The following is a 63,263-nucleotide window of genomic DNA, read 5'->3' as shown; positions in this document are numbered from 1 at the left end:
AAATTTTAAAAAACAACAATAACAACAATAACAACATCAGAAGGGTTAATTTTCCAGAAATCTGCTGGGAAAAGAGTAGAATTAGAGAGATGGCATGTGTTTGAGGATAACTACATCCAAGAAGGCACAATCAAGGTCCAACAAGATTAGACAGAGTGTTCAGACAATAAATCCAACGCATAGTAACATTTGCCCTGCCCTCAGGTATAATTATGACCCTGTTTCTATGCTACCTCTTACTTGTCAGCTACTTCTTTTCCCAGCATCTCTTTTCAAGAATTTTATAAAAACTGAGCTGACAAAAAGCTAATAAGGAAAAGGTCTGTGTTTTCTTTGCAAGTCTTCTGCTGTCTTAGTAACATATAGGTAAGGCTTAGTGTGGCATTTTTTCTTCTTCCTTATCTATGAAAAATGATGATGATAATAATGGATTTGTAATCATCTCAGTTCTTCATGAGGAATATACTCCTATAAGTATGTAAATTGAGTTAATGTTATTATTGCATATATAAAAATATATTTGTACTGGAACGAAGTGTCCCCTCACAACTAGAAGAAGTAGGGTTCAAAATTTATTTAAATACTCAATCGTTAATACTCCACCCTCTGAATTATCAGTGCATCCAAGCAATGTATTATTAAGCCACAGCGACTGCACTTCTGATCTAATAATTAAACCTTTATTAATGACCTTAAGATGGAAGCAAATAAAATATTAGTGAAATTGATAAGTGAATGGGAGGAGTTGGAATAGAAGTAACATATAACAACCTTAGAAGAATACAAAATTAACCGGATCAGAAAACAAAATTATAAAAAAAAACCCCATAAGCATTCAAAAAGAACAGCTAAGGGGGCAATCAGTAATGCTGCAAGGGAAGTAAAGGTGATGTTACACAAGAACTTAAGTATGTCATAACTGCCCCCAAAAGCAATGGACATTTTAAGCAATTGAACTCTGACAAAGTTCTCATGAATCTTGCTTTTCACCCTTTACCTGATTTCTCCCTTTTCTCTTGGAGGTCCCTACTTTCATAATGCAGATAAAGAATGCAGAGTACTTCTTTAATCCCAGTGAAAGCGGGATGCTCCACTGAAGCAGTGCAGCTCAAATACACATTCCTTTTGATGCACTCTGCTACAGGGAGAGTAACCTGAGACCGTGGGATGAAAGGAGTATCTCACACTGACTCACCTCTTTTCTAAGCAGCATGATCAAAACATTCAAGGCCAATTACTCTCAAAATCATCTCCTACCCCTGGAAACAGATAAGTTATTTTCTGCCTTGAAAGTTCTCACCACTTTTGCTGATAATAGTGAGAAAATAACTCCAATGTTAACAACATGCAGCATTTGACTTTTGTCTCACACTTAGCTTTAGTGGAAGACTCCAGTGACACAAAGCACTCATCTGCTCATTTCAACAGGAGATTTTCCTGTGTTAGATGAACCATCTAACACAAACCAGTTGTGGCACAAACCACAACTGTACAACTAATTAATGATCTGCTACCAAAGAAGCTTGACAAAAGTTTTGCTGCCAGAATTAGGAGAGAGATCAGATTCAGATTTTCTGATCATTTTTTTAGCCGCCCTGGACAGACTGCATCAAAAGCGTCATGGTGGCTCCTGATTACCACTTCATCACCAAGTTATTGTTATTACAAAGATATTTACAATTTGGAAAGAGTTTAGAAAAACATTTTAAAATGCAGGCATTTGGTAAAAAAATTACATAGGGACAAAATCTAATTAATTTATTTGTGAAGCCAGACAAGAAGTAGGAAGGTATCATGTCATAATATTGTTGGACTGATATTTACAATGACAGCAGATTCTAGTACCATACAGATAGATCAGCTTTGTGTTGCGTCATGTTGGTGTTAAATGTCTTGAGCACTCTTTGGATGTACATGGTAATTACTATCCCTCAGTATTGTTGAGAAAGAGGAACCTGTTACTTCCAATCATATAGGAAATAGGGATTAATCAGATTTTGCCAGGGAGGAAGACAGAACTTGAGATGCAAAGTATCTCAGAAAAATACCAGCTTGTGGATACTGCTTAAGCTGAAGTTACATAGGTAGTTTTTTAATTACCAATACATCCAAATAATCTCATCAACACTCTCCACAAAATGCGCAGTGTAGAAACTGTTTTCTTTCATTAGCTGTGCTGGGATATTATTTTCCTTAGTTTATTTCCTTCAAAAGAGTCAGTAGTTCCCTTGAGTTGAATTTTGTGGTTTGATTTTTAATGTTTCAAGAGAAGAATATTTTCTCTGCAAGTTTTTAAGTGTGGTAGGTTTTAAATTAAGGCTTATTTTCTATTTAATGAAAAAATAAAACTTTGGTTAACTGAAGATAAGCATTCAAGACAACTGAATGATTCTTTGGTTATTTTTGGGACACATTCCACTAAACAAAGACATTTTTTCTTTTCATAGTATGGAAACAGTGAAAAATGGTAAGAATTGAAACATCAGGGATTGTTTCCATTGCTGGAATTAAAAAATAGTTTTTAAACTTCAGCAAAAGAGAAATACACTGAAATTTTAGAATAGACTCAAAATGGATTTAAATGCTGTTTCTGTAAAGCATAAAGCGAAAAATTGAAGCTGAAGGAAAAAGACATAGAATCATAGATGGTTTAGGTAAGAAAAGACTTTTAGGATCACAGAAGCCAACCATTAACCCAGCATTGCCATGTCCACCCCTAAATCATGTCCCTAAGTGCCACATCTATGTGGGCACTAGGGACATCTATCTTTCAAATACCTCCAGGGATGGTGACTCAACCACCTCCCCAGCAGTCTGTTCCAATGCCTGACCACCCTTTTGGTGAAGAAATTTTCCCTAATATCCAATATAAACCTCTCCAGGCACAACTTGATACTTTTTCTTATTGTCCTATCACTTCTTAATTGCTTGGAAGAGACTGAATGCTAAGTAAGAGAAGGAACTGGAGGGTATCCTCCTCTCTTGTGGGGTGGTCTTCTCTGTGGTGCTCCAGGAGATGCCCATTTCAGTCCCTTTCTTCAATCTGTCCCTTCTCTGAAGTGATGAACTGATTAGACTTACTTATAGTTGCTCTTATTAAAAGCAACTATTTATGCTATCTGCAATGCAGCTTGCTGCTATGAGCAGTTTTACTACAGCATATTAGTCAGTCACTGATTGCTTATGTTATCTCTTTCAGAAAAAAAGTGACCGTGATCTCACATCCAGTTCTCAGGATGTACTGGTGAATACAAATCTCCAGTTGTCTTTCCAAAACACTTGTCCAAAGGACATACTAGTACTGACAGTCTAGTCCCCAAAACTGAGTTACTGAAAAGGCTAAAATTGTGATACTGGGTGATGTGTTCCCACAAAAAGAATGGGCTTTATTTAGCTGAAAATATGATCGAAGATTACACAGCAAAGCAAAGTGAATGAAAGTTTTTAGTAGGCAGATTGCCCAGAATGGAGCCTCAGGAGATATTTAAAAGAAAAAAATTGGATCTAAGCCTGACAAACATGAAGTACATTTTAAGATCTTATTACTAGAAATAAATATGTAACTGATTTTTATCACAGCTGTAAATACCAGTGTGAGTGCCAAAAGATCCACCTCAGGACATCCTCGTTAGAGCTCTTAATTTTAGCTCATTTTAAATGAGCTAACCTGGTTATTGAAAGCAGTCCAAGGGCAGTAACAGAGAGCAACATGGGCTCCCATGCACTGCTGGGAACTGTTGAGCTGACAAGCCATGCACTATCCTGCACAGTTCTCCATGCTGTCACTGTTGCTTCTGGCACCCAAACAGCATATTTTAGGGAATCCCTATAATGCATAGCACAGGAGAGACTACTGCCTAAGAGAAAGCATTGCTTTCTCTGTAAGAATATGACTAATTTAAGAGATTATGATAATTTTGTATGGAGCCAGGTCCCCTATTCTGTCCTGACAGGTTTGAAACTAAGGTGATAATGAAAAATCAGGTGATTTCCCTGAGAATCAGATGTTGCAGACTGACTGCACACTTCCCTAATTCATGGGGTATGAAAGCAGAGAAAATCAGGAAAGGAACCATAGTTTCAGTAGCAAACTGTACTTGTGTTAACTCACTGCAGCAACACCTCCTCCCAAGGCTTCTCAAGGAAGGAGGTTACTCAAAAAGTAACCCATAGATTAATGGCACAAAGAAACCAACGACGGAGAGTGATTGAATCCAAGGTATGAGAGTTGAAATTAGCAATTAGCAAATGTCCAGATGCACGATACCAGTAAAAAAAAAGATTAGAAGGCTTTGTCCACCCTGTTTCCACTGGGTGTGTGAGCAGCATGAATAGACATGCACAAACTAGGTTAATCCAGTAAGCAGAGGTAACACAACAGTCAAGATGTGGCAGTACAGTGTGGGCCAGTAAGGAATGTATTCAGTATTCTGGATAGCCCCGTCAACTGCTGATGGTACGATCATCAGCACTGTGGTTGAGGTCCCCAGAGCACAGCCCACATAGTGGTTCTTGCCAGTGGTGCTGCTGTCCATCCCATTTGCGGGTGAGCATGTGGAGAGGCCAGTGGAGGCAGTGGCTTATGCTACCCAGAGGTTACCCTTGGTTACCTGCCAAGATAACTCCAGGCTCATTGGAAGGGCTGACCTACATGCGGTAGTCTTGCAGCAACACTTGTTTACATTGTTCATGGAATAGATACCCAGAGGTAAGACAAGGCAAAACAAAACTTCTTTTTAAAGGCAAGGACATAAATAAACAGTTTTTCCATACTTACAGTGCATCACAAGAGGATTTGTCCCCAGGGAAAAAAATACAAGAGTAATTGAAGGAGAACCACCATGGCAGTGCACATTTCTTATGCTGTCTAGCAGAGAATCTCCACCAGTTGTCCAGTTTATTACCTTATGCCCTGGGAAAGTTGAAATTCAAGATTATGACACTTTAGAGAACCTTAAGACCATTGTCTTAAGCAAGCAAATGTTCTTGACATTGCTGATATTAAGTCCTTCAAAACTGGAGTTACAGTCACAGGTAGGCAAGGTTGCTGACATTTTGTTGTATGTACTAGAAAAACTTGATTATTTGTTACAGTAATTACTTGGTAGGAGATTGGCACTTAGCCTCCTTCTCAGTGAGGAGGTTCCTTATGCTGCTGTAGCCGTGTGGTGCTCCAGTGTATGAGTGTGGAAACCAGTTTGAAAAACCTGTGCCCGTTTGCAGTGGCAAGAAGGGAATTTAATTATGACCAAATTAAATATCTTGATTGTCAAAAAGGAAGATCACATAGCGGCAAGAAGCAATGCGAGGGCTGTCTTCCAAAGAGAGAAACCTGTCAGGAACCCTTCAAGCTTAACACCATTTGAAGAATTATGTTGGAAACTTTAAGCTATTAATGTCTTAAATCCAGTGGATGTTTAGAAAGTACTGAGCCCATTGAAGATGGCCTGAGTTTTGAACAAGGTAGCAGCAAAGATCAAGGACTGAGCTAGCACAGAGGAAAAGTGTGCAAAGGAGATGACTGGAGTATGTTTGAATTAGCAATTATTATGACCCCTCAATGAGTGATGTAAAGGAAAACTACTGTACAGCTTTGAAAGTGGTTTCAGCTGGTGATCTCTATCATTTCTGTAAACTCTAGATCCTGAATGTTTACAGGTACTCCTGCTTGCTCAGCCACTAACCAATACAGGCATATCCAGTGCCTCTGTACCAAGTCTTTCATACAAAAATGTAATCTAATACTTTTAAGAGGCCTTAGAAAAACAGGTTGCAAATAAGAGTTGTTTTGTTCACCAAAGTTATTACCTCCAAAAATAAATTAAAACTTAAGATAACAGAAGTTAAATTTTAACATCTTATTAGAGCAGGAGTAGTGAATTATTCACTGTAGTGTGGAAATTCAACATAATCTAAACGGATAAGAAGGAAGGTTTTTGTTCTCCATGTTAAACTGAAAGAATCAAGCATTCATGGTTGAATAAATGCAATTCCTTACAGCCTATACTATTCTGTGAGCGATCTACAAAATGCCAAGTCCTTTTTTGTCCAAAAAAGTGCTTGCTGTCCCTCTGAAGTCATAACATGAGTCCCTGATATATTGCATTTCTTCACCAAATAGACCCACACAGCATCTAAATAAAAAAATCTGCCTAGTTCTTACTCAACATTAAGCAGACATAGAAAAATTTTCTGACATATGAAACTATTACACTACATGTTGATTTTTTCATTGGAATCTGGATTCCCATGTCTAAAAGTACCGCAGTGCTTTATACTGGCTGGCCAGAAGACTGGCAGAGCAGCCAGTAACATCAGATCTGTTTTTGCCTTCATCTTTATCTTACATGTCTTCCGATAGGAAATCACATGTGGTCGCATATTAATACCATGAAGGTACACTGAAGAGAGGAACAGACCAGCCAGTTACTGTGGGCTAAGGTAGGGTCTGAATTTAGCCTAATTGCCCATGTTACCATGCACTACTGCCTGGTTTAACCTCCAAAGAATATGGTAAATAGGTCACCTCTCAGTGAGCTCACTTTTGCCACAAGGTGAGAGTAGCCACATAGGGAGATACTGATGAGTAGTTGATATGTGGGGGCTTCAGATCCCTAGATTCCTGCTTGCCATTTGCCCCCTCGCTGCTCCTAAGTTTGATTGCTTGTGGGTCAGGGACAGTAACTGCAATTGAGAAGAATAATTATTTCCATTCAGGAAACCTGCAGCATCTAGCTTGAAACAGGAAGGTGTATTTCAAGATTTCTCTATGAAGCAAAATATTCCTTGTTTATTTACAGAGATGGCATGTTAAACTGTAATTTTGTGAATGCTGCTACATATTAAAGATAGTAGGACCCGATTACTTTAAATTAAATACTTTTTAATACTATCTGTGGAGTGATTTTCAGGTTGATTTTTTATATAAAATACAACTTTTCTGAGAAAATATGTTACAAAATACCCTTTAAAGGCCAGAAAAGACATTTTCTAAGACTGCTTTGGATGTTTGAAGAGAGAACCATTTTCTCTGAAATTTGCTTTCTTACAGTTTTCAGTTATCTGCCCCAGTTGCCATGACCTTCCAAAGACAATTGAGTGTCTTTTCAATTACACTGGCCAGTACTTGTGGGTGTGTCCCATCAGGTCCAATGTGTATGTCCAGTTTAATTAAATAGTCCCTAACATTATCCTCATTCACCAAGAAAAAGTCTTTCTTGCTCCAGAACCTTGATGTATCTTGGGAAACTGAGATTTATATCAGAGGATTTTAAGGACAGAAAACTTAAAACTATGATGGTATCACAAAAACAAATTATTCAGTTCTCATGTATAAAAATCAGGTGGTTAGTGAGTAGGACTCAGACACGATCTTATTTTTACATGTGGTGCTGGGGAGTCTCAAATTAGTCAACAGCAAATGACTCATTTCAAAAAACAAGTCATTAGAATACACAAAAAAGTGACAAAAATACCTCAGACTTGAAAAAATGCCTTGTTATTTAAGGAGGAAAGGAAGAAAGGTGTTTGAAACATAACTTGATTGCTGTTAATCTTTGCTGGGAGAAAAAAGTAGGTATTACAGTGGCCTCTAATTTAGTGGGAAAAAGTTCCAAGGAACCAGTGTCTGGAAGATGGAACTTGAGACAAAACACAGAAGTGAGCATAAGCACTGAAATACAGCTTTCAAGAGGATTTGTAAATAATCATCTTTGAATCGAATTTACTCTGAAAGAATGTTTTTTGTCAAAAGTTTCTTTGTCTCAATACAAATGTAATACAATGAAATGCAGTGAGTCTGATATATCAACACAGATGTTAATTTCACAGTTCTGTCTGACTTAAAACTATTACATAATTCATTCCAGAGGTCCTGACAGTGAGTTTGAGGCCAAAAACAACGTCAGACTTCAAAAAGTACAGCCTGTGCTGATGGGTATGGTTGATGCTGTACATCTAAAAAATACCCATCAGGCTGAGGTATCTCTGATCAGTGTCGAGGCATGAACACCAAAATTAGATGGGAATTAAAAACACAAAGTGCATGGAAGATAGAAAAAGCCTAGTAGAACATGAGATCATTTCATCAGGAGAAGAGATCCCACTAAACAGTGAACATTTTGAAACTCCTATTCAGCAGTGTTTCAATATGATTTTGTGCTAATGACATTTCCATGGAATTATGTCCCTTTTTTGTCATTATGGACTAGTCATTTCAGTGTGTACATTACTCTGCATTCCTAGCAATGCAGCATTGACTATGGTGTTGATTTTGTCCTAGATAAACATGCCAGAATTATCAAATGCATTGGCATGTTTGTTTTATATTTATTAGTTACTTTTTGCTTCCTAAAGACTTACCATATGCTGAGTGACTGGGTTGCATAGCTGCATAGGAGATGTAATTCATATGATATGAATATTTTGTGGAACCCTTTTTTGCATCAGGGTTTCCACCATTATGCTTCATAGTCTTATCTCTTCTCCATCTGTTGAAATGGTGAATTTATAGAAGATAGTTTTAAAATGAGACTTCTGAGAGATGGTTCTCTCAGATTTGACCTTTATGTTGAACAAGGAATGCATAATTATTGCAAGACTTACGCAGCTTTTTGTGAAATTATGTATTTATCAAGATCTTGTATCATAAGAAGCAAAAAGAAAGAAGAAAATAAGCTCCGTTAGAGAACTGAAGAACTCGGGAACAGTTCTGAAAGAATAAACTGAGTATTCAGCTACAATCCCTTTTTAATATACTTCTAAGAAGGGTGGTTGTATTGTACTCATAAGAGAAGCTACAGTTAGATATACACATGCACTACCTCTCTGGTGGAATGATTTTGGTTGTATATTCATGTCTTCTCTAACAATTCCATCTTCTTTGAGAGAATTCCTTCCCAACTCTACATTGTAAAAGTGTACTCTTACTCTCTCTGTCTTCATATCATTTGTCCCAAGCAGAAAGGCCCATCTCTTTCCTCACCTGCATCTGTCTTATTTGTATCCAGATGCTGCTCTACTGCTGCATGTTTCACTCCTGTTCCAGGAGGTAGCCCCAGGTCCCTGGACACGGTAACAGCTGGACTGATGCTGGAGCCAGGACTGGTTGGCTTCCTTCCTTCCTTCCTTCCTTCCTTCCTTCCTTCCTTCCTTCCTTCCTTCCTTCCTTCCGAATTCCTTCCTTCCTTCCGAATTCCTTCCGAATTCCTTCCTTCCTTCCGAATTCCTTCCTTCCGAATTCCTTCCGAATTCCTTCCTTCCTTCCGAATTCCTTCCTTCCGAATTCCTTCCTTCCTTCCTTCCTTCGAAATTCCTTCCTTCCTTCCGAATTCCTTCCTTCCGAATTCCTTCCTTCCTGCCTTCCTTCCAAATTCCGAATTCCTTCCGAATTCCTTCCTTCCTTCCTTCGAAATTCCTTCCTTCCTTCCGAATTCCTTCCTTCCTTCCGAATTCCTTCCTTCCGAATTCCTTCCTTCTGAATTCCTTCCTTCCTTCCTTCCGAATTCCTTCCTTCTGAATTCCTTCCTTCCTTCCTTCTGAATTCCTTCCGAATTCCTTCCGAATTCCTTCCGAATTCCTCCCTCCCTCCCTTCCTTCCGAATTCCTTCCTTCCTTCCTTCCTTCCTTCCTTCCTTCCTTCCTTCCTTCCTTCCTTCCTTCCTCCCTCCCTCCCTCCCTCCCTTCCTTCCTTCCTTCCTTCCTTCCTTCCTTCCGAATTCCTTCCTTCCTCCCTCCCTCCCTCCTTTCCTTCCTTCCTTCCTTCCTTCCTTCCTTCCGAATTCCTTCCTTCCGAATTCCTTCCTTCCTTCCTTCTCCCCCTCCCTCTCTTTTGTCTTTCTCTCTCTCTTCTCTTTCACCTTACTCCTTATTCAAAATCCACCAGTGTGTGTTTATAGTAGAAGAGACTAACTCATACTGATTTCCACACCAAGTGTATAATTTACTAATAAAACTTGTTTTTGAGGACCCTCTAAATTCTGTTGTTCTTTTCCAACCACAAGCATCTATGACTGTTGAGTGCTCCCTTTCCCTAGGAGTGGGACACCCGACATACAAAATCAGGCCTTGAAATGATAACTAGGTTATAGGAAAGTTCTGCAAATATCCCTGAAATAACAGCTGTCTGGAATGGGACTTTCCAAGTGTCAGTAAGACCATCAGTGGCACTCAAACACGTTATTTATCCATTAAACACACGGAAACTGAATTGCTGAGGCTGCCATTCCATCATTCTCAAGTGATACTCAGTATGAGTATGTGTATATATCACAGAGTCACAGAATCATAGAATCATGGAATGGTTTGAATTGGAAGGGGACCTGGAAGATTGTCTAGTTCCATCCCCCCCTGCCATGGGCAGGGACACCTTCCACTAGACCACGTTGCTCACAGCCCCATACAGCCTGGCCTTGAACACCTCCAGGGATATAGGAAGTATTAGCAAAGGTATGTATGGTGACATTGTTAAAGAGTTACAATGTTTGCCTTTTGGGACAAGAGAGATTTTAGTCTCTTACTGATAAGGTCATTATAAAGCACATGATTTCACAGTAGCTGCAAGGAATCCCACTCACCTGCTCCTACCATGGTGCCAATTGCAGGATGATGAAAGAATGTGCAGGCTGCAGTGAAAACATCAGTGTGTAGGGAAACACCTGGATGCAGTCCTGGTCATGTCTTTGCAGAATGCTGAGCTTACAGAGCGAGCACTTGCACACTCTACATGTTATCTTTTCATTACCTGAGCAGATTAGTGGCAGGGTCTGGTTGCATACATTATCCCCATACACACTCAGCTTGTAAATACAGCACACACAGACAGAAATTCTATCCCCTCCCTGTAAGTCTAAGGGGAAGCAATCAAGGAAAATGAGGGATGCCTCCTGCTCCCACATCCTTTATGGCACAGTGATGCGGCTTAGGAATGAAGGAATGCCAGGCAACCCTCTGTCATGTCATGTGTTGTGCACTGGTGTGGTATGCATATCCACTCTGCTGTTATGGATTGATTTATGTTGTGCATCAGAGACTTCTGGGTTTATAGACTCTACCTACTATAAATGTTTTGGGTGCAACATGTTTCCCCTTCAATTTCCAAGTACATAATACCATTTTTAGGGTATCCAGGCAGTACATACAAAAGCAAAAGTATGTGTAGAGCAACAGAAAATATTTTTTAATAGAAGAGATGGAAAATATTCTCCTCTTATCTAAGCAAATAAAGTCTTGTTAGGAATTGTTGTCAACATGATATGCATCTATTCCCATTTGAAATAATGTGCATTTGGAAGCCTGCTCTGAAGCAGTCTGGGACAAAGTAAACAGAGGGCTCTGTTAAGAATTTCTTTTTCTTTATTAACTAGTAAAAACTTAATAACTAGGAAGGCATAAGGAGGATTTGCTAGGGAAAATTATAACATGTATGGCATAATGATTGTGTTACCAGAAATGGTTTCACTATTGCTTCATACTTGGTAGGTCCTGGAACACATTAGTAACGGAGACTGAAAACAGGCAAACTATGGAGAGATAAGCATAATTCCATCTGTTAATGCAAAGGAGATTTCTTCATTGCCTGGTGACTCAACGGTGTATTATGGACTGCAACATATGTTAGTTATGGAAATTACCATTGAAAACAAGCACTCACTAGCATCTCACTGACCACTGCAATTCCCCTGGTATGAAGTGGTCTGAGGTGTCCCTTGCCAGCTACAGGGAAAATTTAGGCAAGCATGAAAAGAAGCTGAACTATGAGAGGAGTTCCAAAAAAAGCAAATGTCTCACAAGCCTTTCCACATGCCTCTCAGTCAGAAAAAGCTTGCTGAGAAATGGCACAAGCCAAAGACTGTAAATGTAGCGTGTTTCACAGTCCATCCATTTGAGATAATTTTTCAGTGTTAGTTAATTCATCTTAGTCTACTGCTATGTTAGAGCTACAAAAATATCAGAAGAGATGGGTACTCTTCCTTACTATACCTGTATCTTTTATATTTCTGAAAATTGCAAAGACTAATTTAAAAAGGCCTTAGTTGTATGCTTAGATCACTTTCCTCCTTCCTCCATTGCTTACCATGAGCAGGAAAAAAAAATGAAGTGGTGCAAAAGAGATGCTCTTTTCACATCTTTACACAAAGACAAATACAACCCATAGCTGTAAACCAGTAAGAAGCTCAGTGCATAAAGCTGGGTACTGCAGCAAAATTCAGGAGTCTCTTCCTATTCTGTTCTAACTCACTCATGACAACAGTGGTTCAGTGGACCTTTTTCGTGTCATAGATTCTCTAAGACACAGCTTTTACTTAGTCTGGTGCTGGTAGCATTCAGCAGAACATCTTCTAGTTCACCCATTGCCAGAGGCTGACTTTGAGGTCCATGGTCATCGTGCTCTCCTCCTACCTCTCTGCCATTAACATGAAACCTCTCAGTTGCTTTCACCTGTGTCCTACAGCGAACAGTTGACAGGGCCTCTGTTCGAAGTTATGTCACAGCAGATGATGGTGGCTGAAGGAGTTGGCTGTTGGTTGCTCACACCAGCAGCTAACCCAAACCATACCATGACCCAGATAGCAGCAGGAAAGGTGACTTGGCGTTGATGTTGGATGGCATGACTGTGATGAACTGTGTAGCAAATGGAGAGGGACACATGGAAGTTGAAAGTGAAACATTGTGCAAATGTCAGCTCATTAGGAAGTAGTCCAGTACATGGAAGAGTGACAAGAGAAAAAGCAGGGAAAATAAAAACATGAAGAGAATTGTATGAATAATACTTTGAAACTAGTTTAGCAACATGTGTTTGCTGCTTCCATATGGCAAAGCAGGAAGTTAACTGCACAGGATTTCTCCTTCACACTGATGAGTTGAACTCAGTACAGTTACAGTCTTTGGCTTGTGCCATTTCTCACACTGATGACAGGTTTATACATGCAAATAAGAAGTGCTGGACAAAAATGGCCATAGGGGAATGAAGCCGGGGTGAAAAGGAGTGCTGTGGGGGAAAATATACAGCAAATCTGTGTTGAGGACAAGGTCGTAACTAGGGACATGAAGCCCACTGAAGGTGTGAACAAAACCTGGCATCAATAGATACCTATGTCCCCAAAAATAAATTAGCAGCAGGGAATGTTCATGATCCTGAAATTAAATCAGCTGCACTAGCAAACTCCTAAAATACTCCCTCTCTTGCTTTCAGCCTAAACCAGCTGGGCTTCTTCCCAGCTGTTCTGAAGATTTTTTTCAGGGAGTAGGACCCAAACACTCTCAGCTTGTCTTCATAAGAGAGGTGTTCCACCCCTTTGATCATTTTTATGGCCTTCCTCTGGACCTGCTCCTGTGCTAAGGACCCCAGAGCTAGACACAGGTGGGGTCTCATCAGAGCAGAGGAACAAAATCACCTCCCTTGACTATCTGGTCATGCTTTTTCTCATACACCCAAGGATGTGGTTGATTTTTTGAGCTGCAAGTGCACATTTCCAGCTCATGTCCAGCCTCTCACCCACCAGTACTCCTAGTCCTTCTCATCAGGGCTGCTGTCAAATTGTTTCTTTGCTGAAAGATTGGATTCTGCCAAATCAAAATAAATGAATCATGCAGACACACAAATATGTCAAGTATGTGGAACAGGTATTTGACCCTTGCCCTGTTGCTTTGTCCTCTGTCTGGCTATATCTGCACCAAGTTTAGTTTTATGACCGATGTGAACTCATCAGGAGTTACCTTGTGCACACCACACCTCAACCTATTTACTTTGAATAGGCCGGAAGCAAGGACCATATTACACTGTTTGTATTGATTTGGGAACCACACCTTATTATTACCTTATCTTTGGGCTATGATTGTGAGGCATCCTCTAGTATTTACATTTATGCCACTGGTTTTCTGTGCAACCAGGGACAACTTATTTAAGCATGCTATGGCTCTATTTCTTCATCTCTAAATTGGGGGCAATTCTTTCCTCATGAGATTGTTATGAAGACACATTAATTAACATTGATAAACAGATTATATCCTGGGGTGAATGAGATAGATACATGAAAAATATTCTTATTATTCATAGTATGACAGCACATTCTGCTTGTAAGTACACAGGGAATATATACACTGTCTCAGAATGAGTGAAGTTTACCTAAACTATACATAAGGGTGGGATTAATTTTCTTTAGTCACCTAACACCTACTAGTCACTGTTCTAGGCTTTTTATATTATTGACAGAGATAGAAGACCTCAGGCAAAGACTTTTTTTATCTAAGGGTGGTAGGATACATCATCTTTATCTAGGGTGATAAAAAAGATCTTCCTCTGCAAGTATCTATTTCTCCACACTGGTTATGGAACCAGAAGCAGCTCATAGAAGATATGCAGGTACACAGAGGAAAGTGAAACTAAGCACAAACTTACCATTTTGATCAACTAACTGATGCTATTTCTTACTTATTCATAAGAGCGATAGGGCTAAAATATCACCTATATTGTACCCACCATATCCTTCAAAGTCAATTGGACAGCCACATAACAAAAAGTACACAAGTGTGTACCCAGCTTTATTATTGTACCTGTGGGTTCTTATTACACTGTGTTTCTAAGGGTACAGACACGACACTGGAGAATCACCCAGAAATCTGCAAACTCCAAGTCCTGCAGACATGAGCTCAGGTTTCTTCACTGAGTGCATGGCAAACCCTAGCCCCAGAAATTGAATACACAGCAAGAATCCATTTAAACGTAACATCAGAGTTGAGCTTACATTTGGAAGAAGGAAAGGAGGAGTAGGAAGAAGTGAAGAAGGTGGAATCACCTCAGCTACCCATTTAAACATCAGTAAGATTAGTGAGTCATTGTTATAGGTCACTATACCTATACAGGAATATTATCTTGGCAGCCTCTAGCCATAACATGGACCAGATGCCATTTTCCCTAGCCTTTCCACCTATGGCCAAAGCATTTTTCGTGCAACCACATCAGAGTGTTTTGAAACTGCCAATATCTGACTTGCCTGCAAGATATTTTTATCTAAGCTTATTTTGCAAGGCCTTTATTGTAAGAGCTGTGTTCCTGCTGTAGGTGTGATTTCTAGCATAAAGGTTCCAGTTCTAGTCACTATGGCATTACAGATAGACTATTACTATGTGAAATTCATAGACCTCCTATAATCCATAGTTATTATACAGTGGATGTATTCCACTCATAGACCAAATTCCATTTATGCACATGTTATACATACAGAATATTCACATTTAGGACATAGTGAAAGATATTCTAACATGTTTGATACTGTCATGCAAGAAAAATCTCTATGCATTCATATGGAATCTGAGCCCAAGTGGCAATAAAAGTTTCTATAAATGCTATACATGGTTTAGTGTTTGGTTTTCTAGGTAAAATGGTCATCTAAAACTCCTGTGAGACCATGTTGGATATTCTGGCTGTATTATTATTAATAACTGCTGTTATTATTATTAATCACAGTATTCCCATTCCTATACAGTAGCATATTGTGGTTATCATTGCACCTGTACATTCACAAATATTCCTTTACGGTATGACTTAATCTGTATCATTCATGAATTTGAGCAAATTTGGGATTATAAACATTACCTGATCATAAATCCTGTATGATGTACTGTGAGATAACATATACTGAAAGTATAGCTCAGGACATGTGACATTGTAACCTGTGTCCTTTTGCACATACCAGCCAAAAAAAAAAAAAAAAAAAAGACAAACTACTTCTACGAATAGATTTCATCTTCACTTGTCATACAAAAACTTTTCTGTCAATTCTGACACATTAAATGCAGTACACATGGAACAGAATACAATTGCATCCCACTTAGCCACTTCACAACTCACCAAGTAAAGCTATCCCATTGGAAACACTTGAGGTAATATTATAATTTAATGGATGCAGATCTTTAATTATTTTGGTAATATTAAAAAATCCCAAATGACAAAGAAATGGAAAACTCAGAGTCTAAGAGTATTAAAACATTAAAATACTTGGCCAAATGACTCTCTTAAATATTAAAGTTGATTTTTCTCTAATCTTGAAACACTCATTAATTTAATGTGCATTAGAGAAAACATGTTCAAATATTAAATTGGTTGATTTCACAAACTTGTAACTCATTAACATGACTCAGGTTCAGGACTCTGTTAAAAAGGCAGAAATTGGATTTCATTAAAACAAAAATAAAATGTGTAAGCAATCAATGGCCACCAACTGGGTATTATGAAATATAGATTTTGTTACATAGGCTTACTATTTGAAGATCAGAAGTCTGACCAATAAGGTACTAGCCTATAAGATAAAGCTTCTGTGAGCATCTGAATTACGTGAGTGTAGGAAAAAATCAGAGATGCAAAATTAATTAATTTAATTTATATGGATTAACAAGTAGCTAAGTGACAGTAAGGGTAACTGCAAATGGACCATCAGCTGTATGGAGTACAATGATATCTGAGATACCATTGACAGATCTGGCATTCACAGTTCTACAAAAATACTAAAAACTTGCAAAAACTTTGGTGAATGATATAACATCTGGAATGTGCCTAACACTAACCATCAAAATAAGACTAATCTGGTTTGCAGTCCAATAAAAAATCACGAAGTTACTAAATGAAGAAATATGAATTGAATACCTACATGGAGAAGGGATTACTGACAATAGACTGATCTATACAGTAGGGCTGAGAAAATATAAAAGTTGCAACTGGAAATTCTGACAAGAAAAATTTATGATAAGTAACAACTTATAAGTAATTAATTCAGAAAAGGAGAGAAATGGAAACTCTTGTATGCCCCAGAGATAGAAGATATGACTTCTTTTTCTTTGCTGCAGAAAGTTAAGTGGAAGCTATTTGATACGCAGCTAGTCTGGGCTGAAAACAGAGCAGAGGTGGTGACAGCAACCAAGAAGGATGTTTCATCTGCTTCTTGACACAGTAACCAGCAGGTCTGAGGACCATGTCCTCTGCACTGCAGCCACTAAGCAGCTCTAGGCTTGCACTGGGTTATGCATGGACCTGCACTTTGGCAGAAGTTTATGGTGCACTCCCTTACCCCTGTGTCAGCAAAATACAGGAGATAGGTTCTCTTACAGTCAGGTAGTGTCCTGCACTCCATTTTTCTTCAGGTACCAATATTTTACTGTGTAAAACTGTAGAAAAAATTAAAAGTATCATTTCCTTTCTGTAGTTTAATAACCTCTGTGGAGTTTGAATACAGCACCTACAGATACATTTCCTAGAGCATGCTGATATAATGAATGCTACTATATATCATATATACTGTATGGATACTGGTACTGTTGCATGGTGTCATTCTGTCCAAGATGCAGGATTGCATTTGTTGAATTTCATAAAATGTTTGTCAGCCCATTTCTTCAGCTTGTCAAGGTGACTCCAACAGCAGACATATCATCCAGCGCAATGACTGCTCCCTACATTTGGATATCATCTGTGAACTTGTGGCAGATACATGCTGTTCCATTGTCAAAGCCATGAATGGAGATGATAAATAATATTGCTCCCAATATGAATGCCCAAGGAATACCACTTGTAAACAGACACCACTTCATTTTCAGCCTGTTGCTCTAGCCTGTTTTTTTACTTACTTTAATTCACTCAGATAGTGAATTAAACTAGTGGGTGAACCCACCCACCCTATCTCTCTAGTTTGGTTCCAAAGATGCTGTAAGAGCAGAGACAAAAGTTTGCCAAAGTGAAGGACATCCACTCCTCTGTCCTCATCTTCAAATCCAGTCATTACAATGTAGAATGCAATTAGGTTGGTCAAGAACAATTTGCAACTGGTAAATACATACTTTTTTTCCCAAAATCACTTTCTTCTCTCTTATGTGCCTGTACACAGTTCACACAAGGATTTGCTCCTTAACCTCCACAAGGATGAAAGTAAAGCCACGTGGTCTCTATTTCCCCAGCTCTTCCTCCTTGTCATCCTGGAAGATGAGTGTGACATTTGCTTCTGCAGTCATTGGGAACTTCTGATCACTGTAACCTCTTGAAGAGATAGAGAACAGCCTTGCAGTGACAACAGTCATGCATCCTACTTAGCTCTGTGCTCAAGTTGCTTGAGTAATCTCTAACTCAGTCTTCCTCTAACACCGGTTGTATTCCACCAAACACACAGGAAGTCTGAGAAGAAATTTTGCCAGTAAAAAGTGGGATGCAAAAACCTCAACCTCTCTGTCTCCTTCATTACTAGGCTACCTGTTCACTTGGCCTTATTCTTCCTCGTGCCGCTTCCTTCATGTACTTCACCAATTTTTACTCTGGCTAGTCTTTGGTTTTCGTAATTCAATCATTTCAGACTTGGGCATTCCTTCTGTATTTATCCTGAGCAGGCCATGCCTTCTTCTGTCTCCCATAGGATTCCTTTTTCGCATCTAAGCCCTGTCAGGAGTTCCCCATTCAGATAGTCTGGCCTCCTCACACCTGTATCATGTTCTGCAGACAGAAGTTGATGCTTCTCATGGTTTGAGACTCACTCTCTTGAGATCCTTTGCCTTTCAAAGGAGCAGCTCCTGGGAACTTGCACAACAATAATCTCCCTGAAGTCCTCTTTTTTTAAGTTCAGAGTTGATATCACTACTTGCCTCTTTCACTTTCCATGTTCAAATCTTATGACTTACTAGATCTAGACCAAATAATCCTGGTTCTTTTATTATTTGAATCAGCTAGGCAGAAACAAAAACAGATTTTATTATTCAATAAGCTTATTTAAAAAGAAGAAAAATTTTTTTCAGCTTGATATGTATCAATAAATTGATCCTCAGAATATATTACTAGAAATATTTTATTGTACTCTTATAATGCAGCATCCTTGGCCTTCCTCACATTGGCCACTTTCTCAATGAAAAGGCAAGTAGTCTATTTCTGTTGGTGTTTCTGCTGTAAACAACATAAAGTTGGTGTCCGTAAAGACTCTACTGAATTCAGCGCAGTCCGTTCATTTACACAAGATCTGTTCCAAGCACTGATTCATTAATTCTTGAAATAATTCAGATACAGAGCTATCCTTTTGTGTCCATGAGCCTCTCACTACTTGTGATTTTTTGGCAATTATTGCAGTATTGGACATTGTATAAAGTATGTCATTTGGCCATACTATAATATTGTCTCTAGCAGATAGATTCTCTTCCAACGTCAGGCTTCCCAGGTTTTGGTTTTAAGCATCCTGCTCCATTACATAGATAAGACCTAATATTTTGAGACAAGACTTGAGGCAGAATAAAGGTTTGTGGGTAGATGCAGAGTTCATAAAATGTGCACACAGATAAAATGTGGGTTTTTTGTGCACCTTCTCATAGGCAATAATTGTCTTTTAAAAAACACAACAGTTTAAGGTGTCAGCTTCCCTTTCTGGAGTCCATTTATCTGCCACGTAGAGCTGTGACTCTTACCTTGGGGACAGATGACTTCATTCCCACCAAAGCTTTGTAATCCTGGCAAAATCTTCCTGAGTGTTAATTGCCTCTTGCACTAAGAATGGAGGGCTCAGAGGTTAACACCAAGCCCAGTGCCATAGCACCCTGTAATGGGCAATGCAAATCCCAGTAGGAAGCACAGTTTGCCTGCACAGCAGCCTTCCCTGGGGATTTCCCTGCCTATCCCCAGGCAGGAGAGATGGATGCATGACAACTTGGGCTGAGTGTGAACAGGATGTGGTAGAAGATGATTTCAAGGCCTTTTACAAGGTAATGACTGTATTTCTGATTTCAACAACTGAATATTCATATGTTCTATGATCTTTTTCTGCTCTTGCTTTTCCTCTTAAAACACTATTCTGTTATACACGTGCATACACACAACTACTACAAAATTTTCTACTGTGAACCCTGACAACTAAAAGATTTACAGTAGTCGCTGCACGAAAACTTAGAGCAAAAGTTATCCTATGTTTAGTAAGAAATTTGGAATTTCACTATCCAGCATAGGAAGTGTTATGTTTCATATGTGTCTGTCTTGCCTACAACTACCTGGTGGATCTTCAGGTTCTTTCCAAGTAGTGTCCTGCAGCTCATGCCCATGCCTGGAAAGACCAGTGAACCATGGGTTTATACCAGTGAGAGGCCAAGACACAGCTAGCTTAAGGGACATGCCAAAAACTTCTGCTCTATTCCATTCCAAAGGGCTGTAACTGGCATGACTTTTCTCTAGGCTTGGTTTCACCATATATAAGATGAAGTTAATAATGCCAGATTATCTCAGTAGGGCTATATGGCTAACCTACTGTTTGTAAAATGTGTAAGCCTGTGGCAAATACTTTCACATGATTTTCTGAGGATAAGACAACACACCTATAATGAGGACTGGCACTCAGGCTGTCCTGCAGAGCATGTAGATCCACAGCATATTCCCCTGGCACAGTGAAAGGCAGAGTGTGCGCCAGGTCACACCAGTTCAGAGGCCCATGGGCTGACACAGCCTTTATGCAACTCCTTCACCACAATTTTGTCCTCCACACACCACACAGATAAAGGGTATGGGCAGCACCATTGTTACCACCCATCTCACACAGCTACAGCTGGAGACAGCACGGTGGCACCCAGTTTGCACAACCAACGCCCTTCCACCTGACTGCATTGCTATAAGCGGCTTCTGCAGGGGACTGTGCCCTACATTTCAGGCCATTACCAGCGCAGAAGCAAAGGTGCAAGATCATCCCTACAAACAGCTACACGCCTTCAGGAGGCTGACACACCCAGTGAAGTGGGTGCAGTAGCAGTGACACACACCTATGGAAAAGGCTGGATTTGGTAGTTAGTGACTTGCTGCAGATCTGACTATACATGTTGCTGTCATTTCGACACAGCGCCCTCAAAACATCAGCCCATAGTTTAGCATCGTCCTTCTCCAGCATGTACACATATGAAGCCCTCATTGCAAAAGCGTGCTTGCCACACCTCACAAATGATAGATGCTGTGACAGATATCGCTGCAGATAAAAATCTTAGCTGTGTAAAAGTATGAGAAACCATGTAAGAAAAGTATCATTAAGGCAGAGCGAGATAGTATATATACAGGTTTTTATCATCCTCGTGTCTGTTGAACACTGATTTTCAAAAGTAAGCTGATATGCAGGTAAAACTATGAACATATGTGGACCTGCTGGGTATACAACACATCTCATATACTGGATATACACATTATCATGGTTAGTGACATCTCCCACATGGGAACCAATTATAGATTAATCTCTCAGAATGGCGCTGGGAAACACTGGACTAATGGCTCCTCTTCTGAACCACTACTAAACAGCAGCAGTTTAAGCTGAATGCAACCCAACACTGCAGGCCAACACTTCCAGTCTCTGCCCAGACTGCAGTAAATGGGGTTAGTTCTACAGTTTAGAAAAGACTCTGTAAATGTAATGATCCTGAGTCAAACCACAGTTATATTTACTTGAGAGTAAAGTCTGATATGGCTTGGGAGAAACCTGTCCACCACTTCCCTCATCTTCTTCTTAGCAACAAATTTTTATGCAGAAAGATGAAGAAGAAATCTCAATGTGTATAGAGAGTCCTGTGGAAACACAACTTGCATTTACTTCACTGGGAATGTTTGATCTGGCCCTTGACCATTTAAACCAGGATATTAAACATACTTTAATTCTCATATTTCAGATAGAGCCACAGCAAAAATGGCTCATGTTCAGAACATGAAGCTGACACATATGAGAAATCCAATTCAGTGCTAGTGACAACAGTGAGGTGGAACCTTGCGGCAACTTTCATCAAAGGTAAGTTTTGGCCAAAGCCTGCACTGAGAATTAACATCTCTGGATACTTTCTGATGCACCACACCAATATATTTGGTCTGGAAAAAGTCATTTTGATGCAGTTGAATGTATGAAAAGACAGATGGCATCTAGCAGATGGTTTAGAAGACAAAGAGTGGGATCTGTTTCAGATCCTATGGAAGACACTCTGTGCAAAAGCTGTGTAATCCCTGTGTGCAGAGTTACCCCACCTCAAATTATGGAGTTAACAGTATGTTACGTAATAAACAAAAAAAATTAATTAGCGCTGAAAGACACATTGCTGGTTTTAATGTTATTGTTTTTAAAAGTTATGGTTGTATGAAAACAGCTTCTTTTAAGCTTGTATAGTATAAAGCTGTCTTAAATCAGCCTCTGTATTGAAGCAGATAGCATTTGTACTATTCCATATGAATACACTTGAGCCTGTATTTGTTGATTCAAAGATCAAATGAGCTTCTTTTGGTTCAGCTGGCAGTCTTTATAAGGCATATCAGCTCAAAAGCTTTAATGCAAGGAGCGTATCAATTGGACAGGCTGTGCAAGAAAGTCCCATGCACTGCAAATTAAAGTGCTAATTTATTTAATCATTTTCCCTCCTAAGACATGGATGGAATCAAATGAAAAAAAATGAGAACTTAATAGTTAAAGTAGTCAAAACACATTTTTAAAGGTATTTTCAACATTTAAATTTGGTCATGTTCAACATATATAATACTTATATGCCTTCTTTACTGGTAAGTGAATAGGTTGTCCCTTACCACGTCATGTAACATTCAGATCTGTCAAATGTGTTGATCAAGCAATTTTATGCTTTCCCACCAGGTAAGTTCCTGGTTGTGGTGATTCTCTTTGTAGCAAGGCAGAATTCTTTTACTGCTGATTTTGTCATTTGTTGAGTCTGGAGGGATCACTGGTGGCAACATACAAAGCTCTGATTGCTTTCTTCCTACTACACTTCACAAATATTACCAAACATACCTGCATTACATTTTGTCCTTACAGCAATTTCATTGCTAACCTGAAGCAAAACCTGAGTGGGAATACTTTCAACTAGTGCAGAAGCATCTGCTGATTCATCAATCATTATGATAGCATATACTTCACTGGAATTAATGAATAAATGCGTTTTTACAAGCATTACTAAAGGCACTGGTCATCGGGAATTTGTAACATGTCTATCGCTGTTTATTTGTTTCATGAAGAAGCAGAAAATGGCTTGAAGCAGTTCTGAAATGAGATATCATTGGGGTTTTTTTATAAAAATATCTGGAAGAAATACAAATGGTTTGTGTCTGGAATGGGAACCAGGAGGAGACGTTCCTAGAGCCACCTGTCCCACAACTTCCTGTTACCTTCTGCAGCCTTCCCAAAGCACACAATTGCCTGCTGCCAGCAGAAGCACCCTGGAGCCAAATGGCCAGAGCACAGCTGGGATTCATGTGTGTGTTCCTCTGGGATCAGCTGCCACAAATCTGCCTTTTCCTGGCAGAAATTTGCCCATCTGAGATGTCCAGGTTTTAGGAACATGTAGATCACCAAATAGAAGATGACAACACTAGCTAACTAATGATATTGAAAAATTATCTTATTCTGACTACCATGCTGTAGATTTCCTTGGAGGATGCTTTGATACTGCGCCTTTGGATGCCTTCCTCCTTCCGCTCTCTTAAGTAGAAGACATGGTCTCAGCATTCTTAAGCCAGCATATCCTGCTGGGTGCACAAATGTAGGGAACTAGCTGGGACATGTTTGAAAGCCCCAGACAAAGACCTAATCTTAAAAGCACATCCACATATTTGCAGGCTGGAAGTTAAACTAACGAAAATAGTTAGTCATACATTTCAGCACATTTTTTAAAAGCAATCTCAAAGCACAGAGGAAGTTACTCTGGTTAGATAGTTCATCTTCTCCCTGTTGTCCAAGCTCTGCAACTCAGCTGCAGCTCCTCTCAAGCCTTAATTGCTCTGTAAAATTATCTGTATACAATCATACTGCTAATATAAAGGATTTAATTGACATTGAGAGAAGTTACCTAATTGGAAATAGATGAAACAGTAAATTGAATGATATAAATATTTTATAAACAATAATAATTGGTGTCAGTTGTGCAAAAAATACTTCCGCAGAATAAACAGTCATTCAAATAAAGAAGTAAGCATATCTGGGCTATAATATTAACACAACTATGTATTCATGTTGCTAATATGTCTTGTTCCTTTTTTGTTCTTTGGTAGACTGTGGATCTTCACTCCTTGTGTTGGTGGCATTCTCTTGAGTCCACATCTTGCCCAACAGGGTGCAAAACTTTTTCATGTTGATTCACTCAGTAGCCCATTCTGTTTCAAGCATGTGGCCAACGCAAATGGCCACATACCAATTTGAGGATTATGACTCAATCTCCTGGTTTCCTTTTGATTTAAATGATAATGCTACAAAAAGTTCTGAAGCTGTGCTTTAGACAATGCTAACCACATATTCCAGATTCTAAATGTCCAGCAATACACTCCAGCGGTTTCACCTATTGGAAGCACAGGAACCACAGCTAACACTACACTGCCTGCAACTTGAGAAGCAGGTTGGTGTACACCTTGCCCTACCCAGTGACGGATCCATTTCAGAGCTCTCACCAGACCTTCTGCCATGATCAGCACCATCAAAATAAGGTGTCAAGTCAGTGTAATTCATGCAGAATTTTGATCGACTCTTCTCACATGAGAGAAGTAGCAGCTGTCCATACATCCACATGCAATAACCTTGCTTCGCTCCAACTTTCAGGCAGCACTGGGATAAGCTGGACTTCCCTGTACATCGAGGCCTCCAGGTGTTGACATAGCTCCTCTTCCTTTTCCCAGCGTAGGTGATCCCTACTCCCAGCCACCTGGTTTTGGTGCAGTGACTCTGCTTCCAGTGGAGTAACTAGTGATGGCCAGTGTGCCTCTCCTGTCCATAGGGCTGGGATCGCAGCAGCCAGAGCAGTGCGGGAGCTAAGCCGGGGGTGACTCACCCAGGAGGAGGAGTGTGAGCTGTGTTCACCGAGACCAAGTGACAAGCGACAGCGGTGCTGCTGCAGTGGAGGAGGGATAGGCAAATACTATCTGATCTGCTGCCTGCTAGGAGGAAAGCCTGCAACTTGGGTGGAGTAGGTCCCCTCCTGCCCCTTGCTCCCGAAGGTGTCATGCAGCCACCTGCACTATGTAAGATCATGGGACAGACAAGCGGGCAAGGAGGAGATAAGAAGCAAGGGGCGTGAGGAGCAGCTGGTGCTCTCACACCAAACAGAGGGTTTGCTGGGGCTGAAACATAGGGCGCAGAATGGATGCTCCTTCTTCTGCAGCATCCGGCAACACTCCGGGCAGCTGAATCTCTCTGCTCAATGAAGAGACCATAAAGACTTTGGTCCGGGAGATAAGGGGAGGTGTGCGAAGGGCAGCTGGGTGACGCCTGGAGAAGGCTGGTCGGGGAAGTGCTACCAGGCAGTGGGGCAGGGAGGTAGCGAGGTCCCATTGCGGTTGCTGGTGTTATCCGTGCTGGGAGGAGAAGGGATTTTAGGGGAGGCTCCTGGAAGCAGAACAAGAGCCGGTATCTCGGTACGCAAAGATGGAGGTAACGCCAGCACCGCTCACGCCGGACCCTCGGCGTGTCTGTCAAGGGGCAGCAGGAGGGGAAGAGAGAAGAAAAATCCAAACTGCTACAAAGAGAAAAGAAAGAAAGAAAATAGGAGTTGGCTGAAGTATTCATTTCCCCCCCCCTTTCTGGTAAAAAAAAAACCCAAAACCCAAAAAACCTATTTGAAAATAAAAAGCCAAACTTAGATAACAAGCGCCTCCTCGCCACCCCGCACGGCCTCCGAGGGAGGAGGAGCGGGGTCCCCGCGCCGTCCGCACCTGCTCCACCCGGGGCCGCCGGGCGCCTGCGCGGCCGGGCCGGTCCGCGGGGCCGCGCACCGCGGGCGCCGCCGGCGGGCAGCGGGACGGCGGCCACGTGACGCCCCCGCCCCGCACCGCGCCGGGCGCTGCGCACCGAGCCGGGAGCACCGAGCCGGGAGCACCGAGCCGCGGAGCCGCGGCCGCCGCCGCGCCGCCCCCCGCCTCCGCGCCCTCCACCCTGCCCGCGGGGCACGGGAGCCGGTGACGGGAGCGAGGCGGAGTCTGGAGGGAAGACACCGAGAGATAGAGATTTAAATCACATCCCCGGCTGTAGAAGGGGCAGCAGCAGCAGCAGCCCCGGCGCAGAGGCACGGACGCACGCGCCGAGACAGGTCTGCCGGCTCCGCCGCTGCTGCTGCTGCTCACCATGGGTGCCGCCGCCGCCGCCGAGCCCCCCAGCGCCATGGGCCTGGTGTCCAGCGTGGTGAACGACACCCTCGAGTTCTACCGCTGGACCTGGAGCATCCGAGGTAACGCGCCAGGGCGGCCCCGGCCCCGCCATCGCCGTGCCCGGCGCTCCCCGCCCGCTGCCACTGATGCGCAGCGGCTCAAAATGGCTCCGTCTCCCGGGAGACGCGGAGCGCGCTCCGGCGCCCCGGGACGGAGCCGCGGCGGGGGCCAGACTCCCCCGCTCCCGCCTGCCCTCCTCGCCCCTCCGGGTGCGCTCGGTGCAGTGTTTGTTTATCTGCCGTAATCCCGCGTAGCGGCCCGGGGTGGCCGGGGCACCGATCCGCGGCAAGGTGAGCGCGTCCCCTGTACGCCCGCGGGTGGACGTAGCGAAATCCGCTTCCCAGGGCCGTGGTTCCTCCGGTTCTCTGCCGCCGCGGCGTGCCTTGGGGTGGTCATACGGGAATCTGATGTCGGAGGTAAGCGGGGCCCTCCGGTAAGCCGTGCCGGAGCTCGGGCGGCCTCTGGCTTCTGCGGCAGGTGGGAGCCCCGCGTCGGCATCGCGCGGAGTTCAGCAAACGAAATGAGCCGATGGTTGTTACCGCTAATGCAGCAGCTTTTCATTTTATATTAAATGTGTTTGGGTCAGTTCTGCTGTTTTCCGTTTTCAATATGCTCCACTCCTGTGTTGGCACCCCACGACTGCAATGTGGCAGATGCTGAAGGAAGAGTAAATGTCTTGGAATATGGAGAAATGTGGAAAAGCAGCTTTCAGTGCTGGGACAGCAAATGAGGTGGTATCTTGCTGCAGCGACCGGTAGCTCTGGAAGTGTTATTGGTCAGCGTGAATGGCTCCGTCTCGTGTGTCAAATGAAAGGAGTCGCAGCTTTTACAGTTGCTTGCTATTGTGAGTAGCCACGGGCAGCTGACAGAAGGATCATTTGCTCCTCTGGATGTTTTCTTCATTTTTTCGTTGTTCACACAACGATAAGATTTAGCTCTTTTGAAACACATAGAGCAAAACTGGAGTGCATGCAACTGTGGATGTATTTCGTGGCAGTGTGATAAGTGGGAATGTGGGGCCTTCATTGCAGATGGGAAGCTCACTGCATCAGCAGTCTTTGCTTTTCCGCCCCCCTCCCTTCTGCCATCTGTCAGATAATAAATTAATCTTATGTTATAGATGGAAGGAGCTCACTTTTTTTCACAATTTGCCTTCCTTTAACTTCTGTGTTTTGCAATATTTTAAAATTTGAGCCTGCGTGCATCTTTTTCTCTTCTGCTTTTAAAAACTGCCAGAATATGAGAGCAAATAAAAATGCTTGCAGCAGCACTGCATTGTAATCTACCAGTGTTTGCTCTCTTTCTCTGACTCTTGCAACATACAATTGTTCATAGACCGCCAGGTAATGCATAAAAGAGATGCAATTCTAGTCAATCAATAGCATTTTCAGATGGATATAAAAATAGATGTGGGTACAAAGTTGATAACCTATTAGATTACTTGATTTCTTTGAAAAAAATACTTCAAGTTCTGATATGTTTCCTGAACTTCAAACAAGTTATTTAAGTCTATCAAGTAACCATATCTATTGTAAGCAAAAATGGTCAGAGTGGGGAAAAAAGGAAGAAGAAAAAGCAAGTAAATGTAAACAATGTAACAATAAGTAACTGACAGTGATACTACACATAGAGCAAACTTTTTTCCTTCTGCTTCTTTGGAGAATGTTAAGCAGTAGTAGGATGACATTGTTATTGCCCATAAATTGCCCATATTACACATAAAATATGTGTAAGTCTTACTGATTTATTAATGGAAAATTTTTAGTTTTTGCTTTAATTTCAGCAATCTTGCTGTTAAAGCAGGATTCCATTGTAAGGAAGTAATCAGTCCTATTTTGTGGAGAGTTTCTTGTTCAGATTCTGGCTTACAGCAGGTCCCTGCAAGGCTAGTTTTGGGTAGAGCCTAAGTGACATGAAAAACACATTACAGTTCTTATTTATATCTAGTAGTGTGTGAAACAGGGTTCTCCTGTGGTTTTTACAGTCAGGTAGGGATAGGTGAAATATGTAATATCTCACATTGTAGTTACAAGGTAGCTCTGGATAAGAAAGTGTTATTCATGAGGCAATGCTCTATGGCTGTTCAGTGAGATAATTTTTAATGCCCTAAATTCTGCAAAAATATCTGCTCAGTTTGCTGCTTTTCTGCATGTTTCTTTGTTCAGACAAAAGTAATTGTCTCCATTTGCCATCTCTGAGTGAATGTACAGCATCCTTCCAGTACCTAAAGGGGGTGTGAGACGAGACTGGGAGAGGGACCTTCTAAAAGGGCATATAGTGATAGGACAAGGTAATGGCTGCAGACTGAAAGAGAGTAGGTTTAGATTCGATACTGGGAAAAAATTCTCTACTGCAAATGTGATGAGGTACAGGAACAGGTTGCTCAGAGAACTTGTGGATACCCCATCCCTGGAATTGTTCAAGGCCAGGTTGGAGGGGGCTCTGAAATTCTAGTGGAATGTGTCTCTGCCCATGGCAGGGTGATTTGAGCTAGATGATCTTTAAGGTCCCTTCCAACCCAAATCATTCTATGGTATGTTAAAATCATGAATTCAGCACTGTTATGGATTCATGCAATTCACTTTTGTGTTAAGAGCTATGACAATGATGTTGCTCAACAGAAAACACAAATTATGGCATGCAAGACCATTGCCTAATGTTCAATATCATTAAATAAAAAACTATACCACGCAGCAAAGTTGCTCAACAAATGATGCTATGCAATAGCATTACACAATAAATCATACTGAAACACTACTACACAGCAAAATTACACAACAAAATGTGAAGAAATTTTATTCCCACTACTACTCCTACACTTATTCTCTCCAGTTCCCACTTCCATTTTTTATTGAACACCTGTGTGTCTTTAGCCCTATTCTCTGTATTCAGCAGGATTGTCCTGCCAGTGGGTGTTTTCTCCTGCTGCCTTGGACTCCTGTGATGAGACTTGTGTAGAACTGTGCCACAACATCCCACTGAGTCTTGTGCTGTGTTATTTTTGCACATTAAAGATTTGATCATTTTCCTTCTCTGCGTTGTGCTATTTAAAAAGCAACTGACCTTTTCTGAGACCAAAAAAAACCCCCAAAAGACCAAGTATTTAATGAGCCTAAATGGATTTTTTGATGTTACAATTTCTTTTAGCATTAAGCGTGCTGTGTAAAGCTGGTTTGTTTGTGGTTTTGGTTTTCTAAGACTTGCATTTGGGAATAATAGCAGTCTTCTGTGACTTTTTCCCCATATATGTTATCAAATACATTTTCAGCATTAGCTTAATGCTTTTGCTTGTTCATTTGTTGAAAAACTCCTTTTTTTCTCTCTCCTCCCTTGACTACTTTTCAGACTCCTTTCATGAAAGCCCAAAATCCACTGCAACCATATATTCACCTAGAAGGCTAAAGGACATAAGTTAGGAAGCCATAAACTTCAGGAAGAGATAGAAAAGTCAAAACCACATTCTTAGTGCTCATCAAGAGAAAAAAAAGAAAAGGTGGTCTGAGGAACAGTTACTATCAGGAAATATGATCTAGGAATTCCATGCCCTTATTTCTGTAAGGGCATGGGACCAGTTCCATGTAATTGCTAGGGCAGGGCTTCCTTCTTTCTCTCAGCTCAAGTAGCTGGTTGGGGTTAGATTTGCCAGGAAGGATTAAGGGTATGATTAGATGACTGAGCAAGTGACTTAAAGGGAGGTTCCAGTCTGAGTCCAGGGGAACTATTAAGATGAATAACTCAGGACATAATCCAGGAAAGAAGAGTGTGGAAATCTCAAAATGTGGGTGAAGAGACCATTGTCAGTTGGAGAAGGGGAGTAGGAGACTGTGGCTTGAAAAGATTTGTGGAACACTGTACAAAAAGATTTGTTTAGAGGAGCTAGTTAATTTGATTATACTGGGCTAAAAAACGGAAGGATTTACTGACTTTGGGTGAGAATGATTGATCTTGGAGCTCAAGAGTTTAAAGGAGGCAGGGCCATCCCAGGCCATGTGGGGCTGCTTTGGAACAGCAACTATTTACAGCTGTTGCAGTTAATAAGATTACAGACTTTTTACATCAGTAGGAAAGGAGAGAGATGCAAACTTTCACTTTAGTGGTAGGGTAGTGTTCTACATAGCATCTTGTTCGGGAGCAACATCAATTGTAGCTTTTATCAGTTGCGTCAGATGTGTAAGGCAGTGAGGATGGAGAAGATGGGAAACTTACAGCTGCTTGCCTAAAAACGTGAACCAGTGGAGCAGCTTCCTTGAGAACATCGATTGCCATAAATGCTTTTGCCAGGAGATCTTGGGACTAATTTAAAATTGCCCAGGAAGTTCAGTTTCATTTTCTTTTTCAGTACAGGGAACAGAACTGGAACAAAACATGTTTCTTCTTCCCTTGTTCTTTCCCTCATGGAGAACCCAAGTATGACCAAATGTTTATGCTAAGTGTTTATGCTTGAGAGAAGTTCACTGGGGTGCTTAGCAGAACACTCTGAGTGCAATGAGTCCTTTGTAGCTGAGGATTTGTGCCAAAGCTGGTGGCAAGTAGAATCCCAGTGAAAGTTCTTCAGAGGGTGATGATGGGGAAAGAGAACAAAGGGTGAGATTAAGGCTCATGAAATCTGTTTCACAGAAACAAAGCAGAATGTGTTCCTAAGCTTTCAGATATCTGGCTGAGCGTCAGATTTGGTGATTTGGCACAATACTTGTCTTGCAGATACAATTTTCTTCTCAAGGGAACAGTTTTTTCAGTCTGTGGTCATGACTAGATAAAACACAAGGATTAGACAGGTAGAAACACACCAGAAACGGAAAAGCTGTGTAACTGGGTTGGCTGTCTTGAGGCAGAAACACAAAGAAAAAACCTTTGGCAGAAGCATCACTTGAAGAAATTGATTACGGAAGTAAAGAATGTTAAAGCCTAGATCATATGAGTCTGCTGTCAACCAAACTGAGCAATAGGAGCATCCCAGTTTACTGGATTCATTTAACATTTAATTGCCAGTTAGTGGAGGGAGGGACTTCACTTATTAGTGAAGAAAAAAAATAATGATTGGTATTGAAGGCAATTCGCTGGGTGTTTGAGGGAAATTCTACCCCCATTTCATCATCAGGAGATTTTATCAGATTGTAGAACTCAAAAGACATAATCAGAACAAAACAGATACCAAGCATTTTTTTAAATGGAAACATCATTCAGAAAAGTACATTAGTGAAGTGTTAGGGTTAGAGATCTTGGGTCACCAAGCTTCAAGACCTTGATCATGAGGGAATAGCACCAAGCAAAATGAACTCTGTGGATGAGGAGCTGAGTTATGAGTGGAAGACTTCTCTTTCCTAAAATGAAGGAGGAGAAGTTGCAGGGATGATCTGCAAATCTCAGCTCCAGCAAAGAAATGAAACAGAAAAAAACGGCAAAGAGCACCAGCAAGAACGTAATACGAACTTCTGTTTGAACACTCATCACCATATTTCAGAAGGAAAAGGAAATGTGTAGACAAAATTACAAGAACATAACTGAATGTTTGAAAATTCATTCCAAAGCTGTGTAGATAGCATGTCTTTAAATTTTGAAGGAAATAAGGTGTTATGAATACTCTTAAAGGAGAACCCATAGGAAAAGATCAGGAAACGGCTGTATACAGAATTTAACCACGCTGATTGCATGACCTTAGTACCTACTGCAGAAGGCCAAATGACTAGATGTTTAAAATTTGGCACATGGTAAATTGCTGTTGTGGAGCTCTCAGCAAATTATGTTTCTCAGCTGAGGCATCATGAGGTACAAATCAGTATGTGGTCCTGGAGCCACATACTGCAGCCAGAGGTGAAGAATTCTTGAGTAGTTGAAAAATCCTTGGCATGAAGCAGATGCAGCCATCCTGGAGACTCCACTGGTTACGTAGATTGATCGAGCATAGTGGCCGAACTCTTGTTCGTAGGTAGTTGTCTCTTGTTGGAGTACCTTGACTAGAAATGTTTGTAACCTCACCCTGCATTTATGCTGTGCTCGGGGTGAAGAGGCGTGCAGTAGGGCTGTGGCTGTAGATGCCAGAAGAGCAGAAGAGGTTGTATCCAAGGCAGCTGTGCTATGCTGTCCGGTGCAACCAGGGAAGAGGGTCAAAGGCTGCGTGAGGACAGTTAGTAGAGGAAGGTTAGGGAACATAGAATGTAGTTCCTTTTAAGGCCTTGTACATCAGGAATCATGAGCAGTGGGTGAGGTAAGACTCCACTTCTTCCTCTGCCAGTCCAGACAGGTTTTTGGAGTTACTTGATTCGGATAGATTAGGAGAGCGCTTAGATAAAAGGTGAATGAATGAAAAGACTCCAAACAGATATGGAGAGGACTTTGAGAGGAAGAATTTGCTAGGATGCAAGACTAAGGGAGGAGAAGAGGCTGTTGTGTGTACCAAAGAGTTTCTTGAGGTAAGGCACGTGGGGTTGAATAAATGCCTGAATGGCCTGAAAAACTGGAGCTAAATAAGAGTTCATTTATCTAAACAGAATTGGCCGAATGACAGCTTTGGCTTTTAAAGTGTGTTGATCTGAGTGGAGTCACTCAGGGCACAGAGGTTGTGACAGTGTGATTTTACGGACAGATCTGATCCATAATGTAGGACTTCTCTGAGTAGTAAATACACGACAGGGCTTCGCTTCCTCAAGCTGTATTTGGAACCCAAGTTGGAGCTACCCCTGCACTCCATAAAGAACTCTTTGGGTGGGACTGTCTGACTGACACCTCATTTAGGAGGTTGTAGATGTGAATGCAGTTACTGGATCTTGTGTGGTGACAAGTGGGTACAACTATGCTCAGTGTTGTCAAACTCAAGTGCTTCTGAGTGTATGAGCTTCAAAGTCTTGTGGAATTTTAAGGATGTAAATGAAGGCAGCTCTGAAATTCAGGCTTGGCAATACTTAGGTGTTAGCCCTGTTGGGGTTTTGAGTACTTCACCTAACTTGCAGGCAAAGCAGTAAGTAGCCTAGAAATGAATAAAGTGCGACATGGTTTGTATTAATGCCCTTTGTGTGTGCTTGGATCTCAAGATAAGGATGAGCTAGGTTACCTTTCTCTCATGGAAGGTGAGGGAGAATAAGCTATCTCAGTCTGGCTTGCATTTGATGCAAGATAGTGACACGCCTGAGGGCATTGATTGTTCTTGGATTTGTTTTGCTCATGTGCCTGCAACTCAACTTTTTTCTTTAGGTACTTGAATAATTTCAGTGGTTTGATCCTTAACTCCTGCCCTGGAGTGTTCTCTCTCTCTTTGACATTGTGTCTGCTTGTACTACAGGATTCTTCCCTTATATTGTGTTTGCATGGCAAGGTTTTGGTACTAGGGGGGCTATTCTAGAAGCTTCCCCCATGTCCAACAGAGCCAATGCCAGGCCGTCCCAAGATGGGCCCATTTCTTGCCAAGGCTGAGCCAGTCAGTGATAGTAGTAAAATCTCAGTGACAACAATCACACCATCAAAAGCAGCATGGCCAGCAGATTGAGGTAGGTGAGCCTGTCCCTCTACTCCACTCTTGTGAGATGCCACCTTTAGTACAGCTTCCACCCCTGGGGTCCCCAGCACAGAAAGGACATTGACCTGTTGGAGCAAATCTAGAGGAGGGCCACCAAGTTGTTTAGAGGGACGGAGCACCTCTCCTATGAGGAAAGGCTAGGAGAATTGGGATTCTTTGGCCTGGAAAAGAGAAGACTTTGGGGTGACCTAACTGTGTCCTTCCAGCATCTGAAAGGAGCCTACAAGAAAAATGAAAAGAAACTTTTTACAAGGGCATGTAGTGAGAGGATAGGGGGGAATGGTTTCAACTGAAAGAGAGGAGGTTTAGATTAGACGTTAGGAAAAAATTCTTTACTCTGAGGATGATGAGGTGCTGGAACAGGTTGCCTAGAGGAGCTGTGGATGCCCTATCCTTGGGAATGTTTAAAGCCAGGTTGGATGGGGCTCTGAGCAACCCTCTCTAGTGGAAGGCATCCTTGTTCATGACAGAGTTGTTTGAAGTGGATGATCTTTAATGTCCCTTCCAACCTAGGCTATTCTATGATTTTATTATTATATATTTAAGAAGAGGGGAAAAAAATGGCACAGAAGTAATTGCAGCCAGAGAAGAGAGGAGTGAGAATATGTGAGACAAACCACTCTGCAGACGTGGAGGTCAGTGAAGGAAGGTGAGGAGGTGCTCCAGGCACTGGAGAGAGATTCCCCTGCAGCCCATGGGAAAGACCATGGTGACACAGCTGTGCCCCTGATGCCTGTGGAGGTCCATAGGGCAGCAGAGATCCATCTGCAGACCCTGGAGGAGCCTCACACCAGAGCAGGTGGATGCCTGTGGGAAGCCTGTGCTGGAGCAGGCTCCTGGCAGGAAGGATCCCACACTGGATCAGTTTGTGAAGAACTGCAGTCTGTGGGAAGTCCTGTGGGAAGGACTCAGGCTGGAGAAGTTCATGGAGTTCATGTCACCTGTGGGAGCAACCCCACGCTGGAGCAGGGGAAAGACTCCTTCTCCTAAGGAAGAAGCAGCATCAGAAACAACATGTGATAAAATTGACTGTAATCCCTATTCCCTGTCTCCCATTGCCACTGGCAGGGAAAAGGTAGAGAATCAGGAGTGAAGTTAAGCCTGAAAAGGAGGGAGGGTTTGGGAGAAAGGGGCTTTTAAGGGCTGTTCTACTTTATTATACAATTCAGATTTTAATTGGTAATAAATTCAAGTAATTACCCCAAGTCACACCTGCTTTGTCCATAACAGTAATCGGTTTGTGGCCTCTACCTGTCCTTATCTCAACTCATGAGCCTTTTCTTCTATTTTCTCGCCCCTGTCCAGCTGAGAGGGGAGTGATAGAACAGCTTTGGTGGATACCTGGTCTCCAGTCAGGGTCAAACCACCACATCCCTAGTTTCATTCTCTGTTTCATCATAATCATGAACTCTTGACTGCTTGGTTTGTTTCCATCATATTTTCCTATTTCTCTTATCTCTTTCTGCTATATCTAAAAAGTGTCTTCTTCCAGCTCTCGCATATGTTACACTTAGTTTACATGCTTGACTATGGTGTTCTTCTACTGTCTTTTTTTATTTGCTTATAGATATTACCTCCTTGATTCCTTCTCCCAGTTATGACCAATAAGAAAGATTATTTTACTGCTTACTAAATGTTCCTAGAATATTGCTGGAAGAAGGGAATTTATAACCCATGTCTTTCACTTTTTCTGTTGAGCCGGTAGATCTCTCTGACATGATTTTATGTCCTTCTGTTCCTAGAACATCACTGCAACACCTTGTTTTTAAATGGTTTGAGATGATGTAAAGAAAAAAAAAAGAAAGTAGCTAGTAGTTAAATTGACTAGCTGGGCTTTAAATAGGAGACTTCATAATCATATTTTCTGCAGTTCCTGTTTAATATTTAGTGGTTTACCAGGAACAGATGTGCCCAATAGAAATACTCACATACAGAATACCCCAAAATGCTTTGATATTTAGGTCAGGGTTTTTCCTACTCTGTCCAATCTACATTTCAGTGATCCATGAGTTTTTTCCAAGAGAGAGAAACTTAATTGCAGAAACCATTAGAGAAGCTTGAGGGCCTCCCGTTACTGTGGAAGGTAACACAACTGTAGAAGTGAAAACACTTAGTTGTAGCAGTCATTTGGACATGGACATTATGTAGCTTCCAAACTGATAATTTTGCTACTGTGTACTTAATGAATGAAAGATTCAGATGCTGATCGTTCTTTTTGTCATTTTTAGGTTAAGAACATTTTGTCATTCAGTTCATATTTTGAAAATCAGCATTTCAAAATTAGTCCTTTTTTTTTGGTGTTTGGTTCCTCACCCTTGATTTGTCATTTTTGCTGATGTTAAAGGGATGTTGAGGAATTAAGTTCTAAATGTTTTAGAGTTTTGTTTTTCCTTGGAGGCTTTGACTGATATATTTGTGTTAAGCTAACAGAAGACCTAATGTATCTCACAACTGTAAATTTACTTCTGCCTCTGAACTTTGAAGAGCTAATGCATTTCAATAACTCCTTTTGTAGATTTTATCAAAACAAAATTCTCATCTCATTCATCCTTCTGTAAAACCAAACTGATGAGAAGCATCCTTGTGGTAATTCAAACAGGAAAAACAGGTAGTTTGTCAGAGAGCTTTCTGTGCAGTTTCTTGCAAATTTTCTCCAGTAGCTTTCTGGTACTTTTCTTAGGTAGATTTCACTTGCCATTGCTGGTTTTTACACATGCTCAAGCACTGCATTTAAAAGTCTCCAAATGCTCATCTGCAACCCCAAATTACTGTGTTACAAGAGCAGCCATGTAAGTTGTTTACATTTGCTATGTAGTTAAGCATCACTATCCTTCCAGTATGCTAGCAGTAGCAGGACTTGTATCAGTGCTGAATTTACTGTGCCACATATGCTGAGTATGTAACACTTGTCTCTACAGTGGATAAGACCTTGCAGAGTTATTATTGAACTGATGTTAATAATCTTTCACATTTTTCAAGGAATTTACATTTAAACTGGGGAATCCAGTAACAATGTCTGTCTGTGGAGAAGATCATCATACTCTATGATCATCCCCTTCAGCATTATAAAACTCTGGGTGGGCCAATAGACTAATCCATTATTGCAGCATTGGATGTGCATAAATCCTGTGTTTGCATTACTGCTTACTGATACCCCTACAACTATTTTCATAGTGCCAAACCCCAATGCTTTTGTGTGAAGTAAGGACATGTCCAGTCTGAGCGCTGAGAAATAGTTTTCGGCAAAGCCCACAAAAGTTTGAATAAAAGTTTCAGTAGAAGGAAAGCTTTGTGAAGTGTGTTTTGTGCAGTACTTTTATTGCTTTAGAAATACAGAGACATAGACTGGATCGTAAAGTCTGCAACTAGTTTATAAAATTACATTGTGTGATAGGGTTGGGGGTTTTGTTTGCTTTCAACTGTTTACTCCATAACATACAATATTTAAGAAAAGCCATGCAGGTATCACTGCACTGGGAATGCATCTAGCATTTGTGATGTTTGGAAAAGAAGATTTGGCAAACAGAAGAATGCTTCATGCCTCGAGGGCTTGTATCTTGCAAATCTTGTGTAAGCTTCACTGAGGATTATATTTTTATTATTCCTTGAAGCAGAGCATTTGTACTGTCCCCACAAGTAATCATAACAAATGGAGGAGATAAATCAAATATAATTTGAGCAAGGTAATGTCTTTGGACTTGAAAATCCTGAGACTTGATGGTAAATTGTCATGTCTCCTGAACTTCATAGTAATTCCATTATTATCCTTGTCTTGAAACACGTGTATCATGTAATTGCTATGTACAGGCACAAAGACAATATGGTATTAATGACTGAGTGATAGGAGTCCTGAGAAGACTAGAATGCTAGTCAGAATAAAGGGAAGGCTAGTTAAAATGCATCTGGCCTTTTAACAGCAAACTGGGATTAGGTCTTCCTGTTACTTTAATGGGAGTTTATGAAACACATGCATATTACACAGGTGTTCATTAGCTGCAGGAGATGTTGCTCTTGGCTGTGTGGCATTTTGATTTTATTTTGCTGTATACAGCTTTAAAGAAGACTAAGCAGTCAATTACAAAGCCCTGAAATTCAAAATAAAGCCACAACTGGTTATGGGTTGTATCTGTTTGTCTTGCCTTGTAGTCCTTTTGGTTTTGGGGCAGGCATCTCTCATTTCTGACCGGAACAGGATTTTGTACAGCTTTGTCTGCAAACTTAAGAGTATGTGGGTTTCATTGTTTTGATTTTCAGAGTATGTGCTCTCATTATTCATCGTGCTTGAGGCTGAATACTTTTATTCTTGCACCTTAGTTTCATGTTTTATGGCTTGTTAAAATGAAAGTGCTTTGCCATAAAATTTTGATGTCTCTTGTTCTTGACCCAAACGAATTAGTTTGTTCTCGACTAGTTAAAGCTTGAGGATAGACAAAATACTTAACTCAGAGGTTTAGGTCTGTTATCAAAGATCAAAATAAACTTGCTTTCTCTCTACTGTTCTATTAATTAATAAAAAAGGAAAAAAAATTACTTAAACCAGGCCAGCTGTTAATGCTTTTATATGCCGAGTTTTGGGAACCTTTGTCCATATAGCATCCTGTGCGTAGCATCCTTAGCTTTACCACTAACATACATGGGAATAAATTCTTTACTGTGAGGGTGGTGAGGCACTGGAACAGGCTGCCCAGAGAAGCTGTGGATGCCCCATCCCTGGAAGTGGTCAAGGCCAGGTTGGATGGGGCTCTGAGCAATCTCTGGGAGGTGTCCCTGCCCACAGTGGTGGTTGGAACGAGATGATCTGTAAGGTCCCTTCCAACCCAAGCCATTCTGTGATTCTCTGATACTCACATCTTTGTTTTCTTGCCAGTCATAACCACCACTGATGCTGTGGTATTATGATAATACAGAATTTTTTGTGAGATAAAGCAGCAGGGGCTTGACTGTTTCCTGAGAAGCCAGTGCAAGGCTGATTTAAAGGTTTGTAGAGTATCCAGAGATGAGCCATGAAGATGATTCTATGATTGGAAAATATTCCATCAGGTGAGTGAGATTAAGTGTTCCTTTAAAGAAAATTTTCAAAAAGAGAAAAAATGGCAGCTAGTGAGTGACCTGATAACTGTTCAAAACTACCCAAATGAGAAAGGAAAAAAATTTAAATGATGGATCTAGCAAAGAAAATGATAATGAACTATTTAAAGTTTAATCCTAATTTCTTTGGATGTAGAGAGCAACTTTATGCAGTGGGTCTAGTTAACATTTTATAGCAAGGTGCTATATATTCTACTGGGCTCTCTGCCCTGTACTAAAATAGGAAATTCTTCTAAGAAAGATCCCTTAGCTTATACATGTGTTAATGGAAGCTTCATGGCCTTTGCTTTGTAGGTGATACGAGATTCTTTCTGAGTTAGGTACAGGTATCTTTGACCTTGTCAGACTCCTTAGAAATACCCATAGTTCCAGAAGACTGCAGACATTACCAAGTATGATAGATAAGAAAGAAGCATAAACTGACCATTCCTTTTGTCCCAATCCTTTTGCTTTGCTGCAGCAATCTGTCTGCACAGTCCCTCCTAAGAGCACATGGACTTTTCTTTTACCTGAAATCTGGATGAAGCTATAGGGGTATCATTTGAGTTCATGCAGTAGCTTAAATCTACTATTATAGGATTTCTCATTAAAAACCTTTATAAACTGAGATTATTAGCAACAGGACAAGAGGAAATGGCCTCGAGCTATGCCAGGGGAGGTTCAGGTTGGACATCAGGCAAAATTTCTTCACTGAAAGAGTGGTTAGACATTGGAATGGGCTGCCCCAGGAAGTGGTGGAGTCACCATGCCTGGACGTATTAAAGAAATGACTGGACATGGCACTTAGTGCTATGGTTTAATTGACATGGTAGTGTTCAGTTATAGGATGGACTTGATGATCTTGAAGGTCTTTTCCAACTTTAGTGATTCTGTAATTTCATGAACTGAGGATTAGAGTGCAATTTGTTCAATGAATAATCAATATCAAAGCAGATATTGATTATTCATTCAAAAAAAACAAAGGTGTGTGAAGTTACGTTTCTCACCTGTTTTTTTATATGAGATGTGTTTTCATTTTGTAATGATTTCCATTGTAGTAGAACTAGCAAGATGTGGGAAATTCTTAGATAATTAAAACTATGTGATTCATGGAACAGTACTCCCATTAGGTAATACTGGTTTGCCTTCCTTATATTGTAGAGTTAAAATTTGACTTGTTTAAGGAAATCTTTCTTAAACTTGAGGTTGGCTTTGAGAGTACTTTTGTTAAAATGAACGTGATCTGCAGAGAGCTCTCACAGAACCACTTTTAAAAGTCGCCATCACTTCTGCAATGTCTTTAGAAATGTAATCGGACAGATGGATGTGCTGGATTGGCACTGTAAGTGTCTTTGCGCTGAGAATAGTATCCATAGCTATTAATAACTTTGAAAGTCTCTCCAGGTAAATTAGTGAGTAGCGACCTTATAGCTAAGGAATACATATGTTGTTAAACTAGAAATAAAGATTTTCTAAGTATTTACTTTGAACCTAACGTGAACACAGGGAATTGCAAAAATCATGTATTTTAGTAATGTAATACTTTCTCTAAAACTAATTTTAAAAGCAGAGATAGTCATCATTGTACTGTTTCAGGATTTCTTTAGGTGAATGTCAAAGTGACTGTGCTATGCATTTGCTTGCTTATTTTTAAAGTTTGTATTTCTTGGGGAAAGAAAAGAAAAAGATCATAGGCTAAGTAATATGCAGGAAATTGAACCATCTAAAATCTTCTCTATTGGAAAGGAAGTGCTAAACCATGTTTAACAGAAATGCTTGCATATTAAAACAATTACAGTATGTTTCTCAAAAGTTTCTTGGGATTTTTAATGCTAGAACACTATCACTTCAACCTTACTTACTGAAATTCATCTTCACTTGCCATCCATATTTCCATATAGGTTAATTACATCCTCTTTGGACATTGCCAGGCAGGATATTCAGTCCTTTTCATTGGTCCTACTCTTTTTCTTGCTTTGAAGGAAGAAATCAAAGGGATTTATGTGTGTATTTCTTGTTTATTTCCCCACAGAAAGAATTACATCCTGCAAAGGTAGGTACCTCAGGGCAATTTCAATTATTTATATATATATATGAATAATAATATATATACTTACATATAATATGTATATACACATATAGATATGTAAGTTCTTCTGTTTCTTGTCTTTGCAAGGTGAAACTTTAGAACATATATACACAAAATGACAGGAAAGTCTTGTGTATATACATATTTCCTACTGTTTCCTTACATAACAATAGTTTTCTGTCAGGAACATGTTAGCAGATGCCTTAGTCTAGGCTGGATTCATTTTTGCTGTAAAGTGCAACCCTAAGTGCTTGTTCTAAAACTTTTCCCTCCTTACCAAAACAGCACTGCACTACAGGCTGTGCCATCACAGCAGACACTTTATTTGTGATCGAATTAGAATCTGGGTCTTGGGATTTGAAAGACAAACGCATTAATCCCCTGAAAGATTCAATCTCTGTCAATTCTAATCAGGTAAAGGCATTGGTCTCTTTGCTTCAAAGCAGTTAGAGAGATTTTTTTAATTCAGGGAGCTGGCCTTTTTATTTCAAACTTATTTCATCTTTCAGGTAAAATTGTCCCTATTCCATGTGAAATACTGCAGGATTTAATGCACTCATATGTCCCCTTAAAATATCACAGTTCTCTGTAATTTGCAGAAATCTTTTGTGGCCATCAGCACCAGCTAGTAAGTAGGACACAAAATTATGCTGGTTTTGCTAAAACAGATTGGGGGATGGGAAGGAGGAAGGTGTTGGAGTAGCTTGGAATGTTTGTCACTTGAGCAGATGACTTAAGATAGTGAATTTATCTTGGTTTGAAAGAGAGCATCTGAAAAGAAGTTTGGAGCAAGGGTCTGCATTTTACTGGGTTTTCTGTGTAGAACATAGACAAGCAGGCTTGCCAGGTAAACTGAAATGAAATTGGTTTTGTAATACCTTCTGTGCAATAAAAATGATACGTGGAGTTGACTTATAATGCAGCAAGTTACTTTGCATTATCCAGGAGAGATCCTGTGATGAAAAAGTTCTGTGATTAATAGTATCACGTTTTCTGATGCCACAGTACTAGTTAAAAGCCACAGTACTAGTTAAAAATAATCATATGCAGAGGCTCCTAGATGCCCTTAAAATAAATGTAAGATGATGTTCATAGTTAGCACAGTAGAACAGACTCTTCTACTGTTTTAGCCAGGATGTACTCCAGAACTGGATTGCCTTCTGTATTCCCTCTCATAGAAGCATTTTGTGTTTGAAGTGTAATTACTTGTCCTAGGAGAGATCAGGCCCCCAAAATGGTAATGTTAGGTTCCCTGGGCAGTGTGTTACAAGATTTGTATCAGTAAAATATATTTTTCCTATAACTACTTGAAGACTTCAAGTCTCTGAGATGTGGTGGCTCACTGCCCAAAAACCTGTTGTAGAGGGAAAGTAACAGGCTGAAACCATGCTAGGGAAGAGTAATGGCAGCTTCTCAGGTGCTCTTATGTTGTTGTCAGAGTTAATGAAATATATCTCTTGGTTTTCTCCAGTGAAGTTCTTCAATTTATAGTATTTTTGGAAAGGAGGTGGAAGAATTGCTTACTGTGCTGATGAGGTGTGAGGCAAAGCCTGCTCTCAGCTGGGTTCTAATAGAAGTTGTCACTTTGTCTTTCCTTTCACCTTCTAGTGAATCCTCATTCTTCCATCTAGAAGTCTAGAAGTCTTTGTCTCCTGCCACAAAAAGAAATCTGAAATAGGTCATGGTTTTCAGCAGTGGGTGGTAACGTTCACCTCCTGGGTAAAATTCAAATCTTCCTCTTTCACGTTTCTTTGTATTGCCACTTTAGTGTGTAAGATACCATGAAACACTGTGTTGGAAAATAGAAGACAGATTCTCTAATGTGTATTTTCTTCTTTATCCTCTTTATGTTGCTTACTGCAAGAAGCCTGGGAAAGCAGCTGTGTCTCTTGGCTCACCTGTTGTTAGCTCTTTGTACGCTACAGTGAAGGGAGATACGGATTTGATTAAAGCGTGTCACTTATTAACTATTCCCAGAGCTGTATCTTAACTGACACCTTTCTTCTTGTTTCATGGTGAGTCCTTGCCTATTACTTGCTATCAGGTAGATGATGAGGTTCACCTTTTTCTTTTCTTTTTTTAATGGTGTTATCTTTTATTTTTAAATTCAAATTGGTAGAGCAATTGCTAAAAGCAAGAAGGGACTAAGGTGTAAAGGATATAAGAGTGTAATAATTGCAATGCAGTAGTGATTTCAACTTTGGTAGGTGGTATTCGGTGTGGTTTCAGGAGCTTGCCGAAAAGTTAAGCAGTAACTGTCTTCTCTCACTCTGTTCAGTCCTCTTCTACTGCCTGTGTTTCTACAGCCAATCTATCTGACTTTTTGACACTCCTCCCTGTAGTCCTTGCCCTGTCTTGACCTTGGCTTCTTTTGGTGCCTGTGGCCACATGGCTGAATCCCATCATTCTGGCAGCATCAGTGTCCTTTCTTGATGTTTCTCTCTTCTGGTATTAACAGCCATAATGGAAGCAGCTAGGCTTCTCTGTCTTCTTTTCCTCTTCTTTTTAGGTCTTCTAGCATCTTGGAATGTGCAGCCTAATTATTAAATCATCTGGAAGTAAGAAGAATCTGTGTTCTGCACATTGTCTTTCCCTAGATCACAGTACTTGTTTATTAGAAATAGAGGACCTCATGAAATTCATTCCCAAAATCAGGTTCTAATTTATGGCCTTAAGAACAACAAAGAAAATGAGAAAGAAGTGTAGGAGAAGTAATGGCAGCGCTGTTCTGTACTTTCCTCATTGCATTGCAGTTCCTCATTTTCTTGATAAGAAGGGTTTTCTAAACTACTGGTTGTATGCCTGGGATCACAAATTAATTTATGGTATAGGAATTTTTCATGGCCTTTGACTTACAATTCTCTAAAAGAAACTTGTCCTCTAGGTAAATCTCTGGGCAGCTGCATTTGTGAGTTTACCCCCAGCTGACTTGAAGGCAGGTTTTTTAGTTGTTTGAGCTTCCCAGGGAGCCCTGTGATGTGATTTCCATATGCACAGGAACTGGCCTAAGCATCTGGAAAATAATCCACTTAGTATCATGGAGCTGTGCAGTATCTAAAGTTCTGATAGTTATGAAGTAGTTACCTTTTATCTCTTGTTACAACTTGATATTAGCCTTCAGGACGGGGGGGGGGGACATGTGACACATGGGACAACATGGGCACTAGGTAAGGAGGTGTCACTGCAGTCTCGGCTCCCTCCTCTAGAAGAGCTGTCTTCTAATCTGTCACTGGTTCATCAGGCTAAGACTGCTTTTTCATGCTGATCCAGAACTTAATATAGCATATTCTCAGCTCTGAAATATGTGTAATGTAACTGGATCCCATGAGTGACTGAAGGAGACTGTAAATAAAACCTTTGTTTCCCATATGGCAGCACAGATTGACTAGAACCATCCCTTTTGAACTCTTCTATTTGGTTGTTTTCTGGTAACATGTTAGTATTCTATGTGAAACATGAGACTGACCTACAGCAAACAGCAAAGGTTATCATCATACAACCTGTACAAAATTGATAGGAGACTTTCTAATGTCTAATTTTAAACTAATAAAAGCTACTGGTTTTATCAGTATTTTGCCAAATTTGTGTATCTTTCATTTGCAGTGGTGTTGAATATTTGGTTATATTGCCACTGCAGTCACTATTCATCATAAGCGAAATTTGTTTGGGGGGATTAGTGGGTTGATTTGGTTTTGGACTCATGTGATTCTGTTGCTTTATTGTTTTGGATTGTAGAACTTGACAACAGAGCTTGAATGACATAATGAATCTCTGTGTGAGGTAATGTGATATAGTGGGGTTTTTTAAAAACTATTTTCTTTAACCTTCCTAGAAAGAATGAGTGCATTGTGTTTCTACTGTCTGATGCAGCTATTCCAGGAGAAAATAATACTTAACCAATTCAATGCTTAAAGTGATGATGGAATATATTTCATTCAGACCTTGTTGACTCCTTCTGTTTGCTTCACTCCCCCAGACAAACGTGTTGATGACTGGCCCTTGATGCAGTCTCCATTTCCAACGCTGACTATAAGCACTATTTATCTCCTCACTGTCTGGCTGGGCCCCAAATGGATGAAGACGAGAGAGCCCTTCCAGTTACGCTTCCTGTTGGTTGTTTACAACTTTGGAATGGTTCTGCTCAACTTCTTCATTTTCAAAGAGGTGTGTATGCCCTCTTGCAAGAGGGAATTCTTACTGAGGTTTGAAGATGTCAGAATGAAAATGATGTTGCATATTCTTGATGTCTATTGAGAGTGAATGTTTTGGACAGACTTTTAAAGATGTGTTTGCCTTGGAGGTATTTCTAGAAATAGGTAGTTTCTGTTTGAGAATAATTGCACTAAATGAGTCTATAGACAGAATTTGTGTTTGAGGTATTCCAAGTTCTTCTTAGATTTATATTAGTCTAAATACTGGAGAGAATAATATCTGTAGATTTAACACTTGTAACTGATACTTTTAAAAAAAATCTTAATAATCCTAAAGGGTATCAAAATGTATCTTGTTAGAAATTGAGCTGTTTGTTTATGCTTTCAATGTGTTTATAATTTTTAGAAATTCAGATGTCTGTTGTCTGTAGTGAGGAAAAGTATCTTGTCTGTAAGTTATCTTTAAGAATAAAAATAAAGTGAACTATATCTTTAAATAAAAATAAAAGGATACAGACTTCTAATATTTGTTTTGCAATGTTCTGAGTGTGTTAATTGTAATACATTTCAGTGTTGCTGCATTTTTCCTTTGTTGGATTTTCTGGACAAAGGAAAAGAGTAGTAACACTGCAGTGGATCAGCTGTGTAGAGTAGGTAACTGGGATTACTTAACAGTTTGGTAATTATTATTCAAGGATCTCTGTACAGAATATGCTGTTTATGATGATGCTAAGTTTATGCTGCTGTGACTGCTTATGTGGATCAGGAGTTGTCTTCCTGGAAGACCTCTGATCATGGATTTGTAAAATCTGTTTCCAGAAGTAAGCAAATGAAGAGAGCAGTTAAAATTACAGCATTGCAGAACTGTCTGGCCCGTTCTGTACTTTTGCCAGGACAAAATGGCATATCTGATGATGATCTGCATTTTGACCCTTTCCCAGAGCTCCTAGCATAGAATCATTAATCATGAAATGATTTCAGCCTCTCTTTAAGACATGGTTTTGTAAAATTTTAGCCATCACACCTTAGTCATCATTTTGTCTAAATTGTTTTCCTGGCCTATTAACTAAGTAATGAAGTACAACAGGTACAAAAAAATTTAATGCTGACATGCAAGCATAGTTGAAGGAAGATATTAAATCAAGTCATCTTGGCAGGCTAAAACTGAAACTCCTGAAATTAATTCCACAGTGTTACTGCCATGCCTGTCTTTTTCACTTATTCTTTTAAACTGGTTGTTTTATCCATAAGCTGAATTCTACCAAACTTGCAGTCAAATAGTTTTCAAATCTATGTTCCTTACAGGATATGTGTTAGTAGAATTTCCAAGTCACTGAATTAACATAAAAATGAACAGGACTGCAAATACGTATTTTTTGTTGATATGCTGAAAGCTCATAACTTTATACACAGAGGTTCTAGTTTCCTTCTCTCTCCTAATGGGAGGTTGTTATTCAGTGGATGTTAAGGCAATGGATACAGCATTTCCAGGAAGTGTCTTTTCTTGATTTTAGAGATTGATAAGAGGAAGGTGTTCAAGTTTCAGTTGTTCCCTTTAACGAGGCAACTTCTGCTTCCCTCTGCATGAAGTTTACAATACCACCATGCCACTGTTGAAATTCACACCAGTTTTAATGTAATTGCTGAGTAAAATGATACTGTTTGTATTTTGTGAGTGATGGTAAAGTTTCCAGACACTGCTAAGAACAGAATTTGAATATGAAATGCCTTTAAATATTATTTAAATAACCATTCTGATGGCAAGTTCTTTTGTTCATATGTGTTAGCTTATGTTAAATAGTAAGTCATAAAGCACTGCAAGTCTAGTGCAAGACTCTCATACGTTGAATTCAAATTCAGGTCCAAATTTGGAGCAAATTTTTCTTAGAACATGCAGAAGTCACAAAGGAGTAGACCCTATTTTGCCGCAAAATCATGAATTTCTTATTTTACTTCAAGGCAGTCTGGTGAAGTCAATTTACTGCCTTTTACCAGGGGAACCATGGTTGAGTTATCCAGTAGGTCACAGTAGAGAGTGGTTGGTTTCTGTAACAGTGCAAACTAAACTTTCCCTGCTCTTCTCTATTAGTACTGGATGTGCTTGTGCCTGTGTGGGACCACACTGGAGTTCCAGTTAGTTACAGTAGTTTGTAAATGGACTTAGATGATGCAGAAGTAGTTCAATTTCTTTTCTAGGGTAATTTCTGTGGACAGTTCTTTCATTTACCTCCTTTAACACACATGTGCAGCAAGTAAGTCCAGAGGTTCACAAGGCTTTGTATGTTGTACACGAGACGAGATAACATTTGTCTTTCCATCTGACTGCACTCCTAGTGCTGTGTGAAAGATGAGACACCAAAGTATACTCAAGTTCAGTCTGAATAAGATGCAAGTCAGGTTAGTGGTAAGAGTAGTAAGTCCCTACCCATGAGGGGTTTTTTTTGAGATCTTTTTCTATCACCCCAATTTGCAGGTTTTATCTGCTCCACTGCTGTCTCTCTTTGATCCTTAACAGAGTGGGATTACTCAGCTTTAAATATCCTTGGATCATAACATTTATGAATGTCAAGATTAGAAGTATTACTTGAATTTTGTACAGCTCTAGACAAGTGTACTTCTTTCCAGTGGGAACTTGCTCAAATGTCAATTTTATCTTCTCCTGTCCAGTTTTTGCAACGTGCTTGGTTTGAAGAGGCCCTACAGGAGCACTTAAATTGCTTCAGGCTATTTTTGTTGGCACAAAATGGGGAACTTTTCTACATCAGTTTTCCCTCACTGTGTTTTGTGGGTGTTCAGCTTTGGCTGTTCAAAGTGGGGTTTGTTTTTTTTTTTTCTGGATTTTGATTGTTATACATATATATACTGTATATTGTAGATCCAAGTTATCTAATCCCTGTCCCTTGAATAGTGTTCTCTTGAATCTCTACCGGGAATAGCATTTCTGTCACTTGTAGTGAAAGCAATTAGGTATTTTCTGTTTCTGAAGCTAGAGCCATCAGAAAGAATATCAGTGTCTGATTAGCTTAAGGTCATACTGGAATTTGTTGTACAAGGCTCTAATTATCTGATACACACAGGAAAAAGTGAGTACTTTCTTTTTAATTTATGAGGAAAAAAAAGTGCTTTGTAACAAGTTGTTAGTATTAAATATTGGCTTTCTTCAATTCTCGGGACTAATAAGAATATTTTAAGTATTTCTGTTCACTTAAGTTTGATGTAGAATGAAATTTGCTGATAATTGTTATAAATGTGCTTTATGTATTATATTTCCCCTCATGTATGGCTTTAATATTTTCAGTTGTTCTTGTCATCAAGAGCTCGAGGGTACAGCTATGTCTGCCAGACTGTGGATTACTCAGATAATGTTTATGAAGTTAGGGTGAGTATTTCTTTTTTGTATTTGTATATGAATGTGTGTAATATATAGCACTACATGATGGTTTAAGCCTTGTCTGAAAACAGTGTTTCCACAGCTGCTGTCAGGCATGACTGTATCCCGTTACATCCTCACAGGCCACTTCAGGTTTGACTACATTGTACATAGCAGGTTTAATCAAGGTGCATCAGCATATTTATACTTTAATCTGACTGCTACAAGTAAGGGCAGTCTTAAAGATACCATCCTTGGCTTCACCCACAGTTGTACAATCCAGGGTAAACTTTGTGCGCATACTTTGGTTCCTAGATTTGCTGAAGTTTCTGATACCAGGGTAACCACATTAAAGGTGGTGTGTTCTGGCTAGATCAAAGCAAGCGAGATTTGTCATCTTATCTTGTGGTTGCACTTCATCCATACTGGTGAGGCAACTCTTTGTCTTCTTTAGCCATGTTTGGCTTTGTGAGGTCTTGCTGGCATTTGGCAAATGTATTATCAGTACATTTCATTGTATAATCTTAGATTTCAAATATCTGGGCTTTGGAAAACATCCAAATTAGAAGCAAAGTGCAGATACTTGTTCATTTTCATAGTGCTGTTGATTAGCTCATGTACTAAACCTTATCTTCCAGCAGAGCTGACACTTGAGAATCTCTCAGCTGTTCTTGCAAGTTTCATGTACAGATTAGAACATGTTCCTGAAAATGCAGTGAAAGTATGGTATAGTCTAAACGCATTATGTTTATAGCACAGTTTAAAAAATGTCTATGAGGTGGCTGTTCATGGATAGTGTTACTCAAAATCTTGTGCATGTGGCAGGGGTGGTAGTGAGAACGAAAGGTTTGAGTCTTACACCTTATTTATAATGGCTCATACTGCAGAACAGCTCTGTGTGTGGATTTTTATTGGCCTTATGGTAGTTGCCAATCTTTCACCTTTGCTGGTATGGTGCTCTCACTATTTCAGTCACTAGAATGATTCTGTTAAAAATTTTGTTGAAAAACAAGATCTAGCAAAGTATAGCAAGTGCTTGACAGGTTTGGGGCTTTTAATAGATAAGCGAAATAGAATGCCCTTGTACGTAGGTGAGTGACTTTGAGGACTGGTATGGCATATATTCAAAGAATTTTTATATTAGCTAAATACGAGCAGTATTCTGTTTCATAGCCTCACTTTTAGGTGCTCTTGTTCGTGGGAGGCAGTGGAGAGGTCAGACCTGCTCAAAAGAATTATCATCCATTTTGTTATGACAAGCAGAGCATTACTATACAATGAAATAAAGGCAAAATGACCTGAAGAATGTATATGTACTATATCATATGCCCAGAAATGAAGGGTTGCTTTAGCAATATGTACTCTTTTGAGTTCCTGACTTTTTAATATTTTTTTAATTTTTAAAATTTTCTTTCCCTAAATTTGTGGATTTGCCTAAAACTTATCTCTGAAGTTTTAAGTTGTAGCGTGTTCGGTGTGCAACTGAAGGAGTCAAGGAAGGAGGAAAAGTTGAGTTCTCTCAAGCTCCTACTGTATAGTATGTTATCAGCCAAAATTCTTATCTTGATCATTTTCTGGTAGTTCTTTTGAATGAATTCTCAGTTAGGTAAATAAGTTGCAAGTAGAAAATGATACTTTCCACAAGTGTACTTTGTCTAGCTGAGGATTCTGGGATACATTTCTGTCCTGCTTTACAGTATATCATGCTCTGCATTTAGAAGGTATGTTGCTTTTTGACACTGTCACACAAAAATAAAAGCCCCAAAACCCAAACTTCCTCAAGATCTCTTTCAACATCATTTTTCATAATATAAACCTGAAAAAGCAATATTAAAATGTTTTTACAGTTTTGAGTATAGAATTTATAAGCATCATCTCTCACACCCTTTTAAGCACATCTCTCACACCCTTTTAATAGATCTAGATAATAAATGTCTAGCATTTATTGGCACCAGATTTGCTCTGCAGAGAAATGCTTCACTGCAACAGTAGAATCAATTACAAATGCAGTGACTGTATTTGCAAGAGAATGAGTAAATCAATTCTGTGTTGCTGAGATAAAGAAGGCTGGAACTAACTCACATGGAAACAGCTATGAGCCCAGAAGGCATGGAACATGTTCTGAAAAGCAGAGCTTCATATATGACTTTAATTTGGATCTTTGAAATTTGGAACAAATATCGAGAAATGTGAAACTGATTGTATATAGTGGTCTAAATGGCTATGTAGGAGCCTTGGTACGGCCTCTGTTTCTGGCTTTTTGGGAACGTGCCGCTGTGATATTGCCATCACATTGAGTGGCCTCTTTTGTCTAAAGCTCTTGATCAAAATAAGGGGTCAAGAAACCATCCTTTGTCCTTCAAGGGAGTATGGAAAGCTCCCAGAAAACAATTTCAAAAAAAAAGAAAAAAAAAATTTGGCTCTCCTGGATACCAGAGAATGTCTTTCTCTGCCTCTCCAACCCACATCATCTGTCAAGACAGTAAGTCAGTGATTTTAAGGGAGCAGTGTAAGGGCATGTGGTGGCACTTCCCCTGTACAGTTTAGCAATGCCAGCAACCTGTAGCTCAGGCACCTCTTAAGTCACCCATAGCCTCTTTGGCTTTGCCAGTTTTTAAGGGGATATTTTTCCATTTATTTGTCTGTATTTTCTTCATGTATTTTCTTCAACTTTGTCAGTCTTCTGGCTTTCACTGATGATTGTGTAGGTAGTTTACACAAAATTTGAAGAAACTGGTCCTCCTCCTTACTGTTTTGAACCTACCTACACCTGTTAATCTCATTCAGGCTCCACTGGCTGTTCTACAAGAAGCAACGGACAACTGGAGCAAGCAGGGATGAAAATTAAATTCCACAACTGCAGAAACATTGGCAGAAATAAACTCCTTTGTGAAGGACTTATCTGAGGGATGTAGGAGGTAGCCACCTTACTGACTGCTGGCGGGAAGTTGAGTGGTTTTATTATGAAAAAAAATAAAATGTTCATAGTAGACAAGAAAGAAAAAGGGGAACAAATCTCTAAGAAAGTATTTAGAGGTATCTACAGATACCTCTTGGAAAAACTTTTTGGTTATAGCTTAAGAGTCAAAATAATAAATGCAAAGGGCTGAGGTGTTAAATCCATACTTTGTAGTACTCCTTCAGTACTTGAAGTGAACGATTTTGTAACACTATCTAGCTTAATGTATGTTAGTGTCTGTGAGTAGTCATTTCCCCCTCTGCTTATATTTGTGTGTCCTTGTTTCCCAGGTCAAAATTCATCTATTTTATTAGCATTTCTGAAGAATTGGGAATTCAGGGCTGTGTGAATTAGTTCTTATTTTAAGTGTGCTGATTGTAACTGTGAAGCTGAGCAATGGTTGTTTTCTGTATTGTAATTGTAATCTGCATTGTTTGTATTTATGTCTAGAGCTTGAGTGGTTTCCTCTTATGAAAAAGGCATAATATATTTTAAACTTAAGTGAACTTGACTTCACAAGTTCTGGAAACAAAATTCTGTAACTGAAAGAGGGAAAAGACTTCACTGTAAAAGCCACTTCAATTTTTCACATTGCTGTGACCTTCCAAGAAGTACCTGTCCCTTCATATCCCTTAATGGATAACTTTCTCCAACCCCAAATGAGGACAAATGGTGCAGAAACAGAGTCCTGTAATAAAACAGCCCTCCATTCAAAAACCCTGCAGCAGGCAGAGGACATGGGATTGGACCTCTTGTTGACCCCCTTAATCCCCAGCTGTAATGTAATCTTTCTGTGCCATCTGGTGTTTTAACAGACTTAGATTGGTGCATATGAAAATTACCAGAAAATATGTGGTTGTGACTAGTATGGTTCATTACAGGAATGTGCCTTTTTAATGCATGTTTTCTTTTCTTTTCAACTAAATCTTTCTTGCATGCTGTGTCCAAAGAAAGGCTACAAGTTAGGTCACGATTTCTAATGCTTTGCAAAAGAAGTTTAATAGTAGCCACCTGCTCCTGACACAGCTAACATATCAGTGTATTGTTCTACTCTATTTCTGCCCTTTTTCACTGATTTTATGCATGGCCTCGGGCAAATGACATCTGTTTCATTTTTTTCTATAAGCTAATGATGAAAACATCTGCAGAAGTCACTGGAAGTACTGAAATAGATCATCAGTACACAAAACCTATCAGGTTTGAGAGTAAATGGTAGAAAATTTGATGATAGTAAGACAGCAAAGAAGCTGACAGACAAAAAAATCTACAGGAGCACAAAATCAGCAGGTATAATCCTTCAAAGAATCCTGTTGTTTTTCTTAAGTGATGGGAAGCATTTTGATCAAAAGTTCAGATTATTTTTACCCATGGACTGTAGTTGCTTTCTGTGCTAGGTGGACTTCAACAGAAGAGCAATGAGATGTGTTATGTGACTTGTCCAAGAACATATACTGAACCTGTGGCATCTTGAGCATAAGAGAGAAAGATTTTTGTAGGATTTTTGTTCACTTATATTTTTCTCTATGTCACAGTAAATCGGCTATTTGCATATTGGCTATTTGACTTACTGTTCCCCTATTTCATTAACAAAAATGTCCATTTACTTTATAAAAGATTTTATGGCAGTTTGCTTGTAACTGACCTACTGGTCCTCTAAAAGTTTCTTGGAAGGGAGGACCTCCAAAGAGCTGAAGTATTGCAGTGCTGCATTGTCATTTTTATGGATATAGAGTCCAAAGTGTTTATTGTTAACTTACGAAATGAAAAGATACTTATCTTAATTGATTTAAGAGATGCAACTTTAGCAAAGACCTGTAAAAGATGCTGGGCTGTTATGCTCAGCCATTGGGTATGAGACAAACCTTGATGTGGGTATTATTAAATACCTAGCTACCTGTCCCAGAGGCAGTACTGGATATTGAGCAATATATGTATGTATGTATATATATATATATATATATATATATATATATATATATGGTTCCTGCAGCTTGCCTGTGTGTCTGGGAGCTCCAAGATCTGTGGGAGTCACTTTTCTGTCATTAAGCCTCTCTCCAGCTTTAGATATTAATATCTCTTTGTATAAAACTGAAGAAATCTGCCTCCTCTTCCCAAGACCTGAAGTGGGCTAAATCACGCCCAGAGAGTGAGAAGGGCATTTGTTCATTAATGGATACATAGAAGGCTGCACTTGGGCAGCAGTAAGATGTGCAGTCCCTCTGGAAACTGCAGAGCCTGCAATGCAGATATGCAGCACTCTTCTCCTATGCTGCATTTTTGCTTCTGCTGTAATTTCTCCTAAACTGTTTGCCAGACCACTTATGGCTGTGACAAACTTAGTCTGTGGAGAGATGTTGTCCTTTCCTACTGGTTTGAAGAGGTGGAGGAAAACACTGTGCAGGGCTGTAGCATTGTTCTCTACAGCTCATTATGATTCCCCTTTCTCTCACCTAAGAGTATGTGTGCGATTGGGAAGGGAAGCTACTCTGTGTTAACTCTTTTTTTCTTCTGTCTTCCCTGGGGACTGAGGGGGCAGTGGGGTTATTTCACACCATGTTAAGTTAAGAAAGTCTGATATACCATCAACTGAGTCCTGAAAGACAAGGTGAACTTCTCACAAATAGCTGTGTTGTGACATTGCCTGCTCTCCTTGCTAGTGGTACCAATTCCAACTTTTTTTTTTTTCCTTTCACTCTCTATATGAGTCACCATCTGGTCCCACCCTTGCATAACAAGCTAGATGACTTACAATGCCAAACCTAGACTTGTTGCTATGTTTTGGGATCTGGGAGGGAGTCCCTACCACCACCGTACTCCCATATTGTAGCATTAGCATATTGCTACACAGGGCTTTACTTGCTTTAACAATATCCTAATTTCAGCAGGAAGCCTTGTTTATGTTGCATCCTGGGCAAGATTTGCTGTGATGGGTGGATTAGAAAAAGAATTTTGGGTGTGTAGCACTTCCCTGTTGGGTAGATGGGTTATATCTGTTCAGTTTTTATGGCTCCTGTCTCTTTTTTCCTACTCCCTGAATGGCAGAGAGCCACTGGGGGAATGCTGCTTTACAGAGGGAGTTACTGAGCAGGCCAGAAGAAGCTGAGGGAATATTGCTATAAGGAATGTGAAATCTGTACTGCACCTAACTTTTTTGGTATCTTTCCACCCATATGCCTGTGGTACTGAAGGTTTCAACCTTTGCAGCTTCATTTTATCATAATGTTTCTGCCTCATTTTTCTGACCACATCGAAGTGTTGCCTCATTAGAAGGGGGAAGCCCAGTGGGAATCTTCTTCTGCAAAGCTTAGGAGAGAATGAGGACACAAACTTCCCATGTTTAACTCGTAAACTGTTCAGATATGGCAAAGCTTTTAACTATATCAGCTCTTTTTTACAGATGTGATTTGTGAGCAGTAGGCTTAGAAAAATCTTCTTCCATAATCATCTTCCATGTCCAGAATAGATGAAAGGAGTATTTTTTTTTTCTCATACTGTTAGATGTTTGACTCCACCTCAACATTTAACGAGGATTTATGGAAGGAAGAGGTATCCTTCTCTTACAGCAGATAGATGGTGAGAACTTTATTCCGTTCAGTTTGGAATCACTAAAACTTAGTATTCTCTGTTTTTCATTGCAGATAGCTGCTGCTTTGTGGTGGTATTATGTCTCTAAAGGAATTGAATATTTGGATACAGTATTCTTCATCCTGAGAAAGAAATTTAACCAAATTAGTTTCCTTCATGTCTATCACCATTTCACCATGTTCACCTTGTGGTGGATTGGTATTAAGTGGGTTGCAGGTGGACAAGGTGAGTTCCCTTCTTCTCATATGCCTTTGGCCGGTTAGAAGGGAGAATTATTATTGTTTGGTAGCAATAGAAGAAAATTTCTTAGACTTGACTTTATAATACACAAAACTGTTTATTAATGCATACAGTCTCCCTCTGTGGGAAACATGGGGGAGGAAAAGATAGCAGAGCAATAATCTAATGAATTGCAAAACTTCTTTTCTTTTCCTCATGGGAATCAATTGCAAGCCTGAAGTTCTACCTTCAAAAGTATCTGTATCTGTGTGAAACAAAGATGTATGTGTCTTGCCTAACTTTAATTCTTGCAGATACAGAGAGCTGCAAAATCTAATTGTGGGCCACATTCTGTGTGCAAATTTAATGAAGTTAATGGAGATGTTATTTTGGCATTGTATATGAGTTTGAGGTTTGCTTTTATTTTTATAAAGAGGCATGTATAAAATTCTGAAACCTTCCCTTGGAGGTGAGCCAATAAATCTGTCAATTCACTTTTAAAACCTATTCATACTGACACAAGTCTAAATTCATTATCAGCCTTTTTTTTCCCGTTGCTTCCTTTCTAAAGCCTCCATCAAATAATTTCATTACTATTTATTGCACTGGCCACATCTTCAGTTGCCTACACTGTACTCTTGTTCCTGTTGTTTAGCCTTCTCTCTCTCAAATTAAAAGCTCTGCAGAGCTGAGGGTACAGGGAAAATGCCCTGTTCTGTTTGATGTGTACTTTGTAGGCTTATGACACTGAAAATACCATACAGTAAACACAAAATACCGTATTATGAACACCAAACTAATATTTTGGGGTTGGTGTTTTGGGTTTTTTTTGAGCTACACTAATACTTAACACATGGGGGGTTTATGTTCCCATTTACTATAGATATTTTGTACTGAGGGGCCACTTACAAAGAAAAATATATAAATTTAGTATCTGCAACTACCATTTAATTTCTCTCATGTAATATGCAGGAAGCAGGTACTCAACCAGACATTTCATGATCTTTGTTTGCAACTGCACCTATAAAATAAGATTATTGGAGACTGGATGGTTACTTGTAGTCTTGCTTTAGAAATTCCCTGGGTATCTCAAAAGGCCCTCTCCCTCGTTGCCTTTTCAGAATTTTCAAGCTAAATATCAGCAGCTTTTAATACAACAGTTAGAACTATTTCCAAATTTCTTTCAAGTTCTGATGTTCTAGCACTGCCTCTTAGTTTCTAGAGCCTGCAAAAGGAAAAGCAGCAGTTGCTTTTCTGCATTTATGCATAAATGTGGATAGATCTGTGTTCTTCTATTTTCTAGTTGATAGCACATTGCTTACATAGACGGGTCTATTATAAACTAGACCCTATTATAACAACTGGGTCCAGACCACACAGGCATCTGAGCTGTTTGATGTCAGCAGCTATTGTCTGTATTGCCCTAATCTTACACATTAGAGCATTTTTGAGCCTCTCTGTAAGTGTAAGAATACCTTAACAAGATACAACGTGATTCTGTTAAATGGCTGCTAATCTTGACAAAGCAAAGAGATATTAATGCAAATGAAACTGTAAGCATGGATCTAACATGGATCGTTCTGGAAGATGTTATACTATACACTGACATATTTAAGAATGCTGGATACTTTAAATCATAAACAAAGAAACTAAAGATGATTAATTTAGACAAACTCACCTGGCAGTGAGTTCTCATAAACACAAGTCAAGTTTTGCTTTGTATGGGGTTTTTTTGGCCTATTTAATCAGACTTCCATGTGAGTTTCTTGACTTCTTGCTGAGAAGTGAAGGTTTTGCATTTAAGTACAGCTTAAAAGATAGAAGTACAGAGTCTGGTACTTTGTACTTTACATTGTCAAAAAAAGCTTTTAATAATCCTTTAGAAAAACAATTGCAGTTACACTGTAACAACTAATGTGGAATACATGTCATTTATGTCTGTTCAACAAAAATCTTATAAAAAGCTTTGGCATAAGTAGTTCCATGGAAGATGTGACATACAACTTGCATTCACATTTGTTTGTGTCAGTACATGTTGACAGCCAGGTCTGTACTATACTATTCAATATTTTGGGGATGGAATCCTGACGTGTCCTGTGCTTTGTAAATTTTACTATTAAAAATAATGATACAGATAATACTAAAAAATAATCCTCTTTTTTCCAAAATTGCATTATGATCTTCCCTTCTGTTCCTGGACAGCTTTTTTCGGAGCTCAAATGAACGCATTTATTCATGTCATTATGTACATGTATTACGGATTAGCAGCTTGTGGCCCTAAATTTCAGAAATACCTGTGGTGGAAACGATATTTGACCATATTGCAATTGGTAAGTAAAATTTCTCCTTTTGCGGTAAAAGGTGTTGCTTCTGAGTGGATTTGCATTTGCAGAGCTTTGGAACAGATGCTGCTCCTTCCAAAAGTTCTTCTCTGTCTGACACTCCTCAAGTTAGAATACTTCCTGGAGATGGAAGCATTTATTCAACTTCAAAAAAAAATATGCAGCATAGATAAGAGTTGTGTGCGTTAAACTCTAATGCTTCCTTGCTGGTTGTTTCAACTGAATAGCAAAGACATGTTCAAAATGTAGAGAAAATCCAGATGGCTTATTATCTTCTCATTTTCCTGTTTCTGAAAACTGATACCAGACACTACAATAGATCTGATGTTCCTGGTCAAGCATAGATGTGCGTGCATGAATGTGACAGTCAAATACAGCTTCCCTACCACCTCCCAGTTCAGCAGTTTTCATTGCTTAATGAATTGGTATAAATCTATGCACTCAGACCTACGGAATATATCCAGACTTTTTTGATTCTGTATTTTCTGTCTTTCAGGTGCAGTTCCATGTGACTATTGGCCACACAGCCTTGTCTATTTATATTGATTGTCCTTTCCCTAAATGGATGCACTGGGGTGTCATTTTCTATGCTGTCACCTTCATCTTCCTGTTTGGTAACTTCTACTATCGGACATATAAGCTGCCCAAGGAACCTGTAAAGAATGGCAAAATAGCAAATGGTGCTGTTGCAAATGGAGTAAGCAAACCAGAAAATAATGCGGTGGTGGAAAATGGAATAAAGCAGAAAAAGGGAAAAGCAAAAGGAGAGTAACTTGATCCAGGCCTTAACCATTGTTGGCAGTGAGGAACCTCCAGTTTGGTTTATAAAAGGAAGAAAAAAACACTATCTGTACCAATTAACCTTAGGTTACTGAAGAGCTAGAACACAGATATTTTCATTATTTATGAAGATTGTTTTAAGAACAACACTAAAGTTGAATTTCTATTGTAATTATGTAATTATCATGCATATGGTCTCTGTGTAAACTTGTAGACTGCTGGTGTTGGTGAATGTAAGGAAGAATTGCAGTTGATTCCATGTTTAGCAGTCCAAAAGTTAATACTACCATTGATAAAGGCAGTTTTGTTGGCACCCACATTTCTCAGGGGGGTGGGGAGGGGAGGGGAAGGAAGTAGCATTTGAATACTTGTGCTTTCTTTCCAGAAAATTATTAAATTTCAAATTATGATGTATTATCTAATCAGAATGCGCAACTTTTCTTGTCCTCCTTGGAGAGTACCTTCAGACAAAATATGTGCTGTCAGAACAGTGTTTGACTTTTCAGACATTACTTGATTTAATTGAGTATCTGTTACAGTTTGGTTTTTGTTTTATTATTTTTTTCTTGTGTGGAAATATACCTACCTCTTCATCTGCTGAAAAGAATATTGAGCATTAAATAACTGGTTTCTGAAATATGGAGTCTTCTAATCTAAATATCTGTTAATACTAATTCAGGAGAACATATGTTTCCCTGTGGGAGTAAAAGGGATTTTTGGTGGTATCCTTTGATCAAGTCATCAATAACCTTTTTTTTAATGTAAAGTGAAATTTTGGAGTGGTACTTTCAGTAGAGCTAAGTAAAGAATACATTTTAAGAATGTATAAATATGAATGAATATATTGGTTGAAGCAAGTAGTAAAAATAGGCCTGCTGCTTGTTGTCCGTGACCTGCATTAAATCTGTGGCTCTGATTGATACTCAAAATAGTAAGATAATGTTATGGTGGAGAGAAAACAGCATGTAATTCCATTTAGAAATGTTGTGTGCATGAGTAGTCATGCTAACTACAAGGCCATCACTTTATTGGGAGAGGGAGTTCGGTTTAAAAGTACTAAATACAGCAAACATAAAATATTGAAAATATTGCTGTTGCTTGGTACCTGTCAAAACTCTATTTGTTAGACACTTGCAGACAAAGTATTGCTGACAGGCCACCATTTTAAGTCAAAACTGCTAAAATAAGTAGAAACTTTTAGATGGATTTTCATTTACATGTTACATAAAGGACTTTTTACCGTTCCTTTTGTGAAGAAAATAGAGAAAGATTTATACTCCTTCTGAATAATGTGATTACTAGGAGATACATTTTGAGCTGCTTAGCATGCAATGAGTAGAAGATGGGTGGAATTAGAAACTATATCCTGAATTACTGTGTTCCTTGGCCATCACTGCAAGAGCTGCATTGTTACTGTCCAAATGCATTCCCCAGCTCTGGTGAAAAACATATCCAGAGGTAGCAACAAACATATATCTGGCAAGTGGCACCATTGGTGCAGGAAGGGTACATGGAACTGTAAGAGTAAAATGAGTGACACGTTCAATAGATTTTTGCATCTCAAACATCCGTTCATCTGTTTGTAATACGCAAGCGGGTCACATCTTCTGTGTCTCAGGTTTGTCTCGTCTCTATACAAAAAAAAACATCTAAACCCAAAAAACAGGTCCTAGAAAAAAGGGTTTTGGATATAGTCTGTTGTATTAAAAAATAATTCCTAATGCTGGAGTTGGTTCAGCTGGAAGGTGGTTCATCCCTAATCACCACCAGTGAGGATTTTTGGACAGAATATAGAATTGTGAAAAACTGTTTCTGCTGAACTCAAATGCATGTGAACATTAAGTTTCTTATCTTCTGTGTCTTGTGATTCTTCCAGCCTTTGTAATGATGCTTTTTGCATTTGCATAACTGTGTATTTATGTAGTGTGGCATGGGGAGGAGGGACGGTGATCTACCCTTCCTTCTTGGACAAATGCCACTACCCTTAACCAAGCCAAAATGCTGGCTGACTCAGTAACTTTGGCATGGCTAAAGGAGTAAATAACTACAAAGCAGATTTACAGCACACCTGCTACTCCAAGGCAGTGGCTGGTGTGAATACACTTACCCTACTGTAATTTCAAGGTAGTTTACTCCACTTTGATTAAAGGGTAGCTTCTTTCTATTTGCCATGGGATGTGGGCAGCTAACTTATAAATCTGTATCATTCCGTGAATTGTGTTAAACTGGTTGTTTGCTCTGTCATTCATTCAATAAGCCAGATCAGCTAAACTGATACTCTCAATGTGATCTAGCTCTGAAACAGCATACTGGGGAGTATTCCAGTGCAGCTTCAATTATGTCTTTGCTACATTTTCTGAGTTAAGAATTATGTCTTGCATGATGGCAAATATTTAAATAACTGAAAGTTAAATCGTTTTTCCCCTTCATCATGCATGGAAGTGGATTAAAGTTGATGGCAACTTGAACCCTATTGACAGAACTTGAGTAGAAGCCTACTGTCAAACTCTGGGGTAATTGTTAAATTCTAAGAAAAAGTGAAAAAACTCACTGTGAGAATGCATGTGTACATGCACATCATATTGTCTGGCCCTGTGCATAAAACCAGAGATTGCCATTTCATGGGAAAAAAGCCCCAGTTATTAAATTACTGGAACACTTCTGTTTTGAGTACATCTTTTGCAATATGACTTTCCTAGGTCTATTTATGATATATTTGATTGTTCATGTAATTCAAGTCCCATTACAATCTTGAATATAATGGCCTTATTAAATGTGCATTTTTTGTAGGCATGGTCTTGAGTGCAATATTTCTGTTTCTGACTATGCAGCCAGACTCACAGAATACAGGGCTGAACTTGTACAGCTTTTTGCTTTTCAAAATATGAGGCAATAATGCACATGTGAAATACTGACAGATTCATTAGAGTCATACTTGAGTCTAAGGAAACTTAAAGTTGAAAGTATGTATAAATATGTGTATTTTCTATACACAGTACTGAAATTTACATTATACAATCTACTTTGCAGGGTTATTGGGGTTTTTTTCTTCTAAATCCTTTCAGTTTATTGAAAAACTAAATTCAAACTATTTGGAACTTTTTTGCCAACGAATGATAATTTTTTTTGCTAAGAGTTCTGAAGCTCTTGGATCAGAGTCTCATAAATATTTGATGCCATGTAAGTAATACAATTTCATTTAGCCTCATCCCTAGCAGTGACAGTTTGTGGATTATTTTAGCACTTTTTCAGTGTAAAATAAGTATGAATTATCTATACATGTGTGTATATATGTGTACACATACATAGTGTATGTGTGTGTGTATATATGTATGGGTTCTTAGCAGATTCTTTCAATATGTGAAGTAAATTATATTTCTGGAATGTGAATTGGCAGGAGCGAACAGAATGATTCCTACAGCTCCAGCAGTAAAATGAAGCAGTTTTCATTCCACAGTTCCAATATCAGTCTTGCAAACATAAATAGTATTTGTCAGTCATTTTAGACATAGGATGGCAGACAAGACAGAGCCATTTCTACCAGTGTAATAAGTATTTTGGGGCATCAGTTGTAGATTCTGAGGGGAGGGATCTCAACTCAGGGTAGCTGGGGAATTATGCTGTATTATAGTAGAGATCATTTTAGTATGAGTAACTTGCTCCAGGTGAGTCTTTGAAATCATTGCAATCATATCTGTTTAACAGAAAACTTTTAAAAATAAATCATAGTCATAAAACCATTTAGGTTGGAGAAGACCCTTAAGATGACTGAGTCCAACCATTAAACAAATGTTTCTCTGTAGGTTCAAAAGCATGGCCTATTTGATTACAGGACCGTCAATTTCTTCCAGCTCCAGATCAGGAGAAAAAGGTGAAGGCAAAATGAAAATGCTGCACTTTTTTTTTCAGGTTTAACCTAAGGGCACATTTCTTCAGAGTAAACACTTGAACTGCATGTGCTGGGAGGTAAGAAAGGTTAAATAGCTTTTGTGGTGCAAGACCTCAGTCCTAAAATAGCTTACAAGCACTAGCTATCTCTTAAAAACTTGAATAAAATTGTTCATGGTGCATAAAGTTAAACTTTGCATGAAGCTAGTGTGGGCTGAGAGTCATATTTAAAATGAGATCTATTTCAGTTAAAATTGAACAGAATGGGGAGCTAATTAACGATCTGGATAGTGTATTTATCTTGGTTAGAAACACAGACTTACCTAATTTGATACCTAAAGCAAGACACCCATATGACATCTCATTGCACTGCAGTCTGATGTGCTGGACCCTTTGCTAATATAAGCAGAGGCAGCTCCATGGAAGTCAGTGGGTTGGTTCCCATTTACCTCAGCAGAGTATGTTGAGCACTAAAGAGCAGGGAAAATACTTGCTTTCAGCCAATATCCCAGGAGGATTGAGGGAAATGTATGGTTCAGGGTGCTGCTTTTGCATAAGGTGTTCATGCTTTTGTAAACATTAAAAATAAACATTACTTTTTTCATGCTGTTTGAGTTTGGTTTTATACATTCTGTAGTATGTTCTTCTGTGTCCCATCTTGCGTCAGGATGCCTGCTAATTTCAGTGTTGTGCAGATCATGTGATGTAATCTGTTTTGTTCCCCAGAAGTTTGAGAAAAACGTTTTTGTGACACATCCTCCCATTTTAAGGTTACAGGGACTTCCTAATTTCAAATATTGTCCCCAAATAATAGTGTAGTGGCTTTGAAATCACCCTTTGAATGACCGAAAATAGGATGCAGACTTAAACAAACAAAAAAACCCTGTAAGTTTCCCTATTTGGTCTTGGAAGTGTTAACAATTAGGAATACAATTAGCCATGTAGTTTAGCTTTTGCTGGACACTGTGTGGTGTTAATGTCATCTCTCACCCCAGAGAACCTGGAGCACTTTTGGCATTAGGTGCAATTCGTGGTTACGTGTTGCTGGGTACAGTAAGTTCCTTCATTGTCTGCCAAGTATGATTGCTGTTATCAACCTTTTAATACCAAGTTGCACCCATGTTGCACTGCTAGAATCTAAG

General features: G+C 39.6%; 1 protein-coding gene across 2 annotated transcripts; it reads left to right on the top strand.

Moving 5' to 3' along the window:
- Positions 1 to 25,865: 25,865 nt before the first annotated feature.
- On the top strand, positions 25,866 to 62,730 carry ELOVL4 (ELOVL fatty acid elongase 4). Of its 2 annotated transcripts, none has more exons than XM_048296956.1 (6): positions 25,866 to 26,181; positions 44,804 to 44,991; positions 48,277 to 48,357; positions 54,946 to 55,117; positions 57,314 to 57,441; positions 57,950 to 62,730. In XM_048296956.1, the coding sequence occupies exons 1-6, from the start codon at positions 26,079 to 26,081 to the stop codon at positions 58,223 to 58,225; spliced, it is 948 nt and encodes a 315-aa protein (XP_048152913.1). In that variant the 5' UTR covers positions 25,866 to 26,078; the 3' UTR covers positions 58,226 to 62,730. The 2 variants fall into 2 exon arrangements, with proteins under 2 accessions (XP_048152913.1, XP_048152914.1); XM_048296957.1 differs by lacking the exon at positions 25,866 to 26,181 and adding an exon at positions 26,335 to 26,451.
- Positions 62,731 to 63,263: the final 533 nt, after the last annotated feature.

This window comes from Corvus hawaiiensis, chromosome 3 (assembly GCF_020740725.1).
Source record: "Corvus hawaiiensis isolate bCorHaw1 chromosome 3, bCorHaw1.pri.cur, whole genome shotgun sequence".
In the NCBI taxonomy this organism is placed as follows: domain Eukaryota; kingdom Metazoa; phylum Chordata; class Aves; order Passeriformes; family Corvidae; genus Corvus; species Corvus hawaiiensis.
This window is presented reverse-complemented; position numbering and strand designations above follow the sequence as displayed.

What these genes read in the sequence shown, in the direction of transcription:
- ELOVL4 (XM_048296956.1), top strand. Translation starts at nt 26,079, where the DNA reads ATGGGTGCCGCCGCCGCCGCCGAGCCCCCCAGCGCCATGGGCCTGGTG. An exon ending in ACTTCTTCATTTTCAAAGAG is followed by an intron (nt 44,992 to 48,276) that starts GTGTGTATGCCC and finishes TAATATTTTCAG; the next exon opens with TTGTTCTTGTCATCAAGAGC. An exon ending in GTGGGTTGCAGGTGGACAAG is followed by an intron (nt 55,118 to 57,313) that starts GTGAGTTCCCTT and finishes GTTCCTGGACAG; the next exon opens with CTTTTTTCGGAGCTCAAATG.